Here is a 60948-nt window from a genome sequence, read left to right as displayed (position 1 = left end):
TTTCCGACTGTTTCCGACCGTTTCCGACCGTTTCCGGCCGTTTCCGGCTGTTTCCGGCTGTGTCCGGCTGTTTCCGGCTGTGTCCAGCCGTGTCCGGTTGTGTCCGGCCATGTCCGACCGTGTCTGGCTGTGTCCGACTGTTTCCGGCTGTGTCCGGCTGTGTCCGGTTGTGTCTGGCCATGTCCGATTGTGTCTGACTGTGTCCAGTTGTGTCCGGCCGTGTCCGGCTGTTTCCGACTGTGTCCGGCCGTGTCCGGTTGTGTCCGGCCGTGTCCGGTTTTGTCCGACTGTGTCCAGCTGTGTCTGGCCGTGTCCGACTGTGTCCGGCTGTTTCCGACCGTGTCCGACTGTGTCCGACCGTGTCCGATTGTTTCCGGCCGTTTCCGGCTGTTTCCGGCCGTGTCCGGCTGTATCCGGCTGTTTCCGACTGTTTCCGGCCGTGTCCGACTGTTTCCGGCCGTTTCCGGCTGTTTCCGGCCGTGTCCGACTGTTTCCGACTGTTTCCGACTGTTTCTGGCCGTGTCCGACTGTTTCCAGCCGTTTCCGGCCGTGTCTGGCTGTGTCCGGCCGTTTCCGGCTGTTTCCGGCCGTTTCCGGCTGTGTCCGGCTGTTTCCGGCTGTGTCCAGCCGTGTCCGGTTGTGTCCGGCCATGTCCGACCGTGTCTGGCTGTGTCCGACTGTTTCCGGCTGTGTCCGGCTGTGTCCGGTTGTGTCTGGCCATGTCCGATTGTGTCCGACTGTGTCCAGTTGTGTCCGGCCGTGTCCGGCTGTTTCCGACTGTGTCCGGCCGTGTCCGGTTGTGTCCGGCCGTGTCCGGTTTTGTCCGACTGTGTCCAGCTGTATCCGGCTGTTTCCGACTGTTTCCGGCCGTGTCCGACTGTTTCCAGCCGTTTCCGGCCGTGTCTGGCTGTGTCCGGCCGTTTCCGGCCGTTTCCGGCTGTTTCCGGCTGTGTCCGGCTGTTTCCGGCTGTGTCCAGCCGTGTCCGGTTGTGTCCGGCCATGTCCAACCGTGTCTGGCTGTGTCCGACTGTTTCCGGCTGTGTCCGGCTGTGTCCGGTTGTGTCTGGCCATGTCCGATTGTGTCCGACTGTGTCCAGTTGTGTCCGGCCGTGTCCGGCTGTTTCCGACTGTGTCCGGCCGTGTCCGGTTGTGTCCGGCCGTGTCCGGTTTTGTCCGACTGTGTCCAGCTGTGTCTGGCCGTGTCCGACTGTGTCCGGCTGTTTCCGACCGTGTCCGACTGTGTCCGACCGTGTCCGATTGTTTCCGGCCGTTTCCGGCTGTTTCCGGCCGTGTCCGGCTGTATCCGGCTGTTTCCGACTGTTTCCGGCCGTGTCCGACTGTTTCCGGCCGTTTCCGGCTGTTTCCGGCCGTGTCCGACTGTTTCCGACTGTTTCCGACTGTTTCTGGCCGTGTCCGACTGTTTCCAGCCGTTTCCGGCCGTGTCTGGCTGTGTCCGGCCGTTTCCGGCTGTTTCCGGCCGTTTCCGGCTGTTTCCGGCTGTGTCCGGCTGTATCCGGCTGTTTCCGACTGTTTCCGGCTGTTTCCGGCCGTTTCCGGCCGTGTCCGGCTGTTTCCGACTGTTTCCGGCCGTGTCCGGCTGTATCCGGCTGTTTCCGACTGTTTCCGGCCGTTTCCGGCCGTGTCCGGCTCTGTCCAGCTGTGTCCGATTGTTTCCGACCGTGTCCGACTGTATCCGGCTGTTTCCGACTGTTTCCGGTCGTTTCCGGCTGTGTCCGGCTCTGTCCAGCTGTTTCCGGCCGTGTCCGGCTGTGTCCGGCTGTATCCGGCTGTTTCCGACTGTTTCCGGCCGTGTCGCCCCCAGGTGCTGCTGGACCTGCCCGGGGTCTCCATCCCGGTGTCCCTCCCCCCCCGGCTGCTGCAGGGGCGGCTGCGCGTCCTGCAGGCCGTGAGACTGGGGGCACTGGGGGGCACTGGGAGGGACTGGGAAGGACTGAGGGGGACTGGGAGGGACTGGGAGGGCTGGGAGGGGACTGGGAGGGACTGGGAGGGGACTGGGAGGGACTGGGAGGGACTGGGAGGGACTGGGAGGGACTGGGAGGGGATGGGATTGAGATGGACTGGGAGGGACTGGGGAGGACTGGGGAGGGAACTGGGGGAACTGGGAGAACTGGGAGGGGACTGGGAGGGGACTGGGAGAACTGGAGGGGATTGGGAGGGACTGGGAGGGAACTGGGAGGGAGCTGGGATGGGATTGAGAGGGACTGGGAGGGACTGGGGGAACTAGAGGGGGATTGGGAGGGACTGGGAGGGAACTGGGAGGGTACTGGGGGAACTGGGAGGGACTGGGAGGGACTGTAGGGATACTGGGGAGCACTGGGAGGGACTGGGGGGGACTGGGAGGGACTGGGAGGGGACTGGGGGAACTGGGAGGGAACTGGGGGGCACTGGGAGGGAACTGCAATGGGATTGAGAGGGACTGGGAGGGACTGGGGGAACTGGGAGGGACTGTAGGGATACTGGGGAGCACTGGGAGGGACTGGGAGGGACTGGGAGGGAACTGGGGGGGACTGGGGAGATACTGGGATGGACTGGGAGGGAACTGGGAGAGAACTGGGAGGGACTGGGGGGCGACTGGGAGGGGACTGGGGAACTGGGAGGGAACTGGGGGGGACTGGGGAGATACTGGGATGGACTGGGAGGGAACTGGGAGGGACTGGAGGGATACTGGGGAGCACTGGGAGGGACTGGGGGGCACTGGGAAGGGCGTGGGCAGGGTAGAAGGACTTCCAGTGGTTGATACTGGTGTCTACTGGTCTGTACTGGTTTGTAGTGGTTTGTACTGGTTTATATGGATTTATATTGGTTTATATTGGTTCATACTGGTTTATACTGGTCTGTACTGGTTTATACTGGTCTGTACTGGTTTATATGGGTTTATATTGATTTATATTGGTTTATATTGGTTCATACTGGTTTATACTGGTCTGTACTGGTTTATACTGGTCTGTACCGGTTTATATGGGTTTATATTGATTTATATTGGTTTATATTGGTTCATACTGGTTTATACTGGTCTGTACTGGTTTATACTGGTCTGTACTGGTTTATGTGGGTTATACTGGTCTGTACTAGTTTATGTGGGTTTGTATTGATGTGTATTGGTTTATATTGGTTCGTACTGGTTTATACTGGTCTGTACTGGTTTGTGGCAGCCGCAGGACCTGGAGCTGCAATGGGAACCCCTGGAGGGGCCGTGGGACCCCCCCAGTGACACGGTGAGACCCCCCCGGGACCCCCCAAATCCCCCCAAAATCCCCAAAAATCCCCCAAATTCCCCAAAAACCCCCTGGGACTCCCAAAACCCCCCAGGACCCCCCAAAAATCCCAAAATTCCCCCCAAAACCCCCCCGGGGCCCCCCAAAATCCCCCCCAATTTCCCCTCCCCCATCCTGAATCCCCCCTGGGACCCCTCAAATCTTCCCCAAATCCCCCCAAAATCCCCCAAATCCCCCCCAAAATCCCCAAATCCCCCCAAACCCCCCTGGGACCCCCAAATCCCCCCCAAAATCACTGAATCCCCCCCAAAAAAACACCTTGGACACCCCCAAATCCCCCCAAAATTCCCCCAATTTCCCCTCCCCCAACCCCAAAACCCCCCCAGGACCCCCCAAATCCCCTCTAAAATTCCCAAAATTCCCCCCAAAAATCCCAAAATTCCCCCCAAACCCCCCTGGGAGCCCCCAAACCTTCCCCAAATCCCCCCAAATCCCCCCAAAATCCCCCAAATCCCCTCTAAATTCCCCAAATTCCCCCAAAAATCCCAAAATTCCCCCCAAAAACCCCCCTGGGACCCCCAAATCCCCCCCAAAATCACTGAATCCCCCCCAAAAAAACACCTTGGACCCCCCCAAATCCCCCCAAAATCCCCTCAAATCGCCCCAAGACCCCCCCGGGACCCCCAAATCTTCTCCCCAAATCCCCCCAAAATCTCCTCTAAAATTCCCCAAATCCCCCCAAAAATCCCAAAATCCCCCCCAAAACCCCCCTGGGACCCCCAAATTCCCCCCAAAATCACTGAATCCCCCCCAAAAAAACACCTTGGACACCCCCAAATCCCCCCAAAATTCCCCCAATTTCCCCTCCCCCAACCCCAAAACCCCCCCAGGACCCCCCAAATCCCCTCTAAAATTCCCAAAATTCCCCCCAAAAATCCCAAAATTCCCCCCAAACCCCCCTGGGACCCTCAAATCTGCCCCAAATCCCCCCAAAATCCCCCAAATCCCCCCCAAAATCTCCTCTAAAATTCCCCAAATCCCCCCAAAAATCCCAAAATCCCCCCCAAAACCCCCCTGGGACCCCCAAATCCCCCCCAAAATCACTGAATCCCCCCCAAAATCCCCCCAAAACCCCCCCGGGACCCCCAAATCTTCTCCCCAAATCCCCCCAAAATCCCCTCTAAAATTCCCCAAATCCCCCCAAAATTCCCCAAATCCCCCCAAAACCCCCCTGGGACCCCCAAATCGCCCCCCAGGGCCCCCCCCCGGCCGAGGAGCCCCCAGACCCCGGCTACGAACCCGACTGGGCCGTGCTGAGCCCCCCCCGCGCCCCCCCGGAGCCCGGTACCGAACTGGGGGGGGGTTGGGGGGATTTTGGGGGGATTTGGGGGGGATTTGGTGAATTTTGGAGGGATTTGAGGGGATTTGGGGGGATTTTGGGGGGATTTGGGGGGGTTTGGGGGGGATTTTGGGGGATTTTGGGGGAATTTTGGAGGGATATTGGGGGGATTTGGGGGGGATTGGAGGGGATTTTGGGGGATTTGGGGTTTTGGGAGGGATTTGAGGGGATTTTGGAGGGATTTTGGGAGGGATTTTGGGAATTTGGGGGCATTTGGGAGGGATTTTGGGGGGATTTGGTGTTTTGGGGGGATTTTGGGAGGGATTTTGGGGGATTTGGGGGGGGATTTTGGGGGGATTTGAGGGGATTTTGGGGGGATCTGGGGGGATTTGGGGGGATTTGAGGGGATTTTGGGAATTTGGGGTGGATTTGGGGGGATTTGGGAGGATTTTTGGGGGATTTTGGGAGGGATTTTGGGGGGGTTTGTGGGAATTTGGGGGGGATTTGGGGATTTTGGAGGGATTTGAGGGGATTTTGGGGGGATTTGGGGGGATTTGAGGGGATTTTGGGGGGATTTGGGGGGATTTGAGGGGATTTGGGGGGGATTTGGGGGGATTTGAGGGGATTTGGGGGGGATTTGGGGGGATTTGAGGGGATTTGGGGGGAATTTTGGGGATTTGGGGGGGTTTGGGGGGATTTTGGGGGATTTTGGGGGAATTTTGGAGGGATATTGGGGGGATTTGGGGGGGATTGGAGGGGATTTTGGGGGATTTGGGGTTTTGGGAGGGATTTGAGGGGATTTTGGAGGGATTTTGGGAGGGATTTTGGGAATTTGGGGGGGTTTTGGGAGATTTGGGGGCATTTGGGAGGGATTTTGGGGGCATTTTGGGGGATTTGGGTGGATTTTGGGGTGGATTTGGGGGGGTTTGGGGGGATTTGGGGGGGATTTTGGGGGGATTTTGGGAGGGATTTTGGGGGATTTTGGGGGGGTTTGTGGGAATTTGGGGGGGATTTGGGGGTTTTGGGGGGATTTGGGGGGGATTTTGGGGATTTTGGGGGGATTTTGGGAGGGATTTTGGGGGATTTTGGGGGGGTTTGTGGGAATTTGGGGGGGATTTGGGGATTTGGGGATTTTGGGGGGATCTGGGGGGATTTGGGGGGGTTTGGGGGATTTGGGAGGGATTTGGGGGGGGATTTTGGGGGAATTTTGGGGGCATTTGGGAGGGATTTTGGGGGGATTTGGGAGGGATTTTGGGAGGGATTTTGGCAATTTGGGGGGGATTTTGGGGGGATTTGGGAGGATTTGGGGGGGATTTTGGGGTTTCTGTGCCGTTCAGGGCGGGATTTTGAGGTCATTTTGGGATTTTTTGGCGTTCCTGTGCAGTTCAGGGAGGGATTTTGGGCTCATTTTGGGCCGATTTTTGCCCTCATTTTGGGCTCATTTCCGGCCTCATTTTGGGCTCATTTTGGGCTCATTTTGGGCCATTTTGGGCTCATTTCGGGGCTCATTTTGGGCTCATTTCGGGCCGATTTTTGCCCTCATTTTCGGCCATTTCCAGCCTCATTTCGGGCTCATTTTGAGGCCAATTCCAGCCTCATTTCGGGCTCATTTTGGCCTCATTTCGGGCCGATTTTTGGCCTCGTTTTGGGCCAATTCCAGCCTCATTTCGGGCTCATCTTGGGCTCATTTTAGCCTCATTTTCGGGCCGATTTTTGGCCTCATTTCGGGCTCATTTCGGGCCGATTTTGGCCTCATTTTGGGCCATTTCCAGCCTCATTTCGGGCTCATTTCGGGCCGATTTTTGCCCTCATTTTGGGCCAATTCCGGCCTCATTTCGGGCTCATTTTGGGCCAATTCCGGCCTCATTTCGGGCTCATTTTGGCCTCATTTTGGGCCAATTTTTCCCCTCATTTTGGACCAATTCCGGCCTCATTTTGGCCTCATTTTGGCCTCATTTTGGGCCGATTTTTGGCCTCGTTTTGGGCCAATTCCGGCCTCATTTCGGGTTTATTTTGGGCTCATTTCGGGCCGATTTTTGCCCTCATTTCGGGCTCATTTTGCCCTCATTTCGGGCCACTTCCAGCCTCATTTCGGGCTCATTTTGAGCTCATTTTGGGCCACTTCCAGCCTCATTTTGGGCTCATTTTGGGCTCATTTCGGGCCGATTTTTCCCCTCTTTTTGGGCTCATTTTGGGCTCATTTCGGGCCGATTTTTGCCCTCATTTTGGGCTCATTTTGGCCTCATTTGGGGCTCATTTCGGGCTCATTTTGGCCTCATTTTGGCCTCATTTCGGGCTCATTTCCAGCTCATTTCGGGGCCGTTCCTGCCCCTTTTTTTTGGGCTTCACTCGCCCCCCCCTCTCCCCCCTTTAGGTTGGGCCGGGGGCTTCCGGCTGCCCCTGGGGGAGCTGCGGGGGCTCCGCCGGGGCCCCCCCGCTCTGCGCCGCCCCTTCCTGGTGCTGCTGCCGCGGGGGGGGGCCCTGCCCGCCCCCCCTGCACCTCCCCCGGGGGGCGCTGCGCCGCCTCCTGCGCCTCTTGGGGTCCCGCCTGCGCCCGTGAGTGCGGCCCCAAAACCCGCGGGGACCCCCCCCTCAAAATTCGACGGGACGTCCCCCCCTAAAATTGTCGGGATCCCCCGGAAATCCCCCCTAAAATGACCCAAAATCGCCCCAAAAAGTCGCCTAAAATGACCCAGAATCCCCCAAAAAACTCCCCTAAAATAGCCCAAAATCCCCCCTAAAATGACCCAAAATCGCCCCAAAAACTCCCCTAAAATGACCCAATATCACTCCTAAAACTCCCCTAAAATAGCCCAAAATCGCCCCAAAAACTCCCCTAAAATGACCCAATATCACTCCTAAAACTCCCCTAAAATGACCCAAAATCGCCCCAAAAATTCGCCTAAAATGACCCAAAATCGCCCCAAAAATTCGCCTAAAATGACCCAAAGTCCCCCCAAAAATTCGCCTAAAATGACCCAAAATCCCCCAAAAAACTCCCCTAAAATAGCCCAAAATCCCCCCTAAAATGACCCAAAATCGCCCCAAAAACTCCCCTAAAATGACCCAATATCACTCCTAAAACTCCCCTAAAATGACCCAAAATCGCCCCAAAAAGTCGCCTAAAATGACCCAAAATCCCCCAAAAAACTCCCCTAAAATGACCCAATATCACTCCTAAAACTCCCCTAAAATGACCCAAAATCCCCCCAAAAATTCGCCTAAAATGACCCAAAAACTCCCCTAAAATGACCCAAAATCCCCCTAAAATGACCCAAAATCGCCCCAAAAACTCGCCTAAAATGACCCAAAATCCCCCAAAAACTCCCCTAAAATGACCCAATATCACTCCTAAAACTCCCCTAAAATGACCCAGAATCCCCCCTAAAATGACCCAAAATCGCCCCAAAAACTCGCCTAAAATGACCCAAAATCCCCCAAAAACTCCCCTAAAATGACCCAAAATCGCCCCAAAAACTCGCCTAAAATGACCCAATATCACTCCTAAAACTCCCCTAAAATAACCCAAAATCCCCCCTAAAATGACCCAAAATTCCCCCAAAAACTCCCCTAAAATGACCCAAAATTCCCCCAAAAACTCCCCTAAAATGACCCAATATCACTCCTAAAACTCCCCTAAAATGACCCAAAATCCCACCTAAAATGACCCAAAATCGCCCCAAAAACTCCCCTAAGATGACCCAAAATTCCCCCAAAAATTCCCCTAAAATGACCCAATATCACTCCTAAAACTCCCCTAAAATGACCCAAAATTCCCCCAAAAACTCCCCTAAAATGACCCAAAATTCCCCCAAAAACTCCCCTAAAATGACCCAATATCACTCCTAAAACTCCCCTAAAATGACCCAAAATCCCACCTAAAATGACCCAAAATCGCCCCAAAAACTCCCCTAAGATGACCCAAAATTCCCCCAAAAATTCCCCTAAAATGACCCAATATCACTCCTAAAACTCCCCTAAAATGGCCCAAAATCCCCCAAAAACTCGCCTAAAATGACCCAATATCACTCCTAAAACTCCTCTAAAATGACCCAAAACCCTCCCAAAAATGACCCAAAATCCCCCCTAAAACTCCCCCAAATCCCCCCTAAACTCGCCTAAAATGACTCAATATCACTCCTGAAACTCCCCTAAAATGACCCAAAAACTCCTCTAAAACGACCCAAAATTCCCCCAAAAACTCCCCTAAAATGACCCAAAGTTCCCCCAAAAACTCGCCTAAAATGATCCAATATCACTCCTAAAACTCCCCTAAAATGACCCAAAATCGCCCCAAAAAGTCGCCTAAAATGGCCCAAAATCGCCCCAAAAACTCGCCTAAAATGATCCAAAATCCCCCAAAAATTGGCCTAAAATGATCCAATATTACTCCTAAAACTCCCCTAAAATGACCCAAAATCCCACCTAAAATGACCCAAAATCGCCCCAAAAATTGGCCTAAAATGACCCAAAATCGCCCCAAAAATTCGCCTAAAATGACCCAAAATCCCCCCTAAAACACCCCAAAAACTCCCCTAAAACGCCCCCAAATCCCCACGAAAACGACCCAAAATCCCCCCTAAAATGACCCAAAATCCCCCCTAAACTCCCCAAAAATGACCCAAAATCCCCCCCCGGGACCCCCCCCCAAAATCCTCAGGACCCCCCCCCATAAAAATCTCCGGGACCCCCCCTAAAATTCTCGGGACCCCCCCAAAATCCCCCTAAAACACCCCAAAAACTCCCCTAAAACGACCCCAAATCCCCCCCAAAACTCCCCTAAAATGACCCAAAATCCCCCCCAGGCGACCCCTCCCCAAAAATCCTCAGGACCCCCCCCCCCCAAAATCCTCGGGGACCTCCCCAAAATCCCCCCTAAAACACCCCAAATCCGCCCCTCCCCCCCCATCCGAGACCCCTCCCCAAATCCGCCCCTCCCCCCCCCAGGAGCCCCCAGGACCCCTCCCCAAATCCGCCCCTCCCCCCAGGAGCCCCCAGGACCCCTCCCCAAATCCGCCCCTCCCCCCCAATCCGAGACCCCTCCCCAAATCCGCCCCTCCCCCCCCCAGGAGCCCCCAGGACCCCTCCCCAAATCCGCCCCTCCCCCCAGGAGCCCCCAGGACCCCTCCCCAAATCCGCCCCTCCCCCCCCAGGAGTCCCCGGGACCCCTCCCCAAATCCGCCCCTCCCCCCCCAGGAGTCCCCGGGACCCCTCCCCAAATCCGCCCCTCCCCCCCCAGGAGCCCCCAGGACCCCTCCCCAAATCCGCCCCTCCCCCCCATCCGAGACCCCTCCCCATATCCGCCCCTCCCCCCCCCAGGAGCCCCCAGGACCCCTCCCCAAATCCGCCCCTCCCCCCCCAGGAGCCCCCAGGACCCCTCCCCAAATCCGCCCCTCCCCCCCCCCAATCCGAGACCCCTCCCCAAATCCGCCCCTCCCCCCCCCAGGAGCCCCCAGGACCCCTCCCCAAATCCGCCCCTCCCCCCCCCAGGAGCCCCCAGGACCCCTCCCCAAATCCGCCCCTCCCCCCCCCAGGAGCCCCCAGGACCCCTCCCCAAATCCGCCCCTCCCCCCAGGAGCCCCCAGGACCCCTCCCCAAATCCGCCCCTCCCCCCCCCAGGAGCCCCCAGGACCCCCGGCTGTTGCTTTTGGCGACCCCCGAGGACCCCCCCGAGCCCCCTCCCCCACCCGGGCTCGTCACCGTGAGCGACCCCCGGATTTGGGGGGAGGGGGGGGGGGGGGGTCCCGGGGGGGGGTTGGGTCACTCTGGGGGGGTCCCGGGGGTCACTTTTGGGGGGTCCCTGGGGGGTCCCGGGGGGGTTTGGGGGGTCCCTGAGGGGGGGTTGGGTCCCTTTTGGGGGGGTCCCGGGGGGTCCCAGGGGGGGTTTGGGTCCATTTTGGGGGGTCCCGGGGGGTTTGGGGGGTCCTGGGGGGGGTCGGGTCACTTTGGGGGGGTCCCAGGGGGGGTTGGGTCCCTTTTGGGGGGTCCCGGGGGGGTTTGGGGGGTCCCTGAGGGGGGGCTGGGTCCCTTTTGGGGGGGTCCCGGAGGGTCCCAGGGGGGGTTTGGGTCCCTTTTGGGGGGGTTTGGGGGGTCCCAGGGGGGGTTGGGTCACTTTTGGGGGGTCCCTGTGGGGGTTTGGGTTGGGGGGGTCATTTTTGGGGGGTCCCTGGGGGGGTTGGGTCCCTTTTGGGGGGTCCCGGGGGGGTTTTGGGTTGGGGGAGGGTCCCAGGGGGGTCCCATGGGGGGTCCCGGGGGGGGGTTGGGTCCCTTTTGGGGGGTCCCTGGGGGGTTTGGGTCCCTTTGTGGGGTCCCGGGGGGGGTCGGGTCACTTTGGGGGGGTCCCGGGGGATCCCAGGGGGGGTTTGGGTCCCTTTTGGGGGGTCCCGGGGGGGTTTGGGGGGTCCTGGGGGGGTTCGGGTCCCTTTTGGGGGGTCCCTGTGGGGTTGGGTCCCTTTTGGGGGGTCCCGGGGGGGGGTCGGGTCCCCTTTGGGGGATCCCTGGGGGGGTTCGGGTCCCTTTTGGGGGGTCCCTGTGGGGTTGGGTCCCTTTTGGGGGGTCCCGGGGGGGGGTCGGGTCCCCTTTGGGGGATCCCTGGGGGGGTCGGGTCCCTTTTGGGGGGTCCCGGGGGGGGGTCGGGTCACTTTTGGGGGGGTCCCGGGGGGGGGTCGGGTCACTTTTGGGGGGGTCCCGGGGGGGTTGGGTCACTTTTGGGGGGTCCCTGTGGGGTTTTGGGTGGGGGGGGGGGTCATTTTTGGGGGGTCCCTGTGGGGTTTTGGGTGGGGGGGGGTGTCATTTTTGGGGGGTCCCTGTGGGGTTAGGTCCCTTTTGGGGGGGGGTCCCTGACCCCCCCCGTTGCCCCTCCCCCCCCCAGCGGCTCCTGCAGGGTCCCTACGCCGCCACCGTGGGGGGGCTCAGCCGCCTTTTGGGGGGGCCCCGCGGGACCCCCGGGCGGGGGGAGCCGGACCCCGAGCCCGAACCCCCCTTCGAGGTCATCGCCTGCGTGAGTGAGGGGTCCTGGGGGGGCTTGGGGGGGTTTTGGGGGGATTTTGGGGGGTTTTGGGGGGGTTTTGGGGGGGGTTGAGGGGTTTGGGGGAGTTTGGGGAGGATTTGGGGGGGAGTTTGGGGGGGTTTTGGGGGGATTTGGGGGATTTTGGGGGGGTTTTGGGGGTGTTTGGGAGGATTTGGGGGATTTTGGGGGGGGTTTGGGGGGATTTGGGGGGGGTTGAGGGGTTTGGGGGAGTTTGGGGAGGATTTGGGGGGGAGTTTGGGGGGGTTTTGGGGGGATTTGGGGGATTTTGGGGGGGTTTTGGGGGGTTTTGGGGGGGGTTGAGGGGTTTGGGGGAGTTTGGGGAGGATTTGGGGGGGAGTTTGGGGGGGTTTTGGGGGGATTTGGGGGATTTTGGGGGGGTTTTGGGGGGGTTTGGGGGGGGTTGAGGGGTTTGGGGGAGTTTGGGGAGGATTTGGGGGGGATTTGGGGAGTTTGGGGGGGTTTATGGGGATTTTGGGGGGGTTTTGGGGGGATTTGGGGGGATTTTGGGGGGATTTGGGGGGATTTGGGGGGGGTTGTGGGGGTTTGGGGGTGTTTGGGGGATTTTGGGGGGGTTTTGGGTGGGTTTGGGGGAGTTTTGGGGGCATTTGGGGAGGGGTTGGGGGGGTTTGGGGGGGGAAATTGGGGAGATTTGGGGGGACCAGGGGGGTTTGGGGGGAAATTGGGGAGATTTTGGGGGGGTTTGGGGGATTTTGGCGGGGCTTGGGGGGGATCTGGGAGGGTTTTGGGGGGATTTTGGGGGGGTTTTGGGGGGGTTTGGGTGGATTTGGGGGATGTTGGGGGGGTTTTGGGGGGTTTTGGGGGGGTGTTGAGGGGTTTGGGGGAGTTTGGGGAGGATTTGGGGGGGGTTGGGGGGGGTTTTGGGGGGATTTGGGGGATTTTGGGGGGGTTTTGGGGGGGTTTGGGGGGATTTGGGGGATTTTGGGGGGGTTTTGGGGGGTTTTGGGGGGGGTTGAGGGGTTTGGGGGAGTTTGGGGAGGATTTGGGGGGGGTTGGGGGGGGTTTTGGGGGGATTTGGGGGATTTTGGGGGGGTTTTGGGGGTGTTTGGGAGGATTTGGGGGATTTTGGGGGGGGTTTGGGGGGATTTGGGGGGGGTTGGGGGGGTTTGGGGGAGTTTGGGGAGGATTTGGGGGGGGTTGGGGGGGATTTGGGGAGTTTGGGGTGGGTTTATGGGGATTTTGGGGGGGTTTTGGGGGGTTTTGGGGGTTTGGGGTGGTTTGGGGAGGATTTGGGGGGGTTTTGGGGGGATTTTGGGGGGGGTTGGGGGGTTTTGGGGGGATTTGGGGTGGTTTTGGGGGATTTTGGGTGGGGCTGGGGGGGACCAGGGGGGTTTGGGAGGATTTTTGGGGGGGTTGGGGGGGTTTGGGGGAGTTTTGGGGGGGCTTGGAGGGGGGTTGGGGGATTTTAGGGGGGTTTTGGGGGGATTTCGGGGGGTTTGGGAGGGTTTTGGGGAGATTTGGGGGATTTTGGCGGGGCTTGGGGGGATCTGGGGGGAATTTGGGGCGGTTGTGGGGGGATTTTGGGTGGGGTTGGGGGGATTTTGGGGGAATTTGGGAGGATTTTGGGGGGATTTGGGGGCGTTTGGGGGATTTTGGGGGAATTTGGGGGGGTTTGGGGTGGGTTTGGGGGAGTTTTGGGGGGATTTTGGGTGGATTTTGGGGGGTTTCAGGGGGATTTTGGTTGGGGTTGGCATTTTGGGGGGATTTGGGGGATTTTGGGGGGGATTTTGGGGGATTTGGGGGGGAAATTGGGGGATTTTGGGTGAGGTTTTGGGGTATTTTGGGGGGTTGGGGGGATCTGTGGGGGTTTTGGGGGGAAATTGGGAGGATTTGGGGGGATTTTGGGAGGCTTGGAGGGATTTTGGGGGGGTTTTGGGGGATTTGGGGGGACTTGGGGGGATTTGGGGGGTTTGGGGGGTTTTGGGGGGAAATTTGGGGGCGTTTTGGGCGATTTTTGGGGACTCGGGGGTTTGGGAGGATTTTGGGGGGTTTTGGGTCACTTTGAGGTCACTCTGGGGTCACTTTTGGGGTCACTTCGGGGCCATTTTGGGGTCACTTTTGGGGTCACTTTGGGGTCATTTTGGGGTCACTTTTGGGGTCACTTTGAGGTCACTCTGGGGTCACTTTTGAGGTCACTTCGGGGCCATTTTGGGGTCACTTTTGGGGTCACTTTGGGGTCATTTTGGGGTCACTTTTGGGGTCACTTTGAGGTCACTCTGGTGTCACTTTTGGGGTCACGTCGGGGTCACTTTGAGGTCACTTTTGGGGTCACGTCGGGGTCACTTCGGGGTCACTCTGGGGTCACTTTGGGGTCACTTCGGGGCCATTTTGGGGTCACTTTTGGGGTCACTTTGGGGTCATTTTGGGGTCACTTTTGGGGTCACTTTGAGGTCACTCTGGTGTCACTTTTGGGGTCACTTTGGGGTCACTCTGGGGTCACTTTTGGGGTCACGTCGGGGTCACTTTGAGGTCACTTTGGGGTCACTTTGGGGTCACTTTTGGGGTCACTTTGGGGTCACTTTGAGGTCACTTTGGGGTCACTTTGGGGTCACTTTGGGGTCACTTTTGGGGTCACTTTTGGGGTCACTTCGGGGTCACTTTGGGGTCATTTTGGGGTCACTTTTGGGGTCACTTTGGGGTCATTTTGGGGTCACTTTGGGGTCACTCTGGTGTCACTTTTGGGGTCACGTCGGGGTCATTTTGGGGTCACTTTTGGGGTCACTTCGGGGCCATTTTGGGGCGTTTTCGGGGCCACCTTAAATCGGGGGGGGGCGTGGCCTCGGTGGGCGTGGCCTCGGTGGGCGTGGCCTAACTCGCCCCTCCCCCTCCCCCCCCTTTTCCCAGGTGTCCCTGGGGCCCCGCCCCTCCCCCCCCCGGGGGCCGCCGGTGAGCAGCGCCGAGTGGGGGCGGGGCCACGACGCCGAGGGGCGGAGCCTGGAGCCGGAAGTGCTGAGGGGGCGGATCTTCCGCGGGGTGAGGGGCGGGGCCTCGCGGTGGGCGTGGCCATTTGGGGGTGGGCGGGGCCATTTGGGGGTGGGCGGGGCTAATGGGCTGGTCAGGATGTGTGGGCGTGGCCACTGGGGTGGGCGGGGCTATTTGGGCTGATAATAAGGTGGGGGCGTGGCCACGGGGTGGGCGGGGCCTTGGGGTTGTTAATGAGGGGTGGGCGTGGCCATTTGGGGTTGGTAATGAGGGGGTGGGCGTGGCCATGGGGGTGGGCGGGGCTAATGGGGTTGATAATGGGTGGGCGTGGCCACTGGAGTTGATAATGAGGTGTGGGCGTGGCCATTTGGGGGGCGGGGCTACTGGGTTGGTAATGAGGGGTGGGTGTGGCCATTTGGGGGGCGGGGCTAATGGGGTTGATAATGAGGGGTGGGCGTGGCCACAGGGGTGGGCGGGGCTAATGGGCTGGTAATGAGGGGTGGGCGGGGCCACAGAGGTGGGCGGGGCCATTTGGGGTTGATAATGAGGGGTGGGCGTGGCCATAATGGCAGATAAGGGGGTGGGCGTGGCCACGGGGGTGGGCGGGGCTAATGGGCTGGTAATGAGGGGTGGGCGTGGCCACCGGGGTTGTTAATGAGGGGGTGGGCGTGGCCACCCGGGGGTGGGCGGGGCTACTGGGCTGAAAATGAATGATGGGCGTGGCCATGGGGGTGGGCGTGGCCACGGGGGTTGTTAATGAGGGGTGGGCGTGGCCACGGGGGTGGGCGGGGCCATGGGGTTGTTAATGAGGGGTGGGCGTGGCCACGGGCGGGGGCCATTTGGGGTTGATAATGAGGGGTGGGCGTGGCCAGGAGGGTTTGCTAGTGGGGTGGGCGTGGCCACGGGGGTGGGCGGGGGTAATGGGCTGGTAATGAGGGGTGGGCGTGGCCACCGGGGTGGGCGGGGCTATTTGGGCTGATAATAAGGTGGGGGCGTGGCCACGGGGTGGGCGGGGCCTTGGGGTTGATAATGAGGTGTGGGCGTGGCCATTTGGGGTTGATAATGAGGTGTGGGCGTGGCCATTTGGGGTTGATAATGAGGTGTGGGCGTGGCCATTTGGGGTTGATAATGAGGGCTGGGTGTGGCCACGGGGGTGGGCGGGGCCATGGGGTTGTTAATGAGGGGTGGGCGTGGCCATTTGGGGGTGGGCGGGGCCATGGGGGTTGATAATGAGGAGTGGGCGTGGCCATTTGGGGGCGGGGCTAATGGGGTTGATAATGAGGTGTGGGCGTGGCCACAGGGGTGGGCGGGGCTAATGAGCTGGTAATGCGGGGTGGGCGTGGCCAAGGGGGGCGGGGCCATTTTGGGTTGATAATGAGGGGTGGGCGTGGCCATAATGGCAGATAAGGGGGTGGGCGTGGCCACGGGGGTGGGCGGGGCTAATGGGCTGGTAATGAGGGGTGGGCGTGGCCATGAGGGTTTGATAGTGGGGTGGGCTTGGCCACGGGGGTGGGCGGGGCTATTGGGTTGATAACGAGCTGTGGGCGTGGCCATGACTGATAAGAGCCTGGTGGGCGTGGCCAGGGGTTGGGCGTGGCCACTGGGTTGATAACGAGCTGAGGGCGTGGCCACTGGGCTGATAAGAGCCTGGTGGGCGTGGCCAGGGGTTGGGCGTGGCCACTGGGCTGATAACGAGCTGTGGGCGTGGCCACGGGGTTGATACCGAGCCGTGGGCGTGGCCACGGGGCTGATAAGACCATGGTGGGCGTGGCCACGGGTGTGGGCGTGGCCACTGAGTTGATAACGAGCTGTGGGCGTGGCCCTTGTGATTGATAACGAGCTGTGGGCGTGGCCATTGTGATTGATAAGGAGCTGTGGGCGTGGCCATGCCTGATAAGAGCATATTGGGCGTGGCCACGGGTGTGGGCGTGGCCACTGGGCTGATAACGAGCTGTGGGCGTGACATGGGGTTGATAATGAGCCGTGGGCGTGGCCGTGGGGTTGTTAATCAGCTGTGGGCGTGGCCACTGGGCTGATAAGAGCATGGTGGGTGTGGCCAGGGGTTGGGCGTGGCCACTGGGCTGATAATGAGGTGTGGGTGTGGCCACGGGGTTGATAACGAGCCGTGGGCGTGGCCACGGCGCTGATAAGACCATGGTGGGCGTGGCCACGGGTGTGGGCGTGGCCACCGGGCTGATAAGACCATGGTGGGCGTGGCCAGGGGTTGGGCGTGGCCACTGGGCTGATAACAAGCTCTGGGCATGGCCATTGTGATTGATAACGAGCTGTGGGCGTGGCCATGACTGATAAGAGCATGGTGGGCGTGGCCAGGGGTTGGGCATGGCCACTGGGTTGATAACGAGCCGTGGGCGTGGCCACAGGGTTGATAACGAGCTGTGGGCGTGGCCACTGGGCTGATAAGACCATGGTGGGCGTGGCCACGGGTGTGGGCGTGGCCACCGGGCTGATAATGAGCTGTGGGTGTGGCCACGGGGTTGATAAGGAGTTGTGGGCGTGGCCCTTGTGATTGATAACGAGCTGTGGGCGTGGCCACTGGGTTGATAACGAGCTGTGGGCGTGGCCATGCCTGATAAGAGCATAGTGGGCGTGGCCAGGGGTTGGGCGTGGCCACTGGGCTGATAATGAGGTGTGGGCGTGGCCACGGGGTTGATAACAGAGTGGGCGTGGCCACTGGGTTGATAACGAGCTGTGGGCGTGCCATGGGGTTGATAATGAGCCGTGGGCGTGGCCACTGGGGTTGTTAATGAGCTGTGGGCGTGGCCATGACTGATAAGAGCCTGGTGGGCGTGGCCAGGGGTTGGGCGTGGCCACTGGGCTGATAACGAGCTGTGGGCGTGGCCACTGGGCTGATAAGACCATAGTGGGCGTGGCCACTTCTGTGGGCGTGGCCACTGGGTTGCTAACGAGCTGTGGGCGTGGCCACTGGTCTGATAACGAGCTGTGGGCGTGGCCACTGGTCTGATAACGAGCTGTGGGCGTGGCCACTGGTCTGATAACGAGCTGTGGGCGTGGCCACTGGTCTGATAACGAGCTGTGGGCGTGGCCATGCCTGATAAGAGCAGGGTGGGCGTGGCCATTGGGTTGATAAGGAGCTGTGGGCGTGGCCATGACTGATAAGCCCCTGGTGGGCGTGGCCAGAGGGGAGGCGGGCGTGGCTGAGCCCGGTGGGCGTGGTCGGGGCTGCATAATGAGGGGGGCGTGGCCACGGTGGGCGTGTCCTGAGGTGGCCCCGCCCCCAGGGGCTGAGCCCCGAGGTTCGGGCCCGGGGCTGGCGCCGCCTCCTGGGGCTGCAGCGCTGGGGGGACCCCGAGAGCCCCCCGGGCACCGAGCGGCAGCGGAGGTCAGCGGGGGGGGAGGGTTTGGGGTGCCAGGGGTGCCAGGGGGGGTTTGGGGGTGCCAGGGGAGGGTTTGGGGGTGCCAGGGGAGGTTTTGGGGTGGTTTTGGGGTGGTTTTGGGGGGCCAGGGGAGGGTTTGGGGTCATTTTTGGGGCACCACGGGGTGGTTTTGGGGCACCAGGGGTCGTTTTGGGGCACCACGGGGTGGTTTTGGGGTGCCAGGGGAGGGTTTGGGGTGGTTTTGGGGTGTCAGGGGAGGGTTTGGGGTGGTTTTGGGGGGCCAGGGGAGGGTTTGGGGTGGTTTTGGGGTGTCAGGGGAGGGTTTGGGGTGGTTTTGGGGTAGTTTTGGGGGGCCAGGGGAGGGTTTGGGGCACCACGGGGTGGTTTTGGGGTGGTTTTGGGGTGGTTTTGGGGTGGTTTTGGGGTGCCAGGGGTGGTTTTGGGGTGCCAGGGGAGGGTTTGGGGTGGTTTTGGGGTGGGTTTGGGGTGGTTTTGGGGTGCCAGTGGTGGTTTTGGGGTGCCTGGGGAGGGTTTGGGGTGGTTTTGGGGCGCCAGGGGGTGGTTTTGGGGTGCCAGGGGTTGATTTTGGGGTACTTTTGGGGGGTTTTTGGGGTGCGCAGGGACGATTATTTCCGGATGAAGCTCCAGTGGCGCTCGCTGAGCCCGGGGCAGCTGCGGAGGAACAGCGCCCTGAGGGGGTACCGGGAACGGCTGGGTGAGACCCCAAAAGGGACCCCAAAAATGACCCCAGAGGGACCCCAAAAGTGACTCCAAAATGACCCAAAAGTGACCCAAAACTGACCCAAAAATGACCCCAAACTGACCCAAAAATGACCCCAAACTGACCCCAAAAGGGACCCCAAAAGTGACCCCTGAGGGGGTACCGGGAACGGCTGGGTGAGACCCCAAAAGGGACCCCAAAAATGACCCCAGAGGGACCCCAAAAGTGACTCCAAAATGACCCAAAAGTGACCCAAAACTGACCCAAAAATGACCCAAAAATGACCCCAAACTGACCCAAAAATGACCCCAAGCTGACCCCAAAAGGGACCCCAAAACTGACCCCTGAGGGGGTACCGGGAACGGCTGGGTGAGACCCCAAAAGGGACCCCAAAATTACCCCAGAGGGACCCCAAAAGTGACTCCAAAATGACCCAAAAGTGACCCAAAACTGACCCAAAAATGACCCCAAACTGACCCAAAAATGACCCCAAACTGACCCCAAAAGGGACCCCAAAAGTGACCCCTGAGGGGGTACCGGGAACGGCTGGGTGAGACCCCAAAAGGGACCCCAAAAATGACCCCAGAGGGACCCCAAAAGTGACTCCAAAATGACCCAAAAGTGACCCAAAACTGACCCAAAAATGACCCAAAAATGACCCCAAACTGACCCAAAAATGACCCCAAGCTGACCCCAAAAGGGACCCCAAAACTGACCCCTGAGGGGGTACCGGGAACGGCTGGGTGAGACCCCAAAAGGGACCCCAAAAATGACCCCAGAGGGACCCCAAAAGTGACTCCAAAATGACCCAAAAGTGACCCAAAACTGACCCCAAACTGACCCAAAAATGACCCCAAACTGACCCCAAAAGGGACCCCAAAAGTGACCCCTGAGGGGGTACCGGGAACGGCTGGGTGAGACCCCAAAAGGGACCCCAAAAATGACCCCAGAGGGACCCCAAAAATGACCCCAAACTGACCCCAAAAGGGACCCCAAAATGACCCCTGAGGGGGTACCGGGAACGGCTGGGTGAGACCCCAAAAGGGACCCCAAAAATGACCCCAGAGGGACCCCAAAAATGACCCCAGAGTGACCCCAAAGGGACCCCAAAAGTGACTCCAAAATGACCCAAAAACTGACTCCAAAATGACCCCAGAGTGACCCCAAAACTGACCCCAAAATTACCCCAAAATGACCCCAAAATGACCCCAGAGTGACCCCAAACTGGCCCCAGAGTGACCCCAAACTGGCCCCAAAGGGACCCCAAAAGGGACCCCAAAATGACCCCAAAATGACCCCAGAGTGACCCCAAAAATGACCCCAAAAGGGACCCCAAAATGACCCCTGAGGGGGTACCGGGAACGGCTGGGTGAGACCCCAAAAGGGACCCCAAAATTACCCCAAAGGGACCCCAAAAATGACCCCAGAGTGACCCCAAAGGGACCCCAAAAGTGACTCCAAAATGACCCCAAAGCGACCCAAAAATGACCCCAAAAATGACCCAACCCCAGAGTGACCCTAAACTGACCCCAAAGGGACCCCGAAGTGACCCCAAAATTGACCCCAAACTGATCCCAGAGTGACCCAAAACTGACCCCAAAAGGGACCCCAAAATGACCCCAAAGGGATCCCAAAAGTGACTCCAAAATGACCCAAAAACTGACTCCAAAATGACCCCAGAGTGACCCCAAAAGGGACCCCAAAAGGGACCCCAAACTGACCCAAAAATGACCCCAAAAGGGACCCCAAAAATGACCCCAGAGTGACCCCAAACTGCCCCCAGAGGGACCCCAAAATGATTCCAAGGTGACCCCAGAGTGACCCTAAAATGACCCAAAAACTGACCCCAAACTGACCCCAAATGCCCCAAAACTGACCCCAAATGCCCCCAAACTGCCCCATAATGACCCCAAAACTGACCCCAAATGCCCCCAAACTGCCCTAAAGTGCCCCAAACTGCCCCAAAACTGACCCCAAATGACCCCAAACGCCCCCAAACTGACCCCAAATATCCCTAAACTGGCCCCAAATGCCCCAAACTGACCCCAAATGCCCCAAACTGACCCCAAAAATGCCCCAAACTGACCCCAAACTGACCCCAAATGCCCCCAAATGTCCCCAAATAACCCCAAATGACCCCAAACTGACCCCAACTGCCCCAAATGCCCCAAAATGTCCCCAAACTGACCCCAAAACTGACCCCAAATGACCCCAAACTGCCCCAAACTGACCCCAAATGCCCCAAACTGACCCCAAATGCCCCAAACTGACCCCAAATGTCCCCAAATGACCCCAAACGCCCCAAAACTGACCCCAAACTGCCCCAAACTGATCCCAAACTGAACCCAAATGCCCCAAAACTGACCCCAAAATGCCCCAAACTGACCCCAAACACCCCCAAACTGACCCCAAATGCCCCAAACTGACCCCAAACTGACCCCAAACGCCCCCAAACTGACCCCAAATATCCCCAAACTGACCCGAAATGCCCCAAACTGACCCCAAATGTCCCCAAATGACCCCAAACGCCCCAAAACTGACCCGAAACTGCCCCAAACTGACCCCACAGGGACCCCAAACTGACCCCAAATGCCCCAAAATGTCCCCAAATGACCCCAAATGCCCCAAATGATCCCAAACTGCCCCAAACTGACCCCAAATAACCCCAAACGCCCCAAACTGACCCCAAATGCCCCAAACTGACCCCAAATGCCCCAAACTGACCCGAAATTCCCCCAAATGACCCCAAACGCCCCAAAACTGACCCGAAACTGCCCCAAACTGACCCCAAACTGATCCCAAATGCCCCAAACTGACCCCAAAAATGCCCCAAACTGACCCCAAAGTGACGCAAAATTCCCCCAAATGACCCCAAACTGACCCCAAATGCCCCCAAATGTCCCCAAATAACCCCAAATGACCCCAAACTGACCCGAAATGCCCCAAACTGACCCCAGATGTCCCCAAATGACCCCAAACTGACCCCAAACGCCCCCAAATGACCCCAAACGCCCCAAAACTGACCCCAAACTGCCCCAAACTGATCCCAAATGCCCCAAAACTGACCCCAAACTGACCCCAAATGCCCCAAATGCCCCAAAACTGACCCCAAAACTGACCCCAAATACCCCAAAACTGACCCCAAACTGCCCCAAACTGACCCCAAATGACCCCAAACTGACCCCAAATGCCCCAAAAAGCCCCAAATTGACCCCAAAATTCCCCCCCCCCTCAGAGCGGGACCTGGCCCGGGCCCCGCCCTCGGTGCCGCCGGCGCTGCTGCGCGACGTCCTCATGACCTTCTGCATGTTCCACTTCGACCTCGGTGCGGATTTTGGGGGGATTTTGGGGGGTTTTGGGGTTTTTGGGGGTTTGGGGATTTTTTGGGATTTTTTTGGGATTTTTTGGGGATTTTTTGGGGGGTTTTTTGGGGTTTTTAGGGGCATTTTAGGGGGATTTTGGGGCATTTTAGGGGGGTGTTTAGGGGGGATTTGAGGGGATTTTAGGGGGGATTTAGGGGGATTTTGGGCGGGATTTGGGGATTTTTTGGTTTTTTAGGGTTTTGGGGGTTTGGGGGATTTTTTGGGATTTTTTTGGGATTTTTTTGGGAATTTTTGGGGGATCTTAGGGGGGATTTTCGGGGGGATTTTGGGGGAGCGCGACGTCCTCATGACCTTCTGCATGTTCCACTTCGACCTCGGTGCGGGTTTTGGGGGATTTTGGGGGGTTTTGGGGTTTTTTGGGGTTTGGGGATTTTTTGGGATTTTTTTGGGATTTTTTGGGATTTTTTTGGGATTTTTTTGGGGTTTTTTTGGGGTTTTTAGGGGCATTTTAGGGGGATTTTGGGGCATTTTAGGGGGGCGTTTAGGGGGGATTTGAGGGGATTTTAGGGGGGATTTGGGGATTTTTTGGGATTTTGGGGGTTTTGGGGGTTTTTTGGGGTTTTGGGGATTTTTTGGGAATTTTTTGGGATTTTTTTGGGGATTTTTTGGGGGATCTTAGGGGGGATTTTCGGGGGGATTTTGGGGGGGCGCGACATCCTCATGACCTTCTGCATGTTCCACTTCGACCTCGGTGCGGGTTTGGGGGGATTTTGGGGGGTTTTGGGGTTTTTTGGGGTTTTGGGGATTTTTTGGGATTTTTTTGGGATTTTTTGGGATTTTTTGGGGAATTTTTGGGGTTTTTAGGGGCATTTTAGGGGGATGTTTAGGGGGATTTGGGGGGATTTTAGGGGGGATTTGGGGATTTTTTAGGATTTTTTTTTGATTTTTGGGGGTTTTGGGGATTTTTGGGGATTTTTTGGGAATTTTTTGGGATTTTTTGGGGGGTTTTTTGGGGGGATTTTGGAAGGATTTTGGGGCATTTTAGGGGGGTGTTTAGGGGGGATTTGAGGGGATTTTTGGGCGGGATTTGGAGATTTTTTTGGGTTTTTTTCGATTTTTTGGGATTTTGGGGATTTTTTGGGATTTTTGGGGGATTTTTTGGGGATTTTTGGGGTTTTTCTGGGATTTTTGGGGGATTTTTCAAGGGTTTTTTCGGGTTTTGAGGGGTTTTTGGGGATGTTTGGGGATTTTTGGGGGATTTTGGGGCATTTTAGGGGTTTTTAGGAGGGATTTTAGGGGGAAATTTGGGAGGGAATTTGGGATTTGGGGAGATTTTGGGGCGATTTGGGGGATTTTGGGGAATTTTGGGAGAATATGGGGGAAATTTGGGGGGATTTGGGGTTGATTTTGGGGTGGTTTTGGGGTGGTTTTTGGGGTCCCCCCTCAGACCGATTTTGGGGTGGATTTTGGGGTGTTTTTGGGGTGTTTTTTGGGGTGTTTTGGGTGTTTTTGAGGTGTTTTTGGGGTGGTTTTTGGGGTTTCCTCGGATTTTGGGGTCCCCCCTTCAGACCGATTTTGGGGTGGATTTGGGGTGGATTTTGGGGTCGGTTTTGGGGGTGTTTTTGAGGTGTTTTTGAGGTGTTTTTGGGGTGTTTTTGGGGTGGGTTTTTGGGGTCTCCCCGGATTTTGGGGTGGATTTTGGGTTCCCCCCTCAGACCGATTTTGGGGTGGATTTTGGGGTGTTTTTGGGGTGGTTTTTGGGGTGTTTTTGAAGTGTTTCTGGGGTGGATTTTGGGGTCTCTCCGGATTTTGGGGTGGATTTTGGGGTCTCCCCTCACTCAGACCGATTTTGGGGTGGATTTTGGGGTGTTTTTGGGGTGGTTTTTGGGGTGTTTTGAGGTGTTTCTGGGGTGTTTCTGGGGTGGTTTTTGGGGTCTCCCCGGATTTTGGGGTGGATTTTGGGGTCCCCCCTCACTCAGACCGATTTTGGGGTTGATTTTGGGGTGGATTTTGGGGTCGGTTCTGGGGGTGTTTTTGGGGTGTTTTTGAGGTGTTTTTGGGGTGTTTTTTGGGGTCTCCCCAGATTTTGGGGTGGATTTTGGGGTCTCCCCTCACTCAGACCGATTTTGGGGTGGATTTTGGGTCGGTTCTGGGGGTGTTTTTGGGGTGTTTTTGAGGTGTTTTTGGGGTGGGTTTTGGGGTCTCCCCGGATTTTGGGGTGGTTTTTGGGGTGGATTTTGGGGTCGGTTCTGGGGGTGTTTTTGAAGTGTTTCTGGGGTGGTTTTTGGGGTCTCCCCGGATTTTGGGGTGGATTTTGGGGTCCCCCTTCACTCAGACCGATTTTGGGGTTGATTTTGGGGTGTTTTTGGGGTGGTTTTTGGGGTGTTTTGAGGTGTTTTTGGGATGTTTTTGGGGTGTTTTTTGGGGTCTCCCCGGATTTTGGGGTGGATTTTGGGGTCCCCCCTCAGACCGATTTTGGGGTGGATTTTGGGGTGGTTTTGGGGTGGATTTTGGGGTCGGTTCTGGGGGTGTTTTTGAGGTGGTTTTTGGGGTGTTTTTGAGGTGTTTTGAGGTGTTTTTGGGGTGGGTTTTTGGGGTCTCTCCGGATTTTGGGGTGGATTTTGGGGTCTCCCCTCACTCAGACCGATTTTGGGGTGGATTTTGGGGTGGTTTTGGGGTGGATTTTGGGTCGGTTTTGGGGGTGTTTTTGAGGTGTTTTGGGGGTGTTTTTGAGGTGTTTTGGGGGTGGTTTTTGGGGTCTCCCCGGATTTTGGGGTGGTTTTTGGGGTCCCCCCTCAGACCGATTTTGGGGTTGATTTTGGGGTGGTTTTGGGGTGGATTTTGGGGTCGGTTCTGGGGGTGTTTTTGAGGTGGTTTTTGGGGTGTTTTTGAGGTGTTTTGAGGTGTTTTTGGGGTGGGTTTTTGGGGTCTCTCCGGATTTTGGGGTGGATTTTGGGGTCTCCCCTCACTCAGACCGATTTTGGGGTGGATTTTGGGGTGGTTTTGGGGTGGATTTTGGGTCGGTTCTGGGGGTGTTTTTGAGGTGTTTTTGAGGTGTTTTTGGGGGTGTTTTTGGGGTGTTTTTGAGGTGTTTTTTGGGGTGGTTTTGAGGTGTTTTTGGGGTGTTTTTTGGGGTCTCCTCGGATTTTGGGGTGGATTTTGGGGTCTCCCCTCACTCAGACCGATTTTGGGGTGGATTTTGGGGTGTTTTTGGGGCGTTTTTGGGGTCGCAGGCTACGTGCGGGGCATGAGCGAGCTGCTGGCCCCGCTGGCCACCGTCAGCCCCGACGAGGTGGAGGCGTTTTGGGGCTTCTGCAGCGTCATGGAGATGGTGGTGAGGGGGGGGTGACCCCAAAATTTGGGGAGGGGGGGACCCCAAAATGTGGGGAGGGAACCCCAAAATGTAGGAGGGAACCCCAAAATTTGGGAGGGAACCGCAAAATTCGAGGGGAGAGCCAAATTTGGGGAGGAACCCCGAAAATGGGGGAGGGGAGGCCAAAATTTGGGGATGGGGGGGACCCCAAAATGGGGGGGGGAACCCCAAAATTTGGGGACTGGGGCCCCGAAATTGGGGGAGGGGGGCCCCGAAATTTGGAGGCGGGACCCAGGAATTTGGGGAGGGGGGGGCCCCAAATTTGGGGGGAGAAGCCCAAAATGTGGGGAGGGGGGGACCCCAAATTTGGGATGGGGGGGGACCCCAAAATTTGGGGACTGGGGCCCCGAAATTTGGGGGGTGAGGGGCACGAAATTGGGGGAGAGGGAGCCAAAATTTGGGGATGGAGAGGCCCAAAATTGGGGGGGGGGATCCCCTAAATTTGGGGAGAGGGGGACCCCAAATTGGGGGAGGGGGGGCCAAAATTTGGGGGGTGGGGCCCCGAAATTTGGGGGTGGAGGGCCCCGAAATTGGGGGAGGGGGGACCCCAAAATGTGGGAGGGAACTGCAAAATTTGGGGGGAGAGCCAAATTTGGGGAGGAACCCCGAAAATGGGGGAGGGGGGGCCAAAATTTGGGGAGGGGGGGACCCCAAATTTGGGATTAGGGGGACCCCAAAATTTGGGGAGGGGGGACCCCAAAATGTGGGGGGGGAACCCCAAAATATGGGGGATGGGGTCCCGAAATTTGGGGGGTGAGGGGCCCGAAATTGGGGGAGAGGGGGCCAAAATTTGGGGAGGGGGGGACCCCAAAATGTGGGGGGGGGGGCAAAATTTGAGGGGTGGGGTCCCGAAATTTGGGGGCGGAGGGCCCCGAAATTGGGGGAGGGGGGCCCAAAATTGGGGGCGAGGACCCTGAAATTGGGGGAGGGGGGGCCCCAAATTTGGGGAAGGGGGGACCCCAAAATGTGAGGGGCGGGGACCCCAAATTTGGGGAGGGTGGGCCCCGAAATTGGGGGAGGGGGGCCCAAAATGGGGGGGAGGGGGGCGGGCAAAATTTCGGGAGAGAGGACCCCGAAATTTGGGGGGGGACCCCAAAAATTGGGGAGAAAGGACCCCGAAATTTGGGGAGGGGGGACCCCGAAATTTGGGGGAGGAACCCCAAAATGTGGGGAGGGCGGGGACCCCAACTTTGGGGAGGGGGAGGGACCCCAAAATGTGGGGAGGGAACCCCAAAATGTGGGAGGGAACCCCAAAATTCGGGGGGAGAGCCAAATTTGGGGAGGAACCCCGAAAATGGGGGAGGGGAGGCCAAAATTTGGGGATGCGGGGGACCCCAAATTTGGGATGGGGGGACCCCAAAATGGGGGGGGGGGAACCCCAAAATTTGGGGACTGGGGCCCCGAAATTGGGGGAGGGGGAGCCCTGAAATTTGGGGGGAGAACCCCAAAATGTGGGGAGGGGGGGGCCAAAATTTGGGGAGGGGGGACCCCAAAATGTGAGGGGGGAACCCCAAAATTTGGGGGGTGGAGCCCCGAAATTTGGGGGGTGAGGGGCCCGAAATTGGGGGAGAGGGGGCCAAAATTTGGGGAGGGAGAGGCCCAAAATTGGGGGGGGGGGGGGCCCGGAATTGGGGGAGGGGGGCCCAAAATTTGGGGGGGGGGGGCAAAATTTGAGGGGTGGGGCCCCGAAATTTGGGGGTGGAGGGCCCCGAAATTGGGGGAGGGGGGACCCCAAAATTGGGGAGGGGGGGCCCTGAAATTTGGGGGAGGGGAGGCAAAAATTTGGGAGCAGGGACCCTGAAATTTGGGGTGGGGACCCCAAAATTTGGGGAGGGGGGACCCCGAAATTTGGAGGTGGGACCCTGGAATTTGGGGGAGGAACCCCAAAAATTGGGGGCGGGGACCCCAACTTTGGGGAGGGGGAGGGACCCCAAAATGTGGGGAGAGAACCCCAAAATTTGGGGGAGGGGGGCCCAAAATGTGGGGGAGGGGGGGGCCAAAATTTCGGGGGAGAGGACCCCGAAATTTGGGGGGGGGGGACCCCAAAAATAGGGGGAGGGGGGGGCCCCAAATTTGGGATGGGGGGACCCCAAAATGGGGGGGTGGAACCCCAAAATTTGGGGACTGGGGCCCCGAAATTGGGGGCGGGGGGGGCCCGAAACTGGGGGAGGGGTTTTTTGGGGGGGATTTTGGGGTTTTTGGGGTTTTTTTGGGGGGGGATTTTGGGTTTTTCTGGGTTTTTTTTGGGGGGGGGAATTTGGGTTTTTCTGGAGTTTTTTTGGGAGTTTTTTTGGGGGGATTTTGGGGTTTTTTGGGGTTTTTTTGAGGGGTGATTTTAGGTTTTTCTGGGGTGGTTTTGGTTTTTTTTTGGGGGGGTTTTCGGGTTTCTTTGGGGTTTTTTTGGGAGTTTTTTTGTGGGGGATTTTGGGTTTTTTTTGGTTTTTTTGGGGGGGGGATTTTGGGTTTTTCTGGGGGGGTTTTGGGGTTTTTTTGGGGGGATTTTGGGGTTTTTTCTGGGGTTTTTCTGGGTTTTTTGGGTGTTTTTTTGGGGGGGATTCTGGGTTTTTCTGGGGTGGTTTTGGTTTTTTTTGGGGGGGGATTTTGGGGTCATTTTGAGGTTTTTTGGGGAGGGGATTTTGGGTTTTTCTGGGTTTTTTGGGGGGGGATTTTGGGTTTTTTTCTGGTTGTTTTGGGTTTTTTTTAACCCCTTCCCCACCCCCTCGCAGGGGTCGAATTTCGGGCCGGGCCCGGAGGGGCTGAGGAGGCAACTGGGCCAACTGGGGCAACTGGTGCGGGTGGTGAACCCCGGCGGGAGCGAGCTGCTGGGTGGGTACCCCAAAAACCGGGGGGGGGACCCCGAAAAGGGGGAAAGGGGGGAAAAAAAAAGGGGAAAATTCCAAAAAAAAAAGGGGAAAATTCCGAAAAAAAAAAGGGGAAAATTCCGAAAAAAAAAGGAAATGGTAAAAAAAAAATGGGAAATTCCGAAAAAAAAGGGGGAAAATTCTAAAAAAAGGGGAAATGGTAAAAAAAAAAGGGAAAATCCCGAAAAAAAGGGAAAATGGTAAAAAAAAAAGGGAAATGGTAAAAAAAAGGGAGAAATCCTGAAAAAAAGGGGATATCCCAAAAAAGGGAAAAATCCCGAAAAAAGAAGGGAAATGGCAAAAAAAAAAAAAAGGGGGAAATTCCGAAAAAAAGGAGGAAAATCCCCCCAAAAAAAGGGAAATGGTAAGAAAAAAAAAAGGGGAAATGGCAAAAAAAAAAAAGGGGGGGAATCCCCCCCAAAAAAGGGGAAATCCCAAAAAAGGGGGAAAATCCCGAAGAAAAAAAGGGAAATAGCAAAAAAAAAAAAGGGAAAATCGCCCCCAAAAAAAGCGGAAAATCCCAAAAAAAGGAGAAATGGCAAAAAAAAAAAGGGAAAATCCCGAAAAAAAAGGGGGAAAATTCCAAAAAAAAAAGGGGAAATGGCAAAAAAAAAAAAGGGGGAAATTCCGAAAAAAAGGAGGAAAATCCCGAAAAAAGGGGAAATCCCCAAAAAAAGGGAAATGGCAAAAAAAAAGGGAAAATCCCCCCCAAAAAAAGAGGAAAATGGAAAAAAAAGGGGGAAATGGCAAAAAAAAAAAGGGAAAATCCCGAAAAAAAAGGGGAAATCTCCAAAAAGGGGAAAATCCCAAAAAAAAAAGGGAAATGGCAAAAAAAATTGGGAAAATTCCGAAAAAAAAGGGGGAAAAATCCCGAAAAAAGGGGAAATCCCCAAAAAAAGGGAAATGGCAAAAAAAAAAAGAGGGGGGAAAATCCCCCCCAAAAAAGGGGAAATCCCAAAAAAAAGGGGGAAAATCCCGAAAAAAAAAGGGAAATGGCAAAAAAAATGGGGAAAATTCCGAAAAAAAGGGGGAAAAATCCCGAAAAAAGGGGAAATGGCAAAAAAAAAGGGAAATGGCAAAAAAAAAAAAGGGGGAAATTCCGAAAAAAAGGAGGAAAATCCCGAAAAAAGGGGAAATCCCAAAAAAAAGGGAAATAGCAAAAAAAAAAAGGGAAAATCGCCCCCAAAAAAAGAGGAAAATCCCAAAAAAAGGGGAAATGGCAAAAAAAAAAAAGGGGGAAATTCCGAAAAAAAGGAGGAAAATCCCAAAAAAGGGGGAAATCCCGAAAAAAAAAAAGGGGGAAATTCCGAAAAAAAAGGGGGAAATCCCGAAAAAAGGGGAAATCCCCAAAAAAAGGGAAATGGCAAAAAAAAAGGGAAAATCCTTCAAAAAAAAGAGGAAAATCCCAAAAAAAGGGGAAATGGCAAAAAAAAAAAGGGGGGAAATTCCGAAAAAAAAAAAGGGGAAAATTCCGAAAAAAAAAGGAAATGGTAAAAAAAAAATGGGAAATTCCGAAAAAAAAGGGGGAAAATTCCAAAAAAAGGGGAAATGGCCAAAAAAAAAAAAAAGGGGGGAAATTCCGAAAAAAAGGAGGAAAATCCCGAAAAAAGGGGAAATCCCCAAAAAAAGGGAAATGGCAAAAAAAAAAAGGGGGGAAATCCCGAAAAAAAGGGAAAATCCCAAAAAAGGGGAAAATCCCAAAAAAAAAAGGGGGAAATGGCAAAAAAAATGGGGAAAATTCCGAAAAAAAAGGGGGGAAAATCCCGAAAAAAGGGGAAATGGCAAAAAAAAGGGAAATGGCAAAAAAAAAGGGGGAAAATCCCGAAGAAAAAAAGGGAAATAGCAAAAAAAAAAAGGGAAAATCCTCCCAAAAAAAGAGGAAAATCCCAAAAAAAGGGGAAATGGCAAAAAAAAAAAGGGGGGAAATTCCGAAAAAAAGGGAAAATGGTAAAAAAAAAAGGGAAAGGGTAAAAAAAAGCGAGAAATCCTGAAAAAAAGGGGATATCCCAAAAAAGGGAAAAATCCCAAAAAAAGAAGGGAAATGGCAAAAAAAAAGAAGGGGGAAATTCTGAAAAAAAAGGGGGAAATCCCAAAAAAAGGAGAAATCCCCCCAAAAAAAAGGGAAATGGCAAAAAAAAAAAGGGGGGAAATTCCGAAAAAAAAGGGGGAAAATTCCAAAAAAAAAAGGGGAAATGGCAAAAAAAAAGGAAATGGCACAAAAAAAAGGGGGAAAATCCCCCCCAAAAAAGGGGAAATCCCAAAAAAAAGGGGGAAAATTCCAAAAAAAGGGGAAATGGCAAAAAAAAAAAAAGGGGGAAATTCCGAAAAAAAAGGGAAATGGCAAAAAAAAAAAGAGGGGGGAAAATCCCACCCAGAAAAGGGGAAATCCCCCAAAAAAGGGGAAAATCCCGAAAAAAAAAGGGAAATGGCAAAAAAAAAGGGAAAATCCCCCCCCAAAAAAGAGGAAAATGGCAAAAAAAAAAGGGGAAATGGCAAAAAAAAAAAGGGAAAATCCCGAAAAAAAAGGGGAAATCTCCAAAAAGGGGAAAATCCCCCAAAAAAAAGGGAAATGGCAAAAAAAAATTGGGAAAATTCCGAAAAAAAAGGGGGAAAAATCCCGAAAAAAGGGGAAATCCCCCCAAAAAAAAGGGAAATGGCAAAAAAAAAGGGGGAAAATCCCCCCCAAAAAAGGGGAAATCCCAAAAAAGGGGGAAAATCCCAAAAAAAAAAAGGGAAATGGCAAAAAAAAATTGGGAAAATTCCGAAAAAAAAGGGGGAAAAATCCCGAAAAAAGGGGAAATCCCAAAAAAAAGGGAAATGGCAAAAAAAAAGGGAAAATCCTCCCCAAAAAAAGGGGAAATCCCAAAAAAAGGGGAAATGGCAAAAAAAAAAAAAAAGGGGGAAATTCCGAAAAAAAAAGGGAAAATGGTAAAAAAAGGGAAATGGCAAAAAAAAGGGGGGGGAAATCCCGAAAAAAAGGGAAAATCCCAAAAAAGGGGAAAATCCCGAAAAAAAAAGGGGGAAATGGCAAAAAAAAGGGGAAAATCCCCCCCCAAAAAAAGGAAATGTTAAAAAATGAGAAAATCGCCCCAAAAAGAGGAAAAAAATCACAAAAAAGGGGGGAAAATCCCCAAAAATGGGGAAAAAAGCCCAAAAAACGGGGGAAAAACCCTCAAAAATGGGGAAAAAAATCCCTAAAAAATGGGGGAAATGGTGAAAAATGGGAAAAAAACCCAAAATGGTGTCCGAGGAGGGTCGGGGACCCCAAAAATGGGGGGAAAACCCCAAAATTGGGGAAAAAAATCCCCCCAAAATGGGGGGAAATCCTCAAAAAATGGGAAAAAAACCCTCAAAAATAGGAAAAAAAATCCCTAAAAAATGGGGGGAAATGGGGAAAAATGGGGAAAAAGCCCCAAAATCGTGTCCGGGGGGGGGGTCGGGGACCCCAAAATCGTGTCCGGGGCGATTTAGGGACCCCAAAAATGGGGGGAAAAAATCCAAAAATGGTGAAAAAAACCCCCCAAAAATGGGAAAAAACCTCTTAAAAATGGGGGGAAAATCGCAAAAAAATGGGGGAAATTCGTCAAAAATGGGGAAAAAACCCCAAAATCGCGTCCGGGGGGGGGTCGGGGACCCCAAAATCGTGTCCGGGGGGATTTAGGGACCCCAAAAATGGGGGGAAAACCCCAAAAATGGCGAAAAAAAAAACCAAAAAATGGGAAAAAAATCCCTCAAAAATGGGGAAAAATCGCAAAAAAATGGGGGGAAATGGGGAAAAATGGGGAAAAAACCCCAAAATCGCGTCCGGGGGGGGTCGGGGACCCCAAAATCGTGTCCGGGGGGATTTAGGGACCCCAAAAATGGGGGGAAAACCCCAAAAAATGGGGAAAAAAACCGCTCAAAAATGGAAAAAAATCCCTAAAAAAGGGGAAAAAAATCGCAAAAAAATGGGGGAAATTCGTCAAAAATGGGGAAAAAGCCCCAAAATCGCGTCCGGGGGGGGTCGGGGTCCCCAAAAATGGTGGAAAAAAACCAAAAAATTGGGGAAAAAAAAACAAAAAACGGGGAAAAAATTCCTAAAAAATAGGAAAAAAATCCCAAAAAAAGGGGGAAAAAATCCCTAAAAAATGGGGGAAATTCGTCAAAAATGGGGAAAAAACCCCAAAATCGCGTCCGGGGAGGGGTCGGGGACCCCAAAAATGGTGGAAAAAAACCAAAAAATTGGGGAAAAAAAAACAAAAAACGGGGAAAAAATTCCTAAAAAATGGGAAAAAAATCCCAAAAAAAGGGGGGAAAAATCCCTAAAAAATGGGGGAAATTCGTCAAAAATGGGGAAAAAACCCCAAAATCGCGTCCGGGGAGGGGTCGGGGACCCCAAAATCGTGTCCGGGGGGATTTAGGGACCCCAAAAATGGGGGAAAACCCCAAAAATGGCGAAAAAAAAACCCCAAAAAATGGGAAAAAAATCCCTCAAAAATGGGGAAAAAATCGCAAAAAAATGGGGGAAATGGTTAAAAATGGGGAAAAAGCCCCAAAATCGCGTCCGGGGAGGGGTCGGGGACCCCAAAATCGTCTCCGGGGCGATTTAGGGACCCCAAAAATGGGGGGAAAACCCCAAAAATGGCGAAAAAAAAAAACCAAAAATGGGGAAAAAAAACCCTCAAAAATGGGGAAAAAATCGCAAAAAAATGGGGGAAATTCGTCAAAAATGGGGAAAAAGCCCCAAAATCGCGTCCGGGGGGGGTCGGGGACCCCAAAATCGTCTCCTGGGGGATTTAGGGACCCCAAAAATGGGGGAAAAAATCCCAAAAAATGGGGAAAAAAAACCAAAAATGGGGAAAAAATCGCAAAAAAATGGGGGAAATGGTCAAAAATGGGGAAAAAGCCCCAAAATCGCGTCCGGGGGGGGTCGGGGTCCCCAAAAATGGTGGAAAAAAACCAAAAAATTGGGGAAAAAAAAAACAAAAAACGGGGAAAAAATTCCTAAAAAATAGGAAAAAAATCCCAAAAAAAGGGGAAAAAAAACCAAAAATGGGGAAAAAATCGCAAAAAAATGGGGGAAATTCGTCAAAAATGGGGAAAAAACCCCAAAATCGCGCCCGGGGAGGGGTCGGGGACCCCAAAATCGTGTCCGGGGGGATTTAGGGACCCCAAAAATGGGGGGAAAACCCCAAAAATGGCGAAAAAAACCCCCAAAAATGGGAAAAAAATCCCTCAAAAATGGGGAAAAAATCGCAAAAAAATGGGGGAAATGGTCAAAAATGGGGAAAAAAACCCAAAATCGCGTCCGGGGGGGGGTCGGGGACCCCAAAATCGTGTCCGGGGGGATTTAGGGACCCCAAAAATGGGGGAAAAAATCCCAAAAATGGGGAAAAAACCCCCAAAAATGGGAAAAAAATCCCTCAAAAATGGGGAAAAAAATCGCAAAAAAATGGGGGAAATGGGGAAAAATGGGGAAAAAGCCCCAAAATCGTGTCCGGGGGGGGTCGGGGACCCCAAAAATGGTGGGAAAACCCCAAAATTGGGGAAAAAAATCCCCCCAAAATGGGGGGAAAATCCTCAAAAAATGGGAAAAAACCCTCAAAAATGGGGAAAAAAAATCGCAAAAAAATGGGGGGAAATGGGGAAAAATGGGGAAAAAGCCCCAAAATCGCGTCCGGGGGGGGGTCGGGGACCCCAAAATCGTGTCCGGGGGGATTTAGGGACCCCAAAAATGGGGAAAAAAAATCCCCAAAAAATGGGGAAAGAATCACTCAAAAATGGGAAAAAAATCCCTCAAAAATGGGGAAAAATCGCAAAAAAATGGGGGGAAATGGTCAAAAATGGGGAAAAAAACCCAAAATCGCGTCCGGGGGGGGTCGGGGACCCCAAAAATGGTGGAAAAAAACCAAAAAATTGGGGAAAAAAAAACAAAAAACGGGGAAAAAATTCCTAAAAAATAGGAAAATATCCCAAAAAAAGGGGGAAAAAATCCCTAAAAAATGGGGGAAATTCGTCAAAAATGGGGAAAAAACCCCAAAATCGCGTCCGGGGGGGGTCGGGGTCCCCAAAAATGGGGGGAAAAAACCAAAAAATTGGGGAAAAAAAAACAAAAAACGGGGAAAAAATTCCTAAAAAATGGGAAAAAAATCCCCAAAAAAGGGGGAAAAAATCCCTAAAAAATGGGGGAAATTCGTCAAAAATGGGGAAAAAACCCCAAAATCGCGTCCGGGGGGGGTCGGGGACCCCAAAATCGTCTCCTGGGGGATTTAGGGACCCCAAAAATGGGGGAAAAACCCCAAAAATGGCGAAAAAAACCCCAAAAATGGGAAAAAAATCCCTCAAAAATGGGGAAAAAATCGCAAAAAAATGGGGGAAATGGTCAAAAATGGGGAAAAAACCCCAAAATCGCGTCCGGGGGGGGTCGGGGACCCCAAAATCGTGTCCGGGGGGATTTAGGGACCCCAAAAATGGGGGGGAAAACCCCAAAAATGGCGAAAAAAAACCCCAAAAATGGGAAAAAAATCCCTCAAAAATGGGGAAAAAATCGCAAAAAAATGGGGGAAATGGTGAAAAATGGGGAAAAAACCCCAAAATCGCGTCCGGGGAGGGGTCGGGGACCCCAAAATCGTGTCCGGGGGGATTTAGGGACCCCAAAAATGGGGGAAAAAATCCCAAAAAATGGGGAAAAAACCGCTCAAAAATGGAAAAAAATCCCTAAAAAATGGGGAAAAAATCGCAAAAAAATGGGGGAAATGGTTAAAAATGGGGGAAAAGCCCCAAAATCGCGTCCGGGGAGGGTCGGGGACCCCAAAATCGTGTCCGGGGGGATTTAGGGACCCCAAAAATGGGGGGAAAACCCCAAAAATGGCGAAAAAAACCCCAAAAAATGGGAAAAAAATCCCTCAAAAATGGGGAAAAATCGCAAAAAAATGGGGGAAATGGTGAAAAATGGGGGAAAAGCCCCAAAATCGCGTCCGGGGAGGGTCGGGGACCCCAAAATCGTGTCCGGGGGGATTTAGGGACCCCAAAAATGGGGGAAAAAATCCCAAAAAATGGGGAAAAAAACCGCTCAAAAATGGAAAAAAATCCCTAAAAAATGGGGGGAAAATCGCAAAAAAATGCGGGAAATGGTGAAAAATGGGGAAAAAGCCCAAAATCGCGTCCGGGGGGGGTCGGGGACCCCAAAAATGGTGGAAAAAACCCGAAAAATTGGGGAAAAAAAACAAAAAACGGGGAAAAAATTCCTAAAAAATAGGAAAAAAATCCCAAAAAAAGGGGGAAAAAAATCGCAAAAAAATGGGGGAAATGGTCAAAAATGGGGAAAAACCCCAAAATCGCGTCCGGGGAGGGGTCGGGGACCCCAAAAATGGTGGAAAAAAACCAAAAAATTGGGGAAAAAAAAACAAAAAACGGGGAAAAAATTCCTAAAAAATGGGAAAAAAATCCCAAAAAAAGGGGGGAAAAATCCCTAAAAAATGGGGGAAATTCGTCAAAAATGGGGAAAAAACCCCAAAATCGCGTCCGGGGAGGGGTCGGGGACCCCAAAATCGTGTCCGGGGGGATTTAGGGACCCCAAAAATGGGGGAAAACCCCAAAAATGGCGAAAAAAAAACCCCAAAAAATGGGAAAAAAATCCCTCAAAAATGGGGAAAAAATCGCAAAAAAATGGGGGAAATGGTTAAAAATGGGGAAAAAGCCCCAAAATCGCGTCCGGGGAGGGGTCGGGGACCCCAAAATCGTCTCCGGGGCGATTTAGGGACCCCAAAAATGGGGGGAAAAAATCCAAAAATGGTGAAAAAAAAAACCCAAAAATGGGAAAAAACCTCTTAAAAATGGGGGGAAAATCGCAAAAAAATGGGGGAAATTCGTCAAAAATGGGGAAAAAGCCCCAAAATCGCGTCCGGGGGGGGGTCGGGGACCCCAAAATCGTGTCCGGGGCGATTTAGGGACCCCAAAAATGGGGGAAAAACCCAAAAATGGCGAAAAAAACCCCCAAAAATGGGAAAAAACCTCTTAAAAATGGGGGGAAAATCGCAAAAAAATGGGGGAAATTCGTCAAAAATGGGGAAAAAGCCCCAAAATCGCGTCCGGGGGGGGGTCGGGGACCCCAAAATCGTGTCCGGGGCGATTTAGGGACCCCAAAAATGGGGGAAAAACCCAAAAATGGCGAAAAAAACCCCCAAAAATGGAAAAAAAATCCCTCAAAAATGGGGAAAAAATCCCTAAAAATGGGGGAAATTCGTTAAAAATGGGGAAAAAACCCCAAAATCGTGTCCGGGGGGGGTCGGGGACCCCAAAATCGTGTCCGGGGGGATTTAGGGACCCCAAAAATGGGGGAAAACCCCAAAAATGGCGAAAAAAAAACCCCAAAAAATGGGAAAAAAATCCCTCAAAAATGGGGAAAAAATCGCAAAAAAATGGGGGAAATGGTTAAAAATGGGGAAAAAGCCCCAAAATCGCGTCCGGGGAGGGGTCGGGGACCCCAAAATCGTCTCCGGGGCGATTTAGGGACCCCAAAAATGGGGGGAAAAAATCCAAAAATGGTGAAAAAAAAACCCCAAAAATGGGAAAAAACCTCTTAAAAATGGGGGGAAAATCGCAAAAAAATGGGGGAAATTCGTCAAAAATGGGGAAAAAGCCCCAAAATCGCGTCCGGGGGGGGGTCGGGGACCCCAAAATCGTGTCCGGGGCGATTTAGGGACCCCAAAAATGGGGGAAAAACCCAAAAATGGCGAAAAAAACCCCCAAAAATGGGAAAAAACCTCTTAAAAATGGGGGGAAAATCGCAAAAAAATGGGGGAAATTCGTCAAAAATGGGGAAAAAGCCCCAAAATCGCGTCCGGGGGGGGGTCGGGGACCCCAAAATCGTGTCCGGGGCGATTTAGGGACCCCAAAAATGGGGGAAAAACCCAAAAATGGCGAAAAAAACCCCCAAAAATGGAAAAAAAATCCCTCAAAAATGGGGAAAAAATCCCTAAAAATGGGGGAAATTCGTTAAAAATGGGGAAAAAACCCCAAAATCGTGTCCGGGGGGGGTCGGGGACCCCAAAATCGTGTCCGGGGGGATTTAGGGACCCCAAAAATGGGGGGAAACCCCAAAAATGGCGAAAAAAAACCCCCAAAAAATGGGAAAAAAATCCCTCAAAAATGGGGAAAAATCACAAAAAAATGGGGGAAATGGTTAAAAATGGGGGAAAAGCCCCAAAATCGCGTCCGGGGAGGGTCGGGGACCCCAAAATCGTGTCCGGGGGGATTTAGGGACCCCAAAAATGGGGGAAAAAATCCCAAAAAATGGGGAAAAAACCGCTCAAAAATGGAAAAAAATCCCTAAAAAATGGGGGGAAAATCGCAAAAAAATGGGGGAAATGGTTAAAAATGGGGAAAAACCCCAAAATCGCGTCCGGGGGGGGTCGGGGTCCCCAAAAATGGTGGAAAAAATCCCAAAAAATTGGGGAAAAAAACCAAAAAACGGGGAAAAAATTCCTAAAAAATGGGAAAAAAATCCCAAAAAAAGGGGGAAAAAATCCCTAAAAAATGGGGGAAATTCGTCAAAAATGGGGAAAAAACCCCAAAATCGCGTCCGGGGAGGGGTCGGGGACCCCAAAATCGTGTCCGGGGGGATTTAGGGACCCCAAAAATGGGGGGAAAACCCCAAAAATGGCAAAAAAAACCCCAAAAATGGGAAAAAAATCCTCAAAAATGGGGAAAAATCACAAAAAAATGGGGGAAATGGTGAAAAATGGGGAAAAAACCCCAAAATCGCGTCCGGGGGGGGGTCGGGGTCCCCAAAAATGGTGGAAAAAAACCAAAAAATTGGGGAAAAAAAAACAAAAAACGGGGAAAAAATTCCTAAAAAATAGGAAAAAAATCCCAAAAAAAGGGGGAAAAAATCCCTAAAAAAGGGGGGAAATGGTTAAAAATGGGGAAAAAGCCCCAAAATCGCGTCCGGGGAGGGGTCGGGGACCCCAAAATCGTGTCCGGGGGGATTTAGGGACCCCAAAAATGGGGGGAAAACCCCAAAAATGGCGAAAAAAACCCCAAAAAATGGGAAAAAAATCCCTCAAAAATGGGGAAAAATCGCAAAAAAATGGGGGAAATGGTTAAAAATGGGGGAAAAGCCCCAAAATCGCGTCCGGGGAGGGTCGGGGACCCCAAAATCGTGTCCGGGGGGATTTAGGGACCCCAAAAATGGGGGAAAAACCCCAAAAATGGCGAAAAAAAAACCCAAAAAATGGGAAAAAAATCCTCAAAAATGGGGAAAAATCGCAAAAAAATGGGGGGAAATGGGGAAAAATGGGGAAAAAAACCCAAAATCGCGTCCGGGGGGGGGTCGGGGACCCCAAAAATGGTGGAAAAAAACCAAAAAATTGGGGAAAAAAAAACAAAAAACGGGGAAAAAATTCCTGAAAAATAGGAAAAAAATCCCAAAAAAAGGGGGAAAAAATCCCTAAAAAAGGGGGGAAATGGTTAAAAATGGGGAAAAAGCCCCAAAATCGCGTCCGGGGAGGGGTCGGGGACCCCAAAATCGTGTCCGGGGGGATTTAGGGACCCCAAAAATGGGGGAAAAACCCAAAAAATGGCGAAAAAAAACCCCAAAAATGGGAAAAAAATCCCTCAAAAATGGGAAAAAAATCCCTAAAAAATGGGGGAAATGGGGAAAAATGGGGAAAAAGCCCCAAAATCGCGTCCGGGGGGGGTCGGGGACCCCAAGACCCCCCCCTGAGCGCCCCCCCTGCGCCCCCCAGAGCTGCGGGGGCCCCGGCGGAGCTGCTCCCAGTGGCTCCAGTTCCGCTTCCAGCGGCAACTGGGAATGGAGGGGACCCGGCGGCTCTGGGAGGTACCGGCGGTTTTGGGGGGATTTGGGGGGATTTGGGGGGAATTTGGGGGGAATTTGGGGGATTTGGGGGGATTTTGGGGCGTTTTGGGGGAATTTGGGGCAGTTTGGGGGAATTTGGGGGAGTTTAGGGCATTTTGGGGGGAATTTGGGGGAATTTGGGGGAATTTGGAGCGTTTTTGGGGCATTTTGGGGGGATTTGGGGTATTTTGGGGGAGTTTTGGGGGGATTTGGGGGCATTTGGGGGGATTTGGAGCGGTTTTGGGGCATTTTGGGGGAGTTTGGGGGACATTTGGAGGCATTTTTGGGGCATTTTGGGGGAATTTGGGGCATTTTGGGGGATTTGGGGCATTTTGGGGGGAATTTGGGGCGGTTTGGGGGGAATTTGGGGGAATTTGGGGCATTTTCCGGGGGGTTAGGGGAAGTTTGGGGGAGTTTGGGGCAGTTTTGGGGGAATTTGGGGCATTTTGGGGGGAGTTTGGGGGAGTTTGGGACATTTTGAGGGAATTTGGAGCGTTTTTGGGGCATTTTGGGGGAGTTTGGGGCAGTTTTGGGGGATTTGGGGCAGTTTTGGGGGAATTTGGGGCGGTTTTGGGGCATTTTGGGGAAATTTGGGTGTTTGGGGGGAATTTGGGGCGTTTGGGGGGAATTTGGGGTATTTGGGGGAATTTGGGGCATTTTGGGAGGAATTTGGGGCATTTGGGGGGAGTTTGGGGGGATTTGGGGAATTTTGGGGGAATTTGGGGGAGTTTGGGGAATTTGGGGCATTTTGGGGGGAATTTGGGGGAATTTGGGGGAATTTGGAGCGTTTTGGGGGCATTTTTGGGGGATTTGGGGTATTTTGGGGGAGTTTGGGGGAATTTGGGGGGAGTTTGGGGGGATTTGGGGAATTTTGGGGGGAGTTTGGGGGAATTTGGGGGACATTTGGAGGCATTTTTGGGGCATTTTTGGGGAGTTTGGGGCATTTGGGGGGAATTTCGGGTATTTGGGGGAATTTGGGGGAGTTTAGGGCATTTTTGGGGGAATTTGGAGCGTTTTTGGGGCATTTTTGGAGGATTTGGGGTATTTTGGGGAGTTTGGGGGAATTTGGGGGAATTTGGAGGCATTTTTGGGGCATTTTGGGGGAATTGGGGTCGTTTTTGGGGGAGTTTGGGGCAGTTTTGGGGGAATTTGGGGCGGTTTTGGGGCATTTTGGGGAAATTTGGGTGTTTGGGGGGAATTTGGGGCATTTTGGGAGGAATTTGGGGCATTTGGGGGGAGTTTGGGGGGATTTGGGGAATTTTGGGGGATTTTGGGGGAGTTTGGGGAATTTGGGGCATTTTGGGGGGAGTTTGGGACATTTTGGGGGAATTTGGAGCGTTTTTGGGGCATTTTTGGGGGATTTGGGGTATTTTGGGGGAGTTTGGGGGAATTTGGGGGACATTTGGAGGCATTTTTGGGGCATTTTGGGGGAATTGGGGTCGTTTTTGGGGCATTTTGGGGGAGTTTGGGGCATTTTGGGGGAATTTGGGGCGTTTTTGGGGCATTTTGGGAGAATTTGGGGCATGTGGGGGGAGTTTGGGGGGATTTGGGGAATTTTGGGGGAATTTGGGGGAATTTGGGGGAGTTTCGGGCAGTTTGGGGGGGATTTGGGGGAGTTTGGGGAATTTGGGACATTTTGGGGGAATTTGGGGCATTTTGGGGACATTTTGGGGACATTTTTGGGGCATTTGGGGGAATTTGGGGCATTTTGGGGACATTTTGGGGGCATTTTTGAGGTGTTTTAGGGGCAGTTTGGGGGAATTTTGGGGACTTTGGGGGCATTTGGGGGTGTTGGGGACATCGGGGGGACATTGTGGGGGATGGGCAGGGCCACTGAGGGTGTCCCCAGGGTGTCCCCAGGGTGTCCCCAGGGTGTCCCCAAGGCTCCCCAGGGTGCTCCCAAGGTGCTCCCAAGGTGTCCCCAAGGTGTCCCCAGGGTGTCCTTGGGAGGGAAAGGGGGGTGAGGCTGGGTCCTGCTGTCCCCAGGGTGTCCCCAGGGTGTCCCCAGGGTGTCCCCAAGGTGTCCCCAGGATGTCCCCAGGGTGTCCCCAGGGTCTCCCCAGGGTGCTCCCAGGGTGTCCCCAAGGCTCCCCAGGGTGTCCCCAGGGTGTCCCCAGGGTGTCCCCTCTGTCCCAGGGTGCCCCAGGGTGTCCCCAAGGCTCCCCAGGGTGTCCCCAAGGTGTCCCCAGGGTGCCCCAGATGTCCCCAGGGTGTCCCCAAGGTGCCCCAGGGTGCCCCAGGGTGCCCCAGGGTGTCCCCAGGGTGTCCCCTCTGTCCCAGGGTGTCCCCAGGGTGTCCCCAGGGTGCTCCCAAGGTGTCCCCAGGGTGCTCCCAAGGTGTCCCCAGGGTGTCCCCAGGGTGTCCCCTCTGTCCCAGGGTCTCCCCAGGGTGTCCCCAGGGTGTCCCCAAGGCTCCCCAGGGTGTCCCCAGGGTGTCCCCAAGGTGTCCCCAGGGTGCCCCAGGGTGTCCCCTCTGTCCCAGGTGCTCTGGACGGGGCTGCCGTGCCCCAATTTCCACCTGCTCGTCACCTGCGCCCTCCTGGAGCTGCTCGGGGCCACCGCCGGGGCCACCACCGGGGCCACCACCGGGGCCAGCAGCGACAGCGACAGCGACAGCGACGGGGGCGACACGGACAGCGACGGGGGCGAGCGGGACACGGTGGGGACAGCGGGAGGGGGGTGGGGACACCGGGAGGGGGACACCGGGATGGGGGTGGGGACACGGGGGTGGGGGTGGGGACACCGGGATGGGGACATTGGGATGAGGGCGACCGGGAAGGGGGTGGGAGCACCGGGAGGGGGGAGGGGACACGGACAGCGACGGGGGCGAGCGGGACAAGGTGGGGACACCGGGATGGGGGTGGGGACACCGGGATGGGGGTGGGGACACCGGGAGGGGGACACCGGGAGGGGGACACCGGGATGGGGGTGGGGACACCGGGATGGGGACACCGGGGAGGGGTTGGGGACACCGGGATGGGGACACCGGGATGAGGACATCGGGATGGGGACATCGGGATGGGGACACCGGGATGAGGACATCGGGATGGGGACACCGGGATGAGGACATCGGGATGGGGACATCGGGATGGGGACATCGGGATGGGGGTGGGGACACGGGGGGTGGGGGTGGGGACACCGGGAGGGGGACACCGGGAAGGGGGTGGGAGCACCGGGATGGGGGTGGGGACAGGGGTGGGGACACGGGGAGGGGGGAGGGGACACGGACAGCGACCGGGGCGAGCGGGACAAGGTGGGGACAGCGGGATGGGGGTGGGGACTGGGGGGTGGGGGTGGGGACACCGGGAGGGGGACACCGGGATGGGGGTGGGGACAGCGGGATGGGGACACCGGGATGGGGACACCGGGATGGGGGTGGGGACAGCGGGAGGGGGGAGGGGACACGGACAGCGACGGGGGCGAGCGGGACAAGGTGGGGACACCGGGATGGGGGTGGGGACACCGGGAGGGGGACACCGGGAGGGGGACACCGGGATGGGGGTGGGGACACCGGGAGGGGGACACCGGGAGGGGGACACCGGGATGGGGGTGGGGACACCGGGATGGGGACACCGGGATGGGGGTGGGGACACGGGGGTGGATGTGGGGACACCGGGGAGGGGTTGGGGACACCGGGATGGGGACATTGGGATGAGGGCGACCGGGAAGGGGGTGGGAGCACCGGGAGGGGGGAGGGGACACGGACAGCGACCGGGGCGAGCGGGACAAGGTGGGGACAGCGGGATGGGGGTGGGGACAGGGGGGTGGGGGTGGGGACAGGGGGGTGGGGGTGGGGACACCGGGAGGGGGACACCGGGATGGGGACACCGGGATGGGGTGGGGACATTGGGATGGGGACACTGGGAGGGGGTGGGGACAGGGGTGGGGACACCGGGAAGGGGGTGGGGACAGCGGGAGGGGGTGGGGACAGGGGTGGGGACATTGGGATCGGATTGGGGACACCGGGATGGGGGTGGGGACACCGGGATGGGGACACCGGGATGGGGGTGGGGACACCGGGAGGGGGACGCTGGGATGGGGACACCGGGATGGGGGTGGGGACATTGGGATGGGGGTGGGGACACCGGGATGGGGACACTGGGAAGGGGTGGGGACATTGGGATGGGGGCGACCGGGACAAGGTGGGGACACCGGGAGGGGGCTGGGGACACCGGGATAGGGACACCGGGAGGGGGTGGGGACAGGGGTGGGGACACGGGGATGGGGGTGGGGACACCGGGAAGGAGTGGGGACATTGGGATGGGGTGGGGACACCGGGAGGGGGATGGGGACACCGGGAGGGGGACACCGGGATGAGGACATCGGGATGGGGACACCGGGGTGGGGTGGGGACATCGGGATGGGGACACCGGGAGGGGGATGGGGACACCGGGAAGGGGGTGGGGACACCGGGATGGGGGTGGGGACACCGGGGAGGGGTTGGGGACACCGGGATGGGGGCGACCGGGACAAGGTGGGGACACCGGGAGGGGGCTGGGGACACCGGGATAGGGACACCGGGAGGGGGTGGGGACAGGGGTGGGGACACGGGGATGGGGGTGGGGACACCGGGAAGGAGTGGGGACATTGGGATGGGGTGGGGACACCGGGAGGGGGACACCGGGATGAGGACATCGGGATGGGGACACCGGGGTGGGGTGGGGACATCGGGATGGGGACACCGGGAGGGGGATGGGGACACCGGGAAGGGGGTGGGGACACCGGGATGGGGGTGGGGACACCGGGGAGGGGTTGGGGACACCGGGATGGGGGCGACCGGGACAAGGTGGGGACACCGGGAGGGGGGGTGGGGACACCGGGAAGGAGTGGGGACATTGGGATGGGGCTGGGGACACCGGGAGGGGGATGGGGACACCGGGATGAGGACATTGGGATGGGGACACCGGGATGGGGGTGGGGACATCGGGAGGGGGGTGGGGACACCGGGAGGGGGACACTGGGAAGGGGGTGGGGACACCGGGATGGGGACATTGGGATGGGGACACCGGGAGGGGGTGGGGACACCGGGATGGGGACACTGGGAAGGGGGTGGGGACAGGGGTGGGGACATTGGGATAGGATTGGGGACACCGGGATGGGGGTGGGGACACCGGGATGGGGGTGGGGACAGCGGGGAGGGGTTGGGGACACCGGGATGGGGGCGACCGGGACAAGGTGGGGACACCGGGAGGGGGGGTGGGGACACCGGGAAGGGGGTGGGGACAGGGGTGGGGACATCGGGATGGGGATGGGGACATCGGGATGGGGATGGGGACATCGGGATGAGGACATCGGGATGGGGACATCGGGATGGGGATGGGGACACCGGGATGGGGGTGGGGACACCGGGATGGGGGTGGGGACACCGGGATGGGGACACCGGGGAGGGGTTGGGGACAGTTGGGGACACCCTGGGGTGTCCCTGGAGACACCGGGACGGGGTTGGGGACAGGGCTGGGGACACTGGGCAGGGACTGGGGACACTGGGCAGGGACTGGGGACACCAGGAAGGGTTTGGGGACACTGGGATGGGGATGGGGACACTGGGAGGGGGATGGGGACATTGGGGTGGCCTTGGGGTGACCCAGGGTGGGTTTGGGGTGACCTGGGCTAGGTTTGGGTGGGTTTGGGGTGACCCGGGGTGGTTTTGGGGTGACCCGGGCTGGGTTTGGGGTGATGGGGTGACCCGGGGTGACCCGGGGTGGGTTTGGGGTGACCCAGGGTGGATTTGGGGTGACCCAGGATGGTTTTGGGGTGACCCGGGGAGGGTTTGGGGTGACCCGGGGTGGGTTTGGGGTGACCCAGGATGGTTTTGGGGTGACCCGGGGTGGGTTTGGGGTGACCTGGGGTGGGTTTGGGGTGACCCAGGATGGTTTTGGGGTGACCCAGGATGGTTTTGGGGTGACCCGGGGAGGGTTTGGGTGGGTTTGGGGTGACCCGGGGTGGGTTTGGGGTGATTCGGAGTGGGTTTGGGGTGATGGGGTGACCCAGGGTGGATTTGGGGTGACCCAGGATGGTTTTGGGGTGACCCGGGGTGGGTTTGAGTGGGTTTGGGGTGACCCGGGGTGGGTTTGGGGTGACCCGGGGTGACCCAGGATGGTTTTGGGGTGACCCGGGGAGGGTTTGAGTGGGTTTGGGGTGACCCGGGCTGGGTTTGGGGTGATGGGGTGACCCGGGGTGACCCAGGATGGTTTTGGGGTGACCCGGGCTGGGTTTGGGGTGACCCAGGATGGTTTTGGGGTGACCCGGGCTGGGTTTGGGGTGACCTGGGGTGGGTTTGGGGTGACCCGGGGTGGCCCAGGATGGTTTTGGGGTGACCCGGGGTGGGTTTGGGGTGACCCGGGGTGGGTTTAGGGTGACCTGGGCTAGGTTTGGGTGGGTTTGGGGTGACCCGGGGTGGGTTTGGGTGACCTGGGGTGGGTTTGGGGTGATGGGGTGACCCAGGATGGTTTTGGGGTGACCCAGGATGGTTTTGGGGTGACCCGGGCTGGGTTTGGGGTGACCCAGGATGGTTTTGGGGTGACCCGGGCTGGGTTTGGGGTGATTCGGAGTGGGTTTGGGGTGATGGGGTGACCCGGGGTGGGTTTGGGTGGGTTTGGAGTGACCCAGGGTGGGTTTGGGGTGACCCGGGGTGGGTTTGGGGTGACCCAGGATGGTTTTGGGGTGACCCAGGGTGGATTTGGGGTGACCCAGGATGGTTTTGGGGTGACCCGGGGTGGGTTTGGGGTGACCCAGGATGGTTTTGGGGTGACCCGGGGTGGGTTTGGGGTGACCCAGGATGGTTTTGGGGTGACCCAGGATGGTTTTGGGGTGACCCGGGGTGGGTTTGGGGTGACCCAGGATGGTTTTGGGGTGACCCAGGATGGTTTTGGGGTGACCCGGGGTGGGTTTGGAGTGACCCAGGGTGGGTTTGGGGTGACCCAGGATGGTTTTGGGGTGACCCGGGGAGGGTTTGGGGTGACCCGGGGTGGTTTTGGGGTGACCCGGGGTGGGTTTGGGGTGACCCGGGGTGGTTTTGGGGTGACCTGGAGTGGGTTTGGGGTGATGGGGTGACCCGGGGTGACCCAGGATGGTTTTGGGGTGACCCGGGGTGGGTTTGGGGTGATGGGGTGACCCGGGGTGACCCAGGATGGTTTTGGGGTGACCCGGGCTGGGTTTGGGGTGACCCGGGGTGGGTTTGGGGTGACCCAGGATGGTTTTGGGGTGACCCGGCGTGGGTTTGGGGTGACCCAGGATGGTTTTGGGGTGACCCGGGGAGGGTTTGGGGTGACCCAGGATGGTTTTGGGGTGACCCAGGATGGTTTTGGGGTGACCCGGGGTGGGTTTGAGTGGGTTTGGGGTGACCCGGGCTGGGTTTGGGGTGATGGGGTGACCCGGGGTGACCCAGGATGGTTTTGGGGTGACCCGGGCTGGGTTTGGGGTGACCCAGGATGGTTTTGGGGTGACCCGGGCTGGGTTTGGGGTGACCTGGGGTGGGTTTGGGGTGACCCGGGGTGGCCCAGGATGGTTTTGGGGTGACCCGGGATGGGTTTGGGGTGACCCGGGGTGGGTTTAGGGTGACCTGGGCTAGGTTTGGGTGGGTTTGGGGTGACCCGGGGTGGGTTTGGGTGACCTGGGGTGGGTTTGGGGTGACCCGGGGTGGGTTTAGGGTGACCTGGGCTAGGTTTGGGTGGGTTTGGGGTGACCCGGGGTGGGTTTGGGTGACCTGGGGTGGGTTTGGGGTGATGGGGTGACCCAGGATGGTTTTGGGGTGACCCAGGATGGTTTTGGGGTGACCCGGGGAGGGTTTGGGGTGACCCAGGATGGTTTTGGGGTGACCCGGGGTGGGTTTGGGGTGACCCGGGGTGGTTTTGGGGTGACCCGGGCTGGGTTTGGGGTGATGGGGTGACCCAGGGTGGGTTTGGGGTGACCCAAGGTGGTTTTGGGGTGACCTGGGCTAGGTTTGGGTGGGTTTGGAGTGACCCAGGGTGGGTTTGGGGTGACCCAGGGTGGTTTTGGGGTGACCCGGGGAGGGTTTGGGGTGATGAGGTGACCCGGGGTGGGTTTTGGGGTGACCCAGGATGGTTTTGGGATGACCCGGGGAAGGTTTGGGGTGACCCAGGATGGTTTTGGGGTGACCCGGGCTGGGTTTGGGGTGCCCCCCGTCCCCAGATGTTCGCTGCGGGGCCGGCGCTGGACGTGGGGGAGGTGCTGAGCAGGGCCGAGGGCATCTTCCTGCAGCTGGCGGCCAGCACGGTCAGAGCCCCACAGGGACCCCAAAACTGACCCCACAGGGACCCCACAGGGACCCCACAGGGACCCCAAACTGACCCCAAACTGACCCCACAGGGACCCCACAGGGACCCCACAGGGACCCCAAACTGACCCCACAGGGACCCCAAACTGACCCCAAAGGGACCCCAAAAGGGACCCCACAGGGACCCCAAACTGACCCCACAGGGACCCCAAAAGGGACCCCACAGGGACCCCAAACTGACCCCACAGGGACCCCAAAAGGGACCCCACAGGGACCCCAAACTGACCCCACAGGGACCCCAAAAGGGACCCCACAGGGACCCCAAACTGACCCCAAAGGGACCCCAAAAGGGACCCCACAGGGACCCCAAACTGACCCCACAGGGACCCCAAAAGGGACCCCACAGGGACCCCAAACTGACCCCACAGGGACCCCAAAAGGGACCCCACAGGGACCCCAAACTGACCCCAAAGGGACCCCAAAAGGGACCCCAAAGTGACCCCAGAGTGACCCCAAAGGGACCCCACAGGGACCCCAAAGTGACCCCAAAGTGACCCCAAACTGACCCCAAAGGGACCCCAAAGTGACCCCAGAGTGACCCCAAAGGGACCCCACAGGGACCCCAAAGTGACCCCAAACTGACCCCAAAGGGACCCCAAATGACCCCAAATGACCCCAAATGACCCCAAACTGACCCCAAATGACCCCGAATGCCCCCAAAATGACCCCAAAGTGACCCCAAATGACCCCAAAGTGACCCCGAACTGACCCCAAAGTGACCCCAAATGACCCCAAATGACCCCAAACTGACCCCAAACTGACCCTAAATGACCCCAAATGACCCCAAATGACCCCAAAGTGACCCCACAGGGACCCCAAAATGACCCCAAATGACCCCAAACTGACCCCAAATGACCCCAAATGACCCCAAACTGACCCCAAATGACCCCAAAGTGACCCTAAATGACCCCAAAATGACCCCAAATGACCCCAAATGACCCCAAAGTGACCCCAAACTGACCCCAAAGTGACCCCAAAGTGACCCCACAGGGACCCCAAAATGACCCCAAATGACCCCAAACTGACCCCAAATGACCCCAAAGTGACCCCAAAGTGACCCCGAACTGACCCCAAATGACCCCAAATGACCCCAAAGTGACCCCACAGGGACCCCAAAATGACCCCAAATGACCCCAAACTGACCCCAAATGACCCCAAATGACCCCAAACTGACCCCAAATGACCCCAAAGTGACCCTAAATGACCCCAAAATGACCCCAAATGACCCCAAATGACCCCAAAGTGACCCCAAACTGACCCCAAAGTGACCCCAAAGTGACCCCACAGGGACCCCAAAATGCCCCCAAATGACCCCAAAGTGACCCCAAATGACCCCAAAGTGACCCCAAAGTGACCCCAAATGACCCCAAATGACCCCAAAGTGACCCCAAATGACCCCAAATGACCCCAAATGACCCCAAACTGACCCCAAACTGACCCCAAATGACCCCAAACTGACCCCAAAGGACCCCAAAGTGACCCTAAATGACCCCAAATGACCCCAAATGACCCCAAAGTGACCCCACAGGGACCCCAAAATGACCCCAAATGACCCCAAATGACCCCAAACTGACCCCAAATGACCCCAAACTGACCCCAAAGTGACCCCAAACTGACCCCAAAATGACCCCAAACTGACCCCAAATGACCCCAAATGACCCCAAAGTGACCCCAAATGACCCCAAACTGACCCCAAAGTGACCCCAAACTGACCCCAAATGACCCCAAAGTGACCCCAAACTGACCCCAAAATGACCCCAAACTGACCCCAAATGACCCCAAAGTGACCCCAAATGACCCCAAAGTGACCCCAAAGTGACCCCAAATGACCCCAAATGACCCCAAAGTGACCCCAAATGACCCCAAATGACCCCAAATGACCCCAAACTGACCCCAAACTGACCCCAAATGACCCCAAACTGACCCCAAAGGACCCCAAAGTGACCCTAAATGACCCCAAATGACCCCAAATGACCCCAAAGTGACCCCACAGGGACCCCAAAATGACCCCAAATGACCCCAAATGACCCCAAACTGACCCCAAATGACCCCAAACTGACCCCAAAGTGACCCCAAACTGACCCCAAAATGACCCCAAACTGACCCCAAATGACCCCAAATGACCCCAAAGTGACCCCAAATGACCCCAAACTGACCCCAAAGTGACCCCAAACTGACCCCAAATGACCCCAAAGTGACCCCAAACTGACCCCAAAATGACCCCAAACTGACCCCAAATGACCCCAAAGTGACCCCAAAGTGACCCCAAAGTGACCCCAAAATGACCCCAAATGACCCCAAATGACCCCAAAGTGACCCCAAACTGACCCCAAAGTGACCCCAAAGTGACCCCAAACTGACCCCAAATGACCCCAAACTGACCCCGAACTGACCCCAAACTGACCCCAAATGACCCCAAACTGACCCCAAACTGACCCCAAAGTGACCCCAAATGACTCCAAACTGACCCCAAAGTGACCCCAAATGACCCCGAACTGACCCCAAAATGACCCCAAAGTGACCCCAAATGACCCCAAAGTGACCCCAAATGACCCGAAACTGACCCCAAATGACCCCAAAGTGACCCCAAATGCCCCCGAAGTGACCCCAAACTGACCCCAAATGCCCCCAAACTGACCCCAAAGTGACCCCAAATGACCCCGAAGTGACCCCAAACTGACCCCAAATGACCCCAAATGACCCCAAATATCCCCAAACTGACCCCAAATGCCCCCAAACTGACCCCAAATGCCCCCAAATGACCCCAAAGTGACCCCAAAATGACCCCAAATGACCCCAAATGACCCCAAAGTGACCCCAAATGACCCCAAACTGACCCCAAATGCCCCCAAATGACCCCAAACTGACCCCAAAGTGACCCCAAAATGACCCCAAACTGACCCCAAATGACCCCAAACTGACCCCAAACTGACCCCAAATGACCCCAAAGTGACCCCAAAGGACCCCAAAGTGACCCTAAATGACCCCAAAATGACCCCAAAGTGACCCCAAATGACCCCAAATGACCCCAAAGTGACCCCAAAATGACCCCAAAGGGACCCCAAATGACCCCAAATGACCCCAAAGTGACCCCAAATGACCCCTCCCCCATTTCCCCCCCAGGACCTCCCCCCGGCCCTTCAGGAGCTGCTGGGTTTGGGGGGGCCCCCCCCGGGACCCCCCCCGGGACCCCCCCCGGGACCCCCCCCGGGACCCCCCCCGGAGCCGCCGCCCCCCGAGGAGCCCCCCGAGGCCTCCCCATGAGGGACCCCCCAAACTGGGAGCCCAAACTGGGACTGGGAGCTCCAAACTGGGAGCCCAAACTGGGAGCTCCAAACTGGGACTGGGAGCCCCAAACTGGGACTGGGAGCTCCAAACTGGGAGCCCAAACTGGGACTGGGAGCCCCAAACTGGGAGCCCAAACTGGGAGCTCCAAACTGGGACTGGGAGCCCCAAACTGGGACTGGGAGCTCCAAACTGGGAGCTCCAAACTGGGAGCTCCAAACTGGGAGCCCAAACTGGGAGCTCCAAACTGGGACTGGGAGCCCCAAACTGGGAGCTCCAAACTGGGACTGGGAGCCCAAACTGGGACTGGGAGCTCCAAACTGGGAGCCCAAACTGGGACTGGGAGCCCCAAACTGGGAGCCCAAACTGGGACTGGGAGCTCCAAACTGGGAGCTCAAACTGGGAGCCCCAAACTGGGAGCCCAAACTGGGAGCCCAAACTGGGCCTGGGAGCCCCAAACTGGGAGCTCCAAACTGGGACTGGGAGCTCCAAACTGGGAGCCCAAACTGGGACTGGGAGCCCCAAACTGGGAGCCCAAACTGGGAGCTCCAAACTGGGACTGGGAGCCCCAAACTGGGAGCTCCAAACTGGGACTGGGAGCCCAAACTGGGAGCCCCAAACTGGGACTGGGAGCCCAAACTGGGACTGGGAGCTCCAAACTGGGAGCCCAAACTGGGACTGGGAGCCCCAAACTGGGAGCCCAAACTGGGACTGGGAGCTCCAAACTGGGAGCCCAAACTGGGAGCCCCAAACTGGGAGCCCAAACTGGGACTGGGAGCTCCAAACTGGGAGCCCAAACTGGGAGCCCAAACTCAGCCTGGGAGCCCAAACTGGGAGCCCAAACTGGGAGCCCAAATTGGGAGCCCAGACTGGGACTGGGAGGCCCAAACTGGGAGCCCAAACTGGGAGCCCAAACTGGGCCTGGGAGCCCAAACTGGGAGCCCAAACTGGGCCTGGGAGCCCAACCCCAAACTGGGCCTGGGAGCCCCAACTGGGAGCCCAAACTGGGACTGGGAGCCCCAAACTGGGAGCCCCAAACTGGGACTGGGAGCCCAAACTCGGAGCTCAAACTGGGAGCCCAAACTGGGAGCTCAAACTCAGAGCTCAAACTGGGAACCCAAACTGGGCCTGGGAGCCCCAAACTGGGAGTGGGAGCCCAAACTGGGAGCTCCAAACTGGGAGCCCAAACTGGGCCTGGGAGCCCCAAACTGGGAGCCCCAAACTGGGACTGGGAGCCCAAACTGGGACTGGGAGCTCCAAACTGGGAGCCCAAACTGGGACTGGGAGCCCAAACTGGGACTGGGAGCCCCAAACTGGGACTGGGAGCTCCAAACTGGGAGCTCAAACTGGGAGCTCAAACTGGGAGCCCAAACTGGGAGCCCAAACTGGGACTGGGAGCCCAAACTGGGAGCCCAAACTGGGAGCTCAAACTGGGAGCCCAAACTGGGAGCCCAAACTGGGACTGGGAGCCCAAACTGGGAGCCCAAACTGGGAGCTCAAACTGGGAGCCCAAACTGGGAGCCCAAACTGGGACTGGGAGCCCAAACTCGGAGCTCAAACTGGGAGCCCAAACTGGGAGCTCAAACTCAGAGCTCAAACTGGGAACCCAAACTGGGACTGGGAGCCCAAACTGGGAGCCCAAACTGGGACTGGGAGCCCAAACTGGGAGCCCAAACTGGGCCTGGTAGCCCAAACTGGGAGCCCAAACTGGGAACCCAAACTGGGCCTGGGAGCCCCAAACTGGGAGTGGGAGCCCAAACTGGGAGCTCCAAACTGGGAGCCCAAACTGGGCCTGGGAGCCCCAAACTGGGAGTGGGAGCCCAAACTGGGAGCTCCAAACTGGGAGCCCAAACTGGGCCTGGGAGCCCCAAACTGGGAGCCCCAAACTGGGCCTGGGAGCCCCAAACTGGGAGCCCCAAACTGGGACTGGGAGCCCAAACTGGGAGCCCCCCCCCCCCCCCAGTCTGTGCTGGATTAAAGTTGTTGGAACCCCTGGGGGAGTTTTGGGGTTTTTGGGGTTTTTTGGGGAGTTTTGGGGGGGTTTGGGGGGGTTTGGGGTGTGGCCCCCCCAGTACGGGCCTGCCCAGACCAGTATGGAGACCCCAAACCAGTATGGAGACCCCAAACCAGTATAGAAACACCTAAACCAGTATGGAGACCCCAAACCAGTATAGAGGCCCCAAACCAGTATAGAAACACCTAAACCAGTACAGAGGCCCCAAACCAGTATAGAGGCCCCAAACCAGTATAGAGGCCCAAACCAGTATGGAGGCCCCAAACCAGTATAGAAACACCCAAACCAGTACAGAGTCCCCCAAACCAGTATGGAGACCCCAAACCAGTATGGAGACCCCAAACCAGTATAGAAACACCTAAACCAGTATGGAGACCCCAAACCATTATGGAGACCCCAAACCAGTATAGAAACACCTAAACCAGTATGGAGACCCCAAACCAGTATAGAGGCCCCAAACCAGTATAGAAACACCTAAACCAGTACAGAGGCCCCAAACCAGTATAGAGGCCCCAAACCAGTATAGAAACACCTAAACCAGTACAGAGGCCCCAAACCAGTATAGAGGCCCCAAACCAGTATAGAGGCCCAAACCAGTATGGAGGCCCCAAACCAGTATAGAAACACCCAAACCAGTACAGAGTCCCCCAAACCAGTATGGAGACCCCAAACCAGTATGGAGACCCCAAACCAGTATAGAAACACCTAAACCAGTATGGAGACCCCAAACCATTATGGAGACCCCAAACCAGTATAGAAACACCTAAACCAGTATGGAGACCCCAAACCAGTATAGAGGCCCCAAACCAGTATAGAAACACCTAAACCAGTACAGAGGCCCCAAACCAGTATAGAGGCCCCAAACCAGTATAGAAACACCTAAACCAGTACAGAGGCCCCAAACCAGTATAGAGGCCCCAAACCAGTATGGAGGCCCCAAACCAGTATAGAAACACCCAAACCAGTACAGAGTCCCCCAAACCAGTATGGAGACCCCAAACCAGTATGGAGACCCCAAACCAGTATAGAAACACCTAAACCAGTATGGAGACCCCAAACCATTATGGAGACCCCAAACCAGTATAGAAACACCTAAACCAGTATAGAGACCCCAAACCAGTATAGAGACCCCAAACCAGTATAGAAACACCTAAACCAGTATGGAGACCCCAAACCAATATAGAGACCCTTAAACCAGTATAGAAAGACCTAAACCAGTATGGAGACCCCAAACCAGTATAGAGACCCCAAACCAGTATAGAGGCCCCAAACCAGTATAGAAAGACCTAAACCAGTATGGAGACCCCAAACCAGTATAGAGAGCCCTAAACCAGTATGAGCACACCCAGACCAGTACCGAGACCCCAAACCAGTATGGTAACTCCCAGACCAGTATAGAGACCCTTAAACCAGTATAGAAACACCTAAACCAGTATGGAGACCCCAAACCAGTATAGAAATACCTAAACCAGTATGGAGACCCCAAACCAGTATAGAGGCCCCAAACCAGTATAGAAACACCTAAACCAGTATGGAGACCCCAAACCAATATAGAGACCCTTAAACCAGTATAGAAAGACCTAAACCAGTATAGAGGCCCCAAACCAGTATAGAGGCCCCAAACCAGTATAGAAAGACCTAAACCAGTATGGAGACCCCAAACCAGTATAGAGAGCCCTAAACCAGTATGGGCACACCCAGACCAGTATAGAGACCCTTAAACCAGTATAGAGACCCTGAAACCAGTATGGACACCCCCAAACCAGTATAGAGACCCTGAAACCAGTATAGAGACCCCAAACCAGTATAGAGACCCTTAAACCAGTATGGACACCCCCAAACCAGTATAGAGAGCCCTAAACCAGTATGAGCACACCCAGACCAGTACCGAGACCCCAAACCAGTATGGTAACTCCCAGACCAGTATAGAGACCCTTAAACCAGTATAGAAACACCTAAACCAGTACAGAGACCCCAAACCAGTATGGGCACACCCAGACCAGTATAGAGACCCTTAAACCAGTATGGTAACTCCCAGACCAGTATAGAGACCCTTAAACCGGTATAGAAACACCTAAACCAGTACAGAGACCCCAGACCAGTATAGAGGCCCCAAACCAGTATAGAGGCCCCAAACCAGTATAGAGGCCCAAACCAGTATGGAGGCCCCAAACCAGTATAGAAACACCTAAACCAGTACAGATACCCCCAAACCAGTATGGAGACCCCAAACCAGTATAGAAACACCCAAACCAGTACAGAGACCCCAAACCAGTATGGAGACCCCAAACCAGTATGGAGACCCCAAACCAGTATAGAAACACCTAAACCAGTATGGAGACCCCAAACCAGTATAGAGGTCCCAAACCAGTATAGAAACACCTAAACCAGTACAGAGACCCCCAAACCAGTATAGAGAGCCCTAAACCAGTATGGGCACACCCAGACCAGTATAGAGACCCTTAAACCAGTATAGAAACACCTAAACCAGTACAGAGACCCCAGACCAGTATAGAGGCCCCAAACCAGTATAGAGGCCCCAAACCAGTATAGAGGCCCAAACCAGTATGGAGGCCCCAAACCAGTATAGAAACACCTAAACCAGTACAGATACCCCCAAACCAGTATGGAGACCCCAAACCAGTATAGAAACACCCAAACCAGTACAGAGACCCCAAACCAGTATGGAGACCCCAAACCAGTATGGAGACCCCAAACCAGTATAGAAACACCTAAACCAGTATGGAGACCCCAAACCAGTATAGAGGTCCCAAACCAGTATAGAAACACCTAAACCAGTACAGAGACCCCCAAACCAGTATAGAGAGCCCTAAACCAGTATGGGCACACCCAGACCAGTATAGAGACCCTTAAACCAGTATAGAGACCCTGAAACCAGTATGGACACCCCCAAACCAGTATAGAGACCCTGAAACCAGTATAGAGACCCCAAACCAGTATAGAGACCCTTAAACCAGTATGGACACCCCCAAACCAGTATCGAGAGCCCTAAACCAGTATGAGCACACCCAGACCAGTATCGAGACCCCAAACCAGTATGGTAACTCCCAGACCAGTATAGAGACCCTTAAACCAGTATAGAAACACCTAAACCAGTACAGAGACCCCCAAACCAGTATAGAGGCCCAAACCAGTATGGAGGCCCCAAACCAGTATAGAAACACCTAAACCAGTATAGAGACCCCCAAACCAGTATGGAGACCCCAAACCAGTATGGAGACCCCAAACCAGTATAGAAACACCCAAACCAGTACAGAGACCCCAAACCAGTATAGAAACACCTAAACCAGTACAGAGACCCCAAACCAGTATAGAGACCCTTAAACCAGTATGGACACCCCCAAACCAGTATAGAGAGCCCTAAACCAGTATGAGCACACCCAGACCAGTACCGAGACCCCAAACCAGTATGGTAACTCCCAGACCAGTATAGAGACCCTTAAACCAGTATAGAAACACCTAAACCAGTACAGAGACCCCAAACCAGTATGGGCACACCCAGACCAGTATAGAGACCCTTAAACCAGTATAGAGACCCTGAAACCAGTATGGACACCCCCAAACCAGTATGGACACCCCCAAACCAGTATAGAGACCCTGAAACCAGTACAGAGACCCCAAACCAGTATAGAGACCCCCAAACCAGTATGGCCACCCCCAGACCAGTATGGACACCCCAAACCAGTATGGCCACCCCCAGACCAGTATAGGGAGCCCTAAACCAGTATGGCCACCTCTAAACCAGTATGGAAACCCCAAACCAGTACGGACACCCCGAGACCAGTATGGAGACCCTTAAACCAGTATAGAGACCCCAAACCAGTATGGACACCCCCAGACCAGTACAGGACCCCAAACTTTGCAGGTACTGGGTGGGTTCCTGGGGCGGTCACTGGGAGTTACTGGGAGGTTACTGGGGATACTGGGAGGGCACTGGGAGAGCTGGAGGGTTACTGGGAGTGCTGGGAGAGCACTGGTGCTTACTGGGAGCACTGGGGGGAGGGGGTACTGGGAGCACTGGTGGTTACTGGTACCTCATGGAGGCTTACTGGGAGCACTGGGAAGGGCTTACTGGGAGCACTGGGAGCACTGGGAAGGGGCTTACTGGGAGCACTGGGAAGGGCTTACTGGGAGCACTGGGAAGGGGCTTACTGGGAGCACTGGGAAGGGCTTACTGGGAGCACTGGGAGGGGCTTACTGGGAGCACTGGGAAGGACTTACTGGGAGCACTGGGAGGGGCTCACTGGGAGCACTGGGAAGGACTTACCGGGAGCACTGGGAGGCGCTTACTGGGAGCACTGGGAGGGGCTTACTGGGAGCACTGGGAAGGGCTTACTGGGAGCACTGGGAAGGACTTACTGGGAGCACTGGGAAGGGCTTACTGGGAGCACTGGGAAGGGAGCACTGGGAGCACTGGGAAGGACTTACTGGGAGCACTGGGAGGCGCTTACTGGGAGCACTGGGAGGGGTGCACTGGGAGCACTGGGAGCACTGGGAGGCGCTTACTGGGAGCACTGGGAAGGACTTACTGGGAGCACTGGGAAGGGCTTACTGGGAGCACTGGGAGGCGCTTACTGGGAGCACTGGGAGGCACTTACTGGGAGCACTGGGAAGGGCTTACTGGGAGCACTGGGAGAGGCTTACTGGGAGCACTGGGAAGGGCTTACTGGGAGCACTGGGAGGCGCTTACTGGGAGCACTGGGAGGGGTGCACTGGGAGCACTGGGAAGGGCTTACTGGGAGCACTGGGAGCACTGGGAGGCGCTTACTGGGAGCACTGGGAGCACTGGGAGGGGCTTACTGGGAGCACTGGGAGCACTGGGAGGGGCTCACTGGGAGCACTGGGAAGGGCTTACTGGGATTACTGGTAGGGGCTTACTGGGAGCACTGGGAGGCGCTTACTGGGAGCACTGGGAGGCACTTACTGGGAACACTGGGAAGGGCTTACTGGGAGCACTGGGAGGCGCTTACTGGGAGCACTGGGAGGGGTGCACTGGGAGCACTGGGAAGGGCTTACTGGGAGCACTGGGAGCACTGGGAGGCGCTTACTGGGAGCACTGGGAGGGGGTCGCTTTACACCCGTAATTACGGTAGTGCCGTTACCGTATTAACCGCGGTATCGGCGCACTCCCAATCGCCGATACCGTAATACCCGGTATAGCGGGGCCGCCAAAAAAAAATTACCGTAATGTCGGCCCGATGGAGTTAATGAATGACTTAATTAATTAATTAATTAATTAATTAAGAGGTGTGACACGATGAGGGGGGGAGCTCTGGGAACCGGATCCGGGAGGGAAGTCGTGGGCTCAGGGATGGACACGCGGCCACGTGGATGGACGCCTGGACATGTGGACAGAGAGACAGCGGCGTAATTAACGTTATTAATGAATTAATTAGCGGTCTAACTCCCACGTAAGCCGCGCGGCTGACACCGTAAATAACGCCAAATAAAACGCGTTTTGTAGAGTTCAGTTTTAGGGAATTAAAATTTATGGAATTAAATGTTATGGAATTAAATATTTATAGAATTAATGGTTTTATAAATAAATATTTATTAATTAGTGGGCTGTTAATATAATTGATCAATTTATTAGCCGCCGACATCAACGGATTGCTCTCTGCACATAAAAGTTGACATTTCCCGCGTTATAAATAACATTAATTAATACCCACCTGATTAACATAAATCTATAAACTCATTCCTATTAATTAATTGATATTCCTATTAATTAACGATATTTCCCTTCTTTTTCCCCAAAATCCACGAGGTAGAATCCACCTCCTCCTCCTCCTGTGGGTGCCTCGCACCTTTTCACACGCGCCAGCTTAATTAATGAGCGCCTGTCCGTTTCATTAATTAGCGACACGTAATTAATTGCTAATTGATTTCGCCTCATTTGAATATTTATTTCCCTAAAAAAAAAAAAAGGAGCGGTTTTTTTTTTTAATCTCTGGGTGGGTCAAAGGTCACCTGCCCGTGACCCAATTCAATTAATTATTAATCGCAATTAATTGGGAATTAATTAATTAATTAATTAACTAGGCTCAGAAGAGCTCAGTGGGGGCCCCCCCCAAGCACTTGGGGGGCGGAGGGAGGGGCTTGAATTGGGGTGGGGGGTCTCGGGGGGGTCTCAATGGGGGTCCCAGGGGGGTTTTGGGGAGGATTTGGGGGTCCTGGGGGGGATTTGGGGGTCCCGGGGGGGATTTGGGGGGGCCCAGGGGGTTCTTGGGGAGGATTTGGGGGGTCCCAGGGGGGTCTTGGGGGAATTTGGGGGGTCCCAGGGGGGTCTTGGGGGGATTTGGGGGGTCCCATGGGGGTCTTGGGGAGGATTTGGGGGGTCCCATGGGGGTCTTGGGGAGGATTTGGGGGTCCCAGGGGGGTCTTGGGCGGGATTTGGGGGTCCCAGGGGTATCTTGGGGAGGATTTGGGGGTCCCAAGAAGGGTTTGGGGGGATTTGGGGGTCCCAGGGAGGTCGTGGGGGGATTTGGGGGGTCCCAGGGGGATTTGGGAGGGATTTGGGGGGTCCCAGGGCGGGTCTTGGGGAGGATTTGGGGGTCCCAGGGAGGTCTTGAGGGGGATTTGGGGGTCCCAGGGGGGTCTTGGGGAGGTTTTGGCGGTCCCAGGGGGGTTTTGGGGGGATTTGGGGGGTCCCAGGGGGGTTTTGGGGGGATTTGGGGGGTCCCAGGGAGGTCTTGGGGGGATTTGGGGGGTCCCAGGGGGTTCTTGGGGGGAATTTGGGGGGTCCCAGGGGTATCTTGGGGAGGATTTGGGGGTCCCAAGAAGGGTTTGGGGGGATTTGGGGGTCCCAGGGAGGTCTTGGGGGGATTTGGGGGGTCCCAGGGGGATTTGGGAGGGATTTGGGGGGTCCCAGGGGGGTCTTGGGGGGAATTTGGGGGGTCCCAAGGAGGGTTTGGGGTGGATTTGGGGGTCCCAAGGGGGTTTTGGGGTCCCAGGGGGGTCTTGGGGAGATTTTGGGGGTCCCAAGGAGGGTTTGGGGTGGATTTGGGGGTCCCAGGGGGGTCTTGGGGGGGATTTGGGGGTCCCAGGGGGGTCTTGGGGAGGATTTGGGGGGTCCCAAGGGGGGTTTGGGGGGGATTTGGGGGTCCCAGGGGGGTCTTGGGGAAATTTTGGGGGTGCCAGGAGGGTTTTGGGGAGGATTTGGGGTCCCAGGGAGGGTTTGGGGGGAATTTGGGGGTCCCAGGGGGGTCTTGGGGAGGTTTTGGGGGTCTCAGGGGATTTGGGGAGGATTTGGGGGTCCCAGGGGGGTCTTGGGGGGGATTTGGGGTTCCCAGGGGGGTCTTGGGGGGATTTGGGGGGTCCCAGGGGGATTTGGGAGGGATTTGGGGGGTCCCAGGGGGGTCTTGGGGGGACTTGGGGGGCCCCAGGGGGGTCTTGGGGAGGATTTGGGGGTCCCAAGAAGGGTTTGGGGGAATTTGGGGGTCCCAGGGGGGTCTTGGGGAGGATTTGGGGGTCCCAAGAAGGGTTTGGGGGGATTTGGGGGGTCCAAGGGGGGTCTTGGGGGGGATTTGGGGGTCCCAGGGGGGTCTTGGGGGGACTTGGGGGGGCCCAGGGGGGTCTTGGGGGGGATTTGGGGGTCCCAGGGGGGATTTGGGGGGAATTTGGGGGTCCCAGGGGGGTCTTGGGGAAATTTTGGGGGTGCCAGGAGGGTTTTGGGGAGGATTTGGGGTCCCAGGGAGGGTTTGGGGGGAATTTGGGGGTCCCAGGGAGGTCTTGGGGGGATTTGGGGGGTCCCAGGGGGGTTTAGGGGGGACTTGGGGGGGCCCAGGGGGGTCTTGGGGAGGATTTGGGGGTCCCAAGAAGGGTTTGGGGGGATTTGGGGTTCCCAGGGGGGTCTTGGGGGGGAATTTGGGGGTCCCAGGGGGGTTTTGGGGAGGATTTGGGGGGTCCCGGGGGGTGTTTTGGGGGTGTTTTGGGGGGTCCCAAGGGGTGTTTTGGGGGTGTTTTGGGGGGGTCCCGGGGGGTGTTTTGGGGGTGTTTGGGGGGGTCCCAAGGGGTGTTTTGGGGGGTCCCGGGGGGTGTTTTGGGGGTGAAGTTTGGGGGGGTCCCAAGAGGTGTTTTGGGGGTGTTTGGGGGGTCCCGGGGGGTGTTTTGGGGGTGTTTTCTGAGGGGGGTCTCGGGGGGATGGGGTGTGGGGGTCCCAAGGGGGGGTTCCCATGGGGGTCCCAGGGAAGGTCGGGGGGTCCCGGGGGGTGTTTTGGGGAGGTTTTGGGGGGTCCCAGGGGGGTTTTGGGGGTGTTTTGGGGGGTCCCAAGGGGTGTTTTGGGGGTGTTTGGGGGGGTCCCAAGGGGTGTTTTGG

General features: G+C 55.9%; 1 protein-coding gene across 1 annotated transcript; it reads left to right on the top strand.

The window, feature by feature from the left end:
• Positions 1–1069: 1069 nt before the first annotated feature.
• On the top strand, positions 1070–50575 carry LOC138100983 (TBC1 domain family member 17-like). The gene is given in 17 exon segments (XM_068998829.1): positions 1070–1906; positions 3174–3236; positions 4493–4580; positions 6950–7047; positions 7049–7131; positions 10195–10276; positions 11447–11575; positions 14468–14596; positions 17806–17906; positions 18522–18616; positions 21858–21947; positions 25179–25279; positions 28045–28144; positions 38907–38998; positions 41498–41674; positions 47167–47250; positions 50435–50575. Coding segments are annotated over 17 exon segments (2490 nt in total).
• Positions 50576–60948: the final 10373 nt, after the last annotated feature.

This window comes from Aphelocoma coerulescens, unplaced genomic scaffold (assembly GCF_041296385.1).
Source record: "Aphelocoma coerulescens isolate FSJ_1873_10779 unplaced genomic scaffold, UR_Acoe_1.0 HiC_scaffold_180, whole genome shotgun sequence".
In the NCBI taxonomy this organism is placed as follows: domain Eukaryota; kingdom Metazoa; phylum Chordata; class Aves; order Passeriformes; family Corvidae; genus Aphelocoma; species Aphelocoma coerulescens.
Note: the sequence above shows the minus strand (reverse complement) of the source record. Positions and strands in the feature narration are given on the sequence as shown.